The sequence below is a fragment of the Hordeum vulgare genome, chromosome 2H (genome assembly GCF_904849725.1).
Source record: "Hordeum vulgare subsp. vulgare chromosome 2H, MorexV3_pseudomolecules_assembly, whole genome shotgun sequence".
Classification (NCBI taxonomy): Eukaryota; Viridiplantae; Streptophyta; class Magnoliopsida; order Poales; family Poaceae; genus Hordeum; species Hordeum vulgare.
Genome location: NC_058519.1, coordinates 359471114 through 359543202, shown reverse-complemented (window position 1 = coordinate 359543202; position 72089 = coordinate 359471114). Strand labels below are relative to the sequence as shown.

Genomic DNA, 72089 nt, shown 5'->3' with positions numbered 1-72089 from the left:
TGATACTGCTTTGCCTGATGATGCTAGAGATGCTATTTTGCCTGATGATGCTATGCTTGATACTGCTAGAGATACTACTTTGCCTGATATGCCACTAGGGGTATTCCTTGATGCTCATATTGCTAGCGTTACTGTCAATGCTCGTGATGCTTCTAAAACTATCGATACTATTGAAATAGAACCTGCTTTTGCTCCTGCTAGATCTAGCTCTCCTAGATATGAATTGCCTGATATACCTGAGGGTTATGTTATGGAGGGAGAGATAGCTGAGGATTTTCTTGCGTGTAAGGATGCCTATGACGCTGAGAAATTACTTCTCAAGTGGATGGAAAAATCTCTGAAAGCTAGGATGAACTACGACCCGAAGTTTCCACTTCACCTATCTTTATCACCGATAAGGATTATGAATTTTCTGTCGACCCTGAGATAATCTCTCTAGTCGAATCTGATCCTTTCCACGGTTATGAGTCTGAGACGGTCGTAGCCCATCTTACCAAACTACACGTTATAGCCACCCTTTTCACTAGTGAGGAGAAGATCCGCTACTACTATATCCTTAAGCTGTTTCCTTTCTCTCTAAAGGATGACGCTAAAGCCTGGTTCACTTCTCTTGCTCCTGGATGTGTGAGTAGTCCCCAGGATATGGTCTATTACTTCTGTGAGAAATATTTCCCTGCCCATAAGAAGCAAGCTGCCTTGCAGGAAATATACAACTTTGCTCAACTCAAAGAAGAGAGTCTCCCACAAGCTTGGGGGAGGCTCATCCAGCTACAGAATGCTTTGCCTGATCACCCTCTTAAGAAGAACGAGATACTTGATATCTTCTATAACGGACTTACCTATGCTTCCAGAGACCACCTAGATAGTTGTGTCGGTTGTGTTTTTAGGGAACGAAGTGTAGAACAAGCTGAGATCCTACTGAATAACATCTTGATCAACGATAATGCTTGGACTATTCCCGAACCACCTCCTAAGCCAAATCCTAAGAAAAGAGGTATTCTATTCCTCAGTCCCGAAGATATGCAAGAAGCCATGAAATCTATGCAAGAGAAAGGCATTAGATCTGAAGATGTCAAAAATCTACCACATATCAAAGAGATCCATGGTCTCGATAACCGGACACAAGTAGTAGAAGTAAATTCTCTGCATAGATTCGATGAGAGTGATATTCCTTTTGATAAACCTGCTAGCCTATGCTTTGAGGAATTTGACAACTTTGTTGCCAAACAACAAAGTTTCAATGATTATGTTAGCAGACATTTGGAACAAAGTACTCGTATGCTTAGTCATTTAAGTGCTTGTGTAGACAGAAATGCCAATGATCTGAAGCTGCTCAGTAAACATGCCTCTATGATTACTACTCAGGCAGAACAAGTACTTAAAGCTCAGAATAACTTGCTCAATGAATTAAATGACAATTCTGTCAGAGTCATTACTAGAGGAGGCAAAATGACTCAGGAACCTTTGTATCCTGAAGACCATCCTAAGAGAATTGATTAGGATTCTCAAGGAATTAATGCTGATACACCCAGTCATCCTACGGAGAAGAAGAAGGATGTTAGAAACCTACTTGTCAGTTCACCAAATACTGTCACACCTGAAGAACCAAATGATATTTCTGCGTTTGATGCAGAAACACAATCTGGTGATGAACATGAAACTGGTGACAATATGGACAGCGATGTTCATAATGATGCTCAACCTAGCAATGATAAGGATGTGGAGATTGAACCAACGGTTAATCCTGATAACCCACAACCTAAGAGATACGATAAGAATGATTTCACTGCTAGGAAGCATGGCAAAGAAAGGGAGCCATGGGTTCAGAGACCTATGCCCTTTCCTCCTAAGCCATCCAAGAAAAAGGATGATGAGGATTTTGAGCGCTTTATTGAAATGATAAGACCCGTCTTTCTACAGATGCGGTTAATTGATATGCTCAAAATGTCTCCATATGCCAAGTACATGAAAGATATCGTGACTAATAAACGGAAGATACCAGATCTTGAGATCTCCACCATGCTTGCCAATTACACTTTCAAAGGTGGAACTCCTAAGAAACTTGGTGATCCCGGAGTGCCCACTATACCTTGCTCCATTAAAGGAAACTACGTAAGAACTGCCTTATGTGACCTTGGAGCCGGTGTTAGTGTTATGCCGCTCTCTCTTTATCGTAGACTTGAACTGGATAAGTTGACACCCACTAAAATCTCTCTGCAAATGGCTGACAAATCAATTGCTTTCCTTGTCGGCATTTGCGAGGATGTTCCTGTTGTGGTTGCTAACACCACTATCTTAGCAGACTTTGTTATCTTAGATATTCCCGAGGACGATGCCATGGCTGTCATCCTCGGAGGACCCTTTTTAAACAATGCAGGGGCAGTTATAGATTGCAACAAAGGCAATGTCACTTTCCATGTCAACGGTAATGAGCATACAGTGCACTTTCCGAAGAAACGGTATCAAGTACATTGCATCAATGCTATCGAAAAAACTTCATCGATTCTTATTGGGAGCTTTGAATGCCCTATTCCTCGTGTCAAGATGAAGTATGATTTGCTTGTTGGGGAGATACATATCCCCATTGAGGTGACTTAGTGGCTATTCGGAAATTCTCTGTTCTCTTTTGCGATTCGAGAAAGTTTTGTCATGAGGATTTGATCAACCCCATTGACGAATTTCTTTCGATGACCATGAAATGGATGAATCAAAGAGTCACATACCTCTGTTTTAAGCTTTCACTTTCTGTTGCTTGGAAGAAAAATGATAGATTTAGTTTAGTTTTCCCTGTTTTCTGTTTTAGCGTCCGGTCGAAAAATACCCCGAAAATAAAAATTCTCCGATGGTCGTGAAAATCTAGTATGATTTTTTCTGAAATATTTGGAAAATACTAGGACTGAGAGCTGGCCTGGGGGCCACACCAGTGGGCCACAAGCCCTGTCACCGCGGCCTACCCCCCTGGCCGCGGCAAGCAAGGTTTTGGGGCCCACAGGGACCCCCTCCACTCATTCCAGCCCCCATTCTCTTCTTCTTCCTCCAAAAAAAATCGTTTCGCAGCTCAAACCCGGGTTCTTGCTCATTTGGCTGTGATTTTCGATCTCCTTGCTCAAAGCACCATTCTCCAAACCGTTTTGGGGAAATTACTCCTTGGTAAGTGACTCCTCCATTAGTCCATTTAGTTTTTGCTCTAGTGCTTTATCCTTCGTGTATTCTTGCTACCTTGGTGACCCTGATCTTGAGCTTGAAACGTTGATTTTAGCTGGTCCCAAGTAGTTTTAGTGCGTGATACGGTCTCTAGGCACTACTAGGAGTAGTTGCTACAAGGTATGGTTGGTCTTTATTCACTTTTCTCTTGAACTTCAAAAATTTCAGCAAAAAGAAATTATATTCAGGAGGAAGTTTCATGGTGGTTCCTCAAGTAAGAAGGGTCCCCCTCTTTCTATTCGGGAGCCCGATCCTTATCAACTAAGGGACGCACCGGTGCAACCATGTGAATGGCCTTCCGATGAGTTTATGATCGAAGAAGGCTTCAAGGATGAGTTTGATACACTTGTCCGCAATGCCAGGTTAGAAGAATTCCTCTTAGATAAATGTGAACAGTATGCTTTGCTCACTGCCTCGTTCGTACGTAGATTTAAATTTCAGTTGGCCGTGACTCATCCATACTGTTTGATCTGTATGATAAATCCTACACCATGGATTTGGAGGATTTCAATAGGATTTGCAAAATACCCGATGGCGGTAATCTTAAAGATCCTGCTAAATCTTCGGTTAGAGATTTTTTTCTCTAGTATAACTGTTGGAGAAACTAGAGACATCACGCAAGCTGCCATAGAAGCATTCATTTCCCTGCCTTGCACTACTTTGCCCTCTTCATAGGTAGATGCATTAACGGCAAGGTTGAACATTGTCACCTATGCGCATCCGACCTGAGTATCCTTAAGAGCGCAGTGACGGGTGACAAAATCTTCAACATGGGAGCTATTATAGCAAGGAGGTTGAATAAGAATGCTATTGATGGGGATTTCTTTGGCGGCATCTATGCCACTCGCATAGAAAATTTTCTTGGAGTACCCATCCGAGCAGGAGATCCCCCGCTCCATACAGCTTTCCTTGACCGCGTCGCTATGACATGCTACCAGTTCCTTGAGAGGGATGATGAATCCCTCCTATACCGATTGATATTTAACCGGCAGCGTGTTTTCCATATTACCCTTCCTGCTCCTACTTTCTTTGACTTTCAGGTAAAATGGAGATACTACATAACCATTGGAGAGGTAGCGGAGTATGAGAGGGAGGCGACGGCTGCTCGTCTTCGTGAGGCAGTTATTCAGGCAGTGGCTGCAGTGCTCCCGTATAACCCCGATTATGATTTTGGGTTTCGCCAGGACCATCCTTGGGAGTAGACCAAGCTAGGCCAAAAGCCTAAGCTTGGGGGAGTACATGTTCTCACCGACTTTACATTCATGCTTATGCTTTCACTTTGTTAGCCGGTGTTTACACTTTGCCACTGTATTATCCATGCTAGTTTATTTCCGTTTTCTTGTTTTCTTGTTTTGTGTCCTTTTGAGAAAACCCAAAAAGATTTTCCTTTCTTCTTTTGCTTGTTGGGAGCTTTCCCGTGTAAATAGTTTTCTTTTTCTTTGGGTCAAGGTAGAAGATATAGGTTACAATGTTTAGTGGCTCTTGCATGCATACTTGTTTAGCTTTCAAAGAGCCATATTACTTTGTCTTCTCCTTTGTGTTTGCCTGCAGATTCAGCTTAGTCCAATACACGAGCACTCTTATTATTGTTCACATCATTCGATCGTGCAAGTGAAAGGCAATAATGATGATATATGATGAAGTGACTGAGACTGAAAAGCTGGTATGAACTCTATCTATTTTGTTTTTGTGAACATGACTAGCTTGTCATTCCAGATTCAACTTTGTTGAGAGAGAACCATGTTTGCAATGACAACTTAGAGATCATAGTTTCTGATGCCATGCTTAATTAGCTAGGAGCTTATAATGGTTTGTCTTGAATGCCAACATAGATTTTGAGATGACTATGATGTAGTATGATAGGATGCTATTCTCCTTTGAATGATTCAAGTGGCTTGACTTGGCGCATGTTCATGCATGTAGTTGAAATAACATCAACATAGCCTCTATGATGTTCGTATTCATGGTGATTTATATCATGTTCATGCTTGCACTCCATGTTAGTAGAACTCATTGCATCTTGATGATTTTTGTTGCTCTCTAGTTGGTCGCTTCCCAGTCTTTTGCTAGCCTCCACTTGTACTAAGCGGAATATTGCTTGTGCATCCACTTCCATAAACCCAAAAGTTTTTCCATGAGAGTCCACCATACCTACCTATTTGCGGTATCTACCTGTCGTTCCAAGTAAATTTGCATGTGCCATTCTCTAAACCTTCAACAAGTAATCTGTTTTGCATGCCTGAACCGCTCATGTGGTGACAGGGGGCTATTGGTATCTTCCATGTTAGGCGTGTTATCCTCGACATGTCTTTATTCACTGTCATTCACGAGAAAGGGGCCGGTAATTGGAATGCCTAGTTCCACACTGAAATCGAAAACATAACTATAAAACAAGACTCCCCCTGGATTGATGTTAGTATGGACAGTACCCGAGGATTCGGCTAGCCGTGGAGATTGATTGGTGGTGGGGGAGTTAAAACTTTACTTTTCTGTTTGGGAACAGCCTATAGCATGAGTAGCATGGAAGATATTGAGAACTCTTGGTCATTGTGTTGACAATGAAAGCATGCCACCCAAAATTATTTTCTCTGTTTTCAAAGCTTGAGCTCTGGCACCTCTGCAAATCAATGCTTCCCTCTGCGTAGGGCTTGTCTATTTATTTTCCTATTGAGTCATCCTCTTCTTATATAAGCACCAATTAGAGAGCACCTCTGTCATTTTTATGCTTTGCTTTTGCTTGACATTGAGTATGACTATGACTGGATCTTCATTGCTATGAATTACAATGTTTAGTGTGCCCTTGATCTTTGAAAGTGCTCTGCATTTATGTTTTGCGGTCTCAGAGAGAGCTAGCGAGATACCACCTATTCATATTGCTTCATGCTTGTTTTGATTGAATTGTTGGTATCTGAAACTCATTATTATTTGCTCGCTAGGTGATTATGCCATTGATATTAGTTTACCGTGAGACCTATGTGTCCCTTGCTTATGTGGTTAACTTGTGAGCTTGCTGAAATTCAGGTTATGAGGTAGACATAGTTGCAACAACGACATCAAACAGAGTTTGTCAAAGTTTTTCTTTCTCTTTCAGTTTGTCAACTGAGTGGCTTGAGGACAAGCAAGGTTTTGAGCTTGGGGGAGTTGATACGTCTCCATCGTATCTACTTTTCCAAACTCTTTTGCCCTTGTTTTGGACTCTAATTTGCATGATTTGAATCAAACTAACCCGGACTAACGCTGTTTTCAGCAGAATTGCCATGGTGCTGTTTTTGTGCAGAAATGAAAGTTCTGGAACGTCCTGAAAATTTACGAAGAATATTTTTGAAAAATATGAAAAATACCTGTGCAAAGATCCACCGGAGGGGATGGGCTAGTGGGCCACAAGCCCTGTTGCCGCGGCAACCCCCCTGGCTGCGGCAACCAAGCTTGTGGGGCCCACGTGGCTCTGCCGCCCCCAAACTCAGCTCTATAAATTCCCTTTCGTCCCAAAAAAAATCAGAAGAGAAGATTTCATCGCGTTTGCGATACGGAGGCGCCGCCACATCCTGTTCTTCATCTCGAGGACAGATCTGGAGTCCGTTTTGGGCTCCAGAGAGGGGAAATCATCGCCATCGTCATCATCAACCTTCTTCCCTCTCCAATTCCATGAAGCTCTTCATCGTTCGTGAGTAATCTATTCATAGGCTCGCTGGGCGGTGATGAGTAGGATGAGATCTATCATGTAATCCAGTTACTATTGACGGGGATTCAGCCCTAGTATTCACTATGTTTTGAGATTGATGTTGCTACTACTTTGCCATGCTTAATGGTTGTCACTAGGGCCCGAGTGCCATGATTTCAGATCTGAAATTATTATGTGGTCACCAATATATGTGTGTTTTAGATCCGATCTTGCAAGTTGTAGTTACCTACTATGTGTTATGACCCGGCAACCCCGGACTGACAATACCCGGAACCACTCCCGGTGATGGCCATAGTTTGAGGAGTTCATGTGTTCACCAAGTGCTAATGCGTTGGTCCAGTTCTTTATTAAAAGGAGAACCTTAATATCCCGTAGTATCCTTTTGGACCCTGCTGCCACGGGAAGGATGGACAATAGATGTCATGCAAGTTCTTTTCCCTAAGCACGTATGACGACACACGGAATGCATGCCTACATCACATTGATGAATGGGAGCTAGCCACATATCTCTTTGTGTTATAACTGTTGCATGATGAATATCATTCGACAAATCACCGACCCATTTCCTACGAGTTTGTCCCACTGCTGTTTTTACTTGTTTTGCTCTCCTGCTGTTACTTGCTTTGCTCTGCTGCTGTTACTACTGTTGCTGCTACTGTTACTTGCTACTGTTGTTACTTGCTACTGCTGCTACTTGCTACTGCTGTCACTACTGCTGTTCCTTGCCACTGTTGTTACTCGTTACACTGCTGCTACCCGCTACAATACTTTTTCTAGAGCCGTTGACGGGAAAGAATATTTCCCGTCCACGGGCAACTTACTGGCGCCATTGATACAACAGTTAGGAATAGTCTGCCGTCAACAGATCGTTTCTGGCACCGTTGCTATCATACTACTTTGCTTGCAGATACTAATCTTTCAGGTGTGGTTGAATTTGACGCATTCAGCTGCTAATACTTGAGAATATTCTTTCACTTCCCGTCGTGCGAACCAACAAATTTGAGTTGAATACTCTACCCTCGAAAACTGTTGCGATCCCACGCACTGGTGGGCGATTGCAAGACAATTTAATTGTTGAGCAATTCGGACGAGCTCTTTTCTAGCTCTGTTGCCGTGGAGGTATCAAGTCAGGAATAGTTGCACGTCAGCAGTCCGCTATTACTTGTTGCAAGACTTTGTTGAAGTCGTAGCCGAGGAAGTATTATTCTCAAGAATAATCCCCCGTCAACGTGCTGGCGCCATTGATACAACAGTTAGGAATAGTCTGCCGTGTCAACAGATTGTTTCTGGCACCGTTGCTATCATACTACCTTGCTACTGATACTTTGCTTGCAGACACTAATCTTTCACGTGTGGTTGAATCTGACACATTCAGCTGCTAATACTTGAGAATATTCTTTCGCCTCCCGTCTTGGCGAATCAATAAATTTGGGTTGAATACTCTACCCTCAAAAACTGTTGCGATCCCATACGCTTGTGGGACATAAAGACTTTTTCTGGCGCCGTTGCCGGGGAGGCACAGCTATATTCTCTGAGTCACTTGGGATTGACATCTGCTGATGACTATGAGGAATCCGAAAGATCCAAGAACTAAAATCCTACCTTCCACTATGAGGAGAGGTAAGGAACTGCCATCAAGCTCTCACTTGATTCCCCTTCAGTTCTGAGTAAGTTTGCGACTTCGCCTCCTGCTAGAAATCTTGATATGTCGCATGTGCTTGATGATGCTACTTCTGCTGCCCATGATGCTTATGATGCTATGCTTGATACTATGCCTGATGATGCTATGCTTAATACTATGCCTGATGATGCTATGCTTGATACTATGCCTGATGATGCTATGATTGATACTATGCCTGCTATGCTTGATACTGCTTTGCCAGTTGGTGCATTCCTTGATGCACATATTGCTAGACTTGCTGCTAGATGTGATGATGCTTCTGAAACTGCTGATACTATTGAAGTAGAACCTCCTACTATGCCTGAATTGCCTGTTATGCCTGATACGCGCTATGTTATGGAGGTAGAGATAGCTGAGGACTTTCTTGCATGTAAGGATAGCTATGCAGTTGAGAAACTTCAACGCAAGTGGAAAGAAACATCTCTTAACGCTAGGATGAAATATGACCCGAAGTTTGCAACTTCGCCTATCTTCGTGACCGTTAAGGATTATGAATTCTCTATCGACCCTGAGTTAATCACTCTGGTCGAATATGATCCTTTTCATCGTTATGACTCTGAAACGGTTGTAGCCCATCTTACCAAACTACACGATATAGCTACCCTATTCACTAGTGAGGAAGAGATCCGCCACTACTATATGCTCAAGTTGTTTCCTTTCTCGCTAAAGGATGATGCTAAGACCTGGTTCACTTCTCTTGCTCCTGGATGTGTGCGTAGCCCCCGAGATATGGTCTACTACTTCTCTGAAAAATATTTCCCTGCCCATAAGAAGCAAGCTGCCTTGCAGGAAATATACAACTTTGCTCAAGATGAAGAAGAGAGTCTCCCACAAGCTTGGGGGAGGCTTATCCGGCTAGTGAATGCTTTGCCTGATCACCCTCTTGAGAAGAATGAGATACTTGATATCTTCTATAATGGACTTACCGATGCTTCCAAAGACCATCTAGATAGTTGTGTCGGTAGTGTTTTTAGGGAACGAACCGTAGAACAAGCTAATATTCTACTGAATAACATCTTGTGCAATGAGAATGCTTGGACTATTCCTGAACCACCTCCTAAGCTAACTCCGAACAAAAGAGGTATTCTATTCCTCAGTCCTGAAGATATGCAAGAAGCCAAGAAATCTATGCGAGAGAAAGGCATTATATCTGAAGATGTCAAAAATCTACCACCTATCGAAGAGATCCATCGTCTCGATAACCTGATACCGGTAGTAGAAGTAAATTCTCTTCGTTGGTTTGATGAGAGTGATGTTCCTTTTGATAAACCTGCTAGCTTATGCATGGATGAATTTGATAACTTCGTTGCCAAACAACAGAGTTTCAATGATTATGTTAGCAGACAATTGGAAAAGAATGCTCGTATGCTTAGTCATTTAAGTGCTTGTGTGGACAGAAATGTCAATGATCTTAAGCTTCTGAGTAAACATGCCTCTATGGTTACTACTCAGGTAGAACAAGTACTTAAAGCTCAAAATGACTTGCTCAACGAGTTGAATGACAATTCTATCAGAGTCGTCACTAGAGGCGGTAGAATGACCCAGGAACCTCTATATCCTGAGGGTCATCCGAAGAGAGTTGAACAAGATTCTCAAGGAGTTAGCACTGATGCACCTAGTCATCCTAGAAAGAAGAAGAAATATGATAGGAACCTGCACGCTAGCAACCCTGTTGCTGCTACCCCTGAGAGGCCAAACGATGCCTCTGTCTCTGATGCTGAAACACAATCTGGTGATGAACATGAGCCTAATAATAATATCAACACTGATGTTCATGAAGATGCTCAGCCTAGCAATGAAAAGGATGTGGAGATTGAACCTAGTGTTGATCTTGATAACCCACAGCCTAAGAATAAGAGATACGATAAGAATGACTTCGCTGCTAGGAAGCATGGTAAATAAAGGGAGCCATGGGTTCAGAAACCTATGCTTTTTCCTCCCAAACCATCCAAGGAAAAGGATGATGAGGATTTTGAGCGCTTCGTTGAGATGATCAAACCTATCTTTCTGCAAATGCGTTTGACGGATATGCTCAAGATGTCTCCGTATTCTAAGTACATGAAAGATATTGTGACTAATAAGAGGAGGATACCTGATCTTGAGATCTCCGCCATGCTTGCCAATTACACTTTCAAGGGTGGAACTCCTAAGAAACTAGGTGATCCCGGTGTGCCCACTATACCTTGCTCCATTAAAGGCAACTACGTTAGAACTGAGTTGTGCGACCTTGGAGCCGGTGTTAGTGTTATGCATCTCTCTCTTTATCGTAGACTTGAACTGGATAAGTTGACACCCACTGAAATCTCTCTGCAAATGGCCGACAAATCAACTGCTTTCCCTATCGGCATTTCCGAGGATGTGCCTATTATGGTTGCTAATACCACTATCTTAACAGACTTTGTTATCTTGGATATTCCCGAGGATGATGCCATGGCGCTCATCCTCGGAAGACCCTTTTTAAACACTATAGGAGCTATTATAGATTGCAACAAAGGCAATGTCACTTTCCATGTCAACGGTAATGAGCATACGGTGCACTTTCCGAAGAAACAATATCGAGTACATTGCATCAATGCTATCGAAAAAACTTCATCGATTCTTATTGGGAGCTTTGAATGCCCTATTCCTCGTGTCAAGATGAAGTATGATTTGCTTGTTGGGGAAATACATATCCCCATTGAGGTAACCTAGTGACTATTCGGAAATTCTCCGTTCTCTTTTGCGATTCGAAAAGGTTCGTCGAGGAGACTTGATCTACCACACTGACAAATTTCTTTCGATGACCATGAGATGGATGAATCGAGGAGTCACAAACCTCTGTTCCAAGCTTTCACTTTAGGTTGCTTAGAAGAAAAATGATAGATTTAGTTTAGTTTTTCCTGTTTTCTGTTTTAGCGTCCGGTAGAAAAGTACCCCGAAAATAAAAGTTCTCCGAACGCCGTGAAAATCTAGTATGCTTTTTTTTGAAATATTTGAGAAATACTAGGACAAAGAGTCTGTCTGGGGGCCACACCAGTGGGCCACAAGCCCTAGGGGCGCGGGCACCCCCCTGGCCGCGCCACCCAGGCTTGTGGGGCCCACAGGCACCCCCTCCACTCATTCTTGATCTCATCCGCTTCTCCTACCTCCAGAAAAAATCGTTTCGTAGCTCAAACCCGTGTTCTTGCTCCTCTTGCTGGGATATTCGATCTCTTTGCTCAAATCACCGTTCTCCGAACTGTTTTGGGGAAATTACTCCTTGGTAAGTGACTCCTCCATTGGTCCAACTAGTTTTTGCTCTAGTGCCTTATACTCCACGTATTTTTGCTGCCTTGGTGACCATGTTCTTGAGCTTTGCATGCTGATTCTAGCTGGTCCCAAGTAGTTTTGGTGTGTAATATGGTCTCTAGGCACTTGTGGGAGTAGTTGCTACGAGATTCGTTGAGCCTTATTCACTTTTCCTTAGAATCACTAAAAATTTCAGAAATTTTGAGAGATAAGAAAGGGAAAAGATGAGGAGGTTCTTAAGAGCCTCGTCAAGCCGTGACCCGAAGGATGATGGAAGTGAGAAGAAGCCCAAGTATCCGGTCCCTCGAGTCGCAGAAGTTCGAGCGTGCGAGTGGCCAACCGACGTGTTCTTACGCGCCGCTGGAATTTATGAGGACTTTTATCACTTGGTGGAGAACGTAGGCCTTACCGCCTTCGTTGAAGATAAGTGTTCGCAATACCTCCTCCTCACTAATATCTTCGTACAAAACTTTAACGTCTATCCGAGGAAGAATCCTCCTATGGATGAGTTTAACTTTATGATGTCCCCCAGCGCATGTCACTCCAGGATTTTTGCAATGTTTGCAAATTACCTTATGTTGGGGATATTCATGAACCTCGTCCACGGGACTTGGAAGCTTTTATCGGTACAATTGTTGTAGGAGAGGAGAGAGTAGTGTCTTGCGCTAGAGCAGCTAGCATTCATTTTCCCGTGCTTCGGTACTTCTCACTATTTGTGGGAAAATGTTTGATTGGTCGTGGGAAAGCTGGGTCACTTAGTTCCCCAGATCTTTCCGTATTGCGCGAAGCCCTTTATAACGATAAAACTTATAGCCTGGGCACTATAGTAGCTCAACGGTTAAACCTTAATCGTTCTAAAGGTGTTGTCTATGGAGGTATCTATGCTACCCGTCTTGCCAGACACTTTGAGATACCCATTAGACTTGAGGAAGAAGAAGAGATTCTTCTTCCCGAGAGATATCTAGATTATGATAGCATGGTTCGACATGACTTTCTTGATAGAGATATAGGTGGAAGGATGATTTATAACCTGATATTTAGTCAGGGTACTCGTGAGACTATTACTTTGCCTGCTCCTTCTTTGTTCAATCTTCATGCAGGCAGGTACACTATTATGCCCTCGGACATCTACACATATTGGGGCTTGGCACAACCACAGGTACCCGTGCCCGAGCCGCCAGTCGAGTACCAGACGCCAATTTATCAGTGGGAGCCGGAGGAGCTCACACAGCAGTGGCATCCTCAGTCCACTCAGGAGTACCTCGGAGCTGGTTATTTCCCTCCTTGGGAGTAGACCAAGTTAGGCCGAAAGCCTAAGCTTGGGGGAGTACGTGTTCTCACCGACTTTACATTCTTGCTTATGCTTTCACTTTGTTCGTCGGTGTTCACACTTTGCCACTGTATCATCCATGTTGGTTTATTTTCTTTTTCTCGTTTTCTTTTCATGTGTCTGTCTAGTTTGAGAAAAAACAAAAAAAAATCTTTTTCTTCTTTTGCTTGTTGGGGGCTTTCCCGTGTAGATAGTTTTCCTTTTCTTTGGGTCAAGGTAGAAGACTATGGTTACAATGTTTAGTGGCTCTTGCATGCATACCTGTTTAGCTTTCAAAGTGCCATATTACTTTGTCTTCTCCTTTGTGTTTGCCTGCAGATTCCAGGTTTAGTCCAATGCACGAGCACTCTTATTATTGTTCACAACGTTCGGTCGTGCAAGTGAAAGGCAATAATGATGATATATGATGAAGTGACTGAGCCTGGAAAAGCTGGTATGAACTCGATCTATTTTGTTTTTCTAAATATGACTAGCTCAGCATGCCTAATTCAGCTTTGTTGTGAGAGAAACATGTTTGCAATGACAACCTAGAGATCATAGTTGCTTATGCCATGTTTATTTAGCTAGGAGCTTATAATGGTTTGTCTTGGATGCCCACATGAATGTTGAGATGACTATGATGTAGTATGATAGGATGGTATCCTCCTTTGAATGTTTCAAGTGGCTTGACTTGGCGCATGTTCACGCATGTAGTTGAAACAAAATCAACATAGCCTCTATGATGTTCATGTTCACGGTGATTTATGAAATACTCATGCTTGCACTCAATGCTAGTTAATCTCAATGCATTTTGATGACTGTTGTCGCTCTCTAGTTGGTCGCTTCCTAGTCTTTTGCTAGCCTTCACTTGTACTAAGCGGGAATACTGCTTCTGCATCCACTTACATAAACCCAAAGTTTTTCCATATGAGTCCACCATACCTACCTATGTGCGGTATCTACCTGTCGCTCCAAGTAAATTTGCATGTGCCACTCTCTAAATCTTCAAGAAATAATCTGTTTTGCATGCCCGAACCGCTCATGTGGTGACAGGGGGCTATTGGTATCTTCCATCCTAGGCGTGTTATCCTCAATATGTGGTTATTCACTATCATTCACGAGAAAGGGGCCGGTAATTGGAATTCCGAGTTCCATGCTCAAATCGAAAAGATAATTGCAAACAAAACTCCCCCAGGATTGATGTTGGTTTTGACGGTACCCGAGGATTCGGCTAGCCATGGAGTGTGATTGATTGGTGGTGGGGGAGTCAAAACTTAACTTTTCTGTTTGGGAACCGCCTATAGCATGTGTAGCGTGGAAGATGTTGAGAACTCTTAGTCATTGCATTGACAATGAAAGCATGCCGCCCAAAATTATTATCTCTGTTTTCAAAGCTTGAGCTCTGGAACCTCTGCAAATCAATGCTTCCCTCTGCGAAGGGTCTGTCTATTTATGTTCCTGTTGAGTCATCCTCCTCTTACAAAAGCACCAATTGGAGAGCACCTCTGTCATTTTTATGCTTTGCTTTTAACTGTGTTGAGTATGACTATGACTGGATCTTCATTGCCTTGAATTACAAGTTTAGTCATCCCTTGGTCTTTTAAGGTGCTCTGCATTTATGTTTTGCGGTCACAGAAAGAGCTAGCGAGATACCATCTATTTGTACTGCTTCAAGTTGTTTTGATTGAAGTGTTGACACTTGAGGCTTATTATTATTTGCTCGCTAGTTGATTAGGACATTGATATGAGTTTACCGTGAGACCTAGATGTCATTTGCTTATGTGGTTTGATTGTGATCTTGCTGAAATTCCGGTTGTGAGTTAGACATAGTTGCAACAACAAGATCAAACAAAGTTCGTCAAAGTTTTTCTTTTGTCTCTCTCAGTTTGTCAACTGAGTTGCTTGAGGACAAGCAAGGCTTTAAGCTTGGGGGAGTTGATACGTCTCCGTCGTATCTAATTTTCCGAACTTTTTTGCCCTTGTTTTGGACTCTAATTTGCATGATTTGAATGGAACTAACCCGAACTGACGTTGTTTTCAGCAGAATTGCCATGGTGTTGTTTTTGCAGAAATAGAAGTTCTCGGAACGTCCTGAAAATTTACGGAGATTTTTTCTGGAATAAAAGAAAAATACACGCGCAAAGATCCACCGAAGGGGGCGTGCCGGCGGGCCACAAGCCCACTGGTCGCGGCCACCCCCTATGGCCGCGCCATGCAGGCTTGTGGGGCCCACGTGGCACCACCGCCCCCAATCTCAGCTCTATATCTTCCGTTTTGCCTGGAAAAAAATCAGAGAGAAGGTTTCATCGCGTTTTGCGATACGGAGGCGACGACACATCCTATTCTTGATCTGGAGGGCAGATCTGGAGTCCGTTTTCGGCTCCGGAGAGGGGAAATCGTCATCATCAACCTTCCTCCATCGACAATTCCATGATGCTCTTCATCGTTCATGAGTAATCTCATCGTAGGCTTGCTGAACGGTGATGAGTTGGATGAGATCTATCATGTAATCGAGTTAGTTCTTGACGGGGATTGATCCCTAGTATCCACTATGTTCTAGATCGATGTTGCTACTACTTGGCTATGCTTAATGCTTGTCACTAGGGCCCGAGTGCCATGATTTCAGATCTGAACCTATTATGTTGTCGCCAATATATGTGTGTTTTAGATCCTATCTTGCAAGTTGTAGTCACCTACTATGTGTTATGACCCGGCAACCCCGGAGTGACAATAGCCGGAACCACTCCTGGAGATGACCATAGTATGAGGATTTCATGTATTCACCGCGTGTTAATGCATTGGTCCGGTTCTTTATTAAAAGGAGAACCTTAATATCCTGTAGTTTCCATTAGGACCCCACTGCCACGGGAGGGATGGACAATAGATGTCATGCAAGTTCTTTTCCCTAAGCACGTATGACAACATACAGAATACATGCCTACATTAGATTGACGAACGGGAGCTAGTTACATATCTCTCCGTGTTATAGCTGTTACATGATGAATCACATCCATCATACTCATCCATCACCGATCCACTTCCTACGAGTCTTTTACTACTGGTTCTCGTTACGTTACTTTGCCTAGGCTAGTCCCTTGCTACAAAAGGGATTGGGTCACTTTGCTGCTGCTGTCACTACTGTTGTTACTTGTTACTTTGCTGCTCATGCTACTGCTGTTCCTTACTACTCCGCTGTTACTTGTTGCAATACTTTGTTGAAGCCGTAGCCGGGGAAGTATTCTTCTCAAGAATAATCCCCCGTCAACGTGCTGGCGCCATTGATACAACAGTTAGGAATAGTCTGCCGTGTCAACAGATTGTTTCTAGCACCATTGCTATCATACTACCTTGCTACTCATGCTTTGCTTGCAGACACTAATCTTGCAGGTGTGGTTGAATGTGACACATTCAGCTGCTAATACTTGAGAATATTCTTTCGCCTCCCGTCTTGGCGAATCAATAAATTTGGGATGAATACTCTACCCTCGAAAACTGATGCGATCCCATACGCTTGTGGGACATCACCCCACCATCATCTCCACCATGTTGTTGTGCTGCTTGACATCCCATCTACTTCTCCTTCCTCTCTTGCTCTATCAAGAAGGAGGAGACGTCATCGAGCCGTACATGTGCTCAACAGGGAGGTGTCGTCCGTTCGGCACTAGATCGGGACGGATTGCAATTGGATCATGAAGACGTACGACTACATCAATCACATTATATGTACGCTTCCGCTTAGCAATATACAAGGGTATATAGATGCACCCCCTCTCATAGATGTTAGGATCCATAGATTGATCTTGGTGAGCGTAGGAATGTTTTTGTTTCCCATGTGACGTTCCCCAACACAAGTGGGAGGCAATCGTGCCCCATTGCGGGTGGGTGGCCACCCAGATCACCCACAACCAGGAGGCGGAGCATGAATGCCTCGAGGCCATGGAGAGGCGCATCCTTGCCGGCGAGGTCGCCCTCGTGGCGGCGCGCGATGAGGCCTTGGCCGGTGCAAACGCGAGGGTGGCTCACGAGTGAGAGATAGCCCCGAAGGAGTACCACGGCAAGCTTTCCAAGCGGGAGGCCTTCCTCGAGCTTAAGTACGATGCGCTCCAAGAGGAAGAAAACGCACTCAGGCCCACCCGCAAGGTGCCCAAGCTCCTCTGGATGCCGCCTCCATAAGAGAGGGAGAGGCCAAGGAGGAGGTGAAGTTGCTCCTGGCCCAGGTCGATGAAGTCGCTCACGATGCTGACGCCGCCATGGACAACGCGGTGCACGTTCGGTGCACGGCGGCGCATGCGTGCCACATGGAGGAGTGGCGCGCCTAACGGTCACGGGAGTTGGCCCTGCGTGCAGGCGCCACACTTCACCGCTTCATCAGGGACGTCCCCATGCTGCCGCAAGCCTATGGCGATGGGGGCCACCCTGACTTTCTCCTCGTGGTGGTGGAGGCGCTGGAGTCGGGTGCTTCCAAGGTCGAGGAGGACGCTGAGCCCAGCGCGCGCGACCTTCTGGGCAATGCGCTGACGTGCGTTTCCTCCAACCTGCGCCGCCACAATCCCATGTTTGACCTCTCCCATGCGAGGGACCAGTTCCTGCGGAGCTCTGATGCCCCCTCGGGGACGAGCTACGCACACACATTGAGCCCTTGGTCGGGTCGTTTACCGAGGCGGTGCCTCTTGAGGGGGGCGGCGACGTCAGTACCGCAGCCATCGAGGACCATGACAAGGACGGTGCCTCCTCCGCCTGAGCTTCCTCAGCCTTTATGTGCCGCACCAAAGAACCCTTGGCCCCATGAGGGCGTTAGACATTTTGTAATTTACCTTTGTCCCAAGTAATGGTTGTGTGCTGAGCTTCGTGCATATTTGTTGCTTCTTCAATGTTCTTCCCCCTTTTTCCGCGCGTAGTCTGTGCCTCGACCAGCGAGAGCCCATCGCACACATCTCCTAAGGACTCACCCCGCCGCGCTCTTGGGACGCGGACCGACAGCCCCTGGGCGTTGTCCAACTTCGTGTTCCCTCGGCTGCGATTGCTCAAGCGAGTCTCATAAGGTTGGTACCCTCGAGATGGCCCTGCCTGGGCTGCCGGGTGATGGTGCTTCAGGAAACCGATTCCCCTTCCTTTGCGTCGTCTCCTCTGGCGGCCGCTTTGATGCGTTGTGGCCCCAGGGCCCAGCCCACGACTCTCTGGTGCTCGCACCTACGGGGGCAGCTCATCACCCTCCTCGTGAGGCCCCTCACGAGAAGTCTTGCGGAGAGAGAAAAACACCGAGCCTTGATGGCGCAGACCCGCCCGCTTGCATTATGGCGTATCCGCTTGCACATGGGCATGATAAGAGAAAAAAACCAAGGGAGCTCCATAAAAACTAGAAAAACCAAGACCTTCCCTAGAAAATCCAAAGCTAACTTGTTTGCGAGCCTAAAAAGGAGATGTGTGGTTGCCGCATCAACACGGATCAGCCTGGCAAGCTCGCTCGCAGGACGAAAAGAAAGGTGAATGAAAATAGCTGCCGGATTCAGTACGGGTCAACCTTAGAAAGAAAGAGGTTGTCGTATTCAGTATGGGTAAACTTAAAAAGAAACAGGGACCCCGGGGTGTTTGCTTCGTCTTCTTCCCTAGTGCGCAGTATGCGGACTTCCACTAAGAGGTGGGAGGGACCCCCTACCACTGCCATGACGCGGCTCATAGTGGGGTTACGCACGAGAGATCCTTTGGCGTTTACAGCCCCTCATTATTATGTGAGAGCGTCATGGGCTTCTTCCCTAGCGCGGAGCGTGAGGACTTGCAGTAAGATGTGGGAGGGGGGACCTACCGCCGCCACGACGCGAATCGTTGTGGTGTTACGCACGAGAGTCCCCCCGGGTGTTTACAGCCCCCTGTTATTACGTGAGAGGGTCACGGGTTGGCCTCCACGTGCCTGGCTTCAAGCTCCCTCCTCGTGTCCCCTGGCATGTGGCGCAGGGCCTGAGGACTTGCATTGTCTTTTGGGGGCCCCACCCTCACTCCTCAGGCACGTGGCATCTAGACTGGGGCTATGTGCGAGTCTGATGGGACCGCCAACCTCCGTATCCAGGTGCGCGGCGTACAGCCTAGAGACATGGGAGCCCCTGGGGGGTCCTTGCCTACGAGATTCTTCTCCAACGCTTCCTATCGCTCGACGAGGAAGCGCGTACACCGGCTTATCGCTCCCTTGACCCTCGCGCGAGGACAGCCGCGCTCCACATGTCGTGTGGAGTCCGTCCGCGAGACAGCAGCTCGGCACTAAAGCTTAGCACTTAAAGCAAACAACACCATTCCAAGTGAAAATCAATCAGGTTCGTCACATATTTAGGAAACACTTATTCGGAGAAGTACAAAATTCAAGGGACCATTTTAACCTGGTTGATCCAAAAATACACTCGACGGCTCGATCGTTATGGGCGCGTCCATCCGCCTGAAGTCATGTGCCACCGGGAACTACCCCGCCGGAGGGCGACGGCAGGATCCTGAGGCTGCTAGTCACGAAAGCTTCTCGAGCCCAAGGAATCATGGCACCTCGTGAGGCACACGCGCCTCGCTTCCCTTGCAGCCTGCTGGGCTCTTGAACGGCGAACTCACATGACTCCGACGCTTGTCGCCTCTCTCCTTGCCCGTGGGGGCGCGCATCAAGGTGCATCCTCGTGGGCCTCTAGGCGCCTTCCGATCGCCCTGGCCGTGCCTGGCGGCCCTAGGCAGGAGCCCCCAAGCCCGATTTGACGGTGACGCCCGACATACCCCTCACACCGGGGGAAAGAGGGTGACGTCTTGCGGCACGTAGGCCTTGACACCAGCGCTTAGTCTGACACCCCACTCGCCCACGGGTCATTGGCACGATGGCACGGCGGCACCGTCCGGGTGGCGGCTGTCGCGGGGGGATCCATGCCGTGCAGCCTCTCAGGGATGGCTGCTTCCCCCATCGCCACGGGGTCGACGGGCGTGGGCACCGACGTCTCCTCTACGGTCGGTGGATACGACACGGTCTCGATGCCGAGCAGCGTGCTTGCGGTTGAGGATCTTGACCGCCTCACAATCCTCTGTGTTGTGGGTGTGCGTGTTGTGGAGGGCGCAGAACTTGTCGTCGGCCTTACGATGTGCATGGCCGTTGGGGGCTGGCTGAGGCCCGAGGACAGTCATTGGGACCCTAAGGAGAAGGAACACGACATGAGGCAGGGCCTGCTCGGGCCCCTGAGACTGCTGGTCGAGCCCCCTGCCTTCGACGGTGGGGGTCAAAGTGGAGCATAGGACGCGAAGGCCCTCCTAGCGATGGCGACGAGTTAAGCGACATGGTCCGTCCATGTGCCGTATCCTCCGTCCGTCGGGTAGTGGCGGAGCAGCTCGCTCTTCGTGAGCAGTGCGTTTTGCGCGTTCAGGTCCCCTAATGAATGCATGCCGAAGCAGAGTCCACGGGGGCGTAGCAGGGCGGCATCCTTGATGCGCCGGTGCCCACTCGAAGCCCTGCTGCCCATGAGCTGCAGGGGCGAAGACGATGGTGGCCGCAAAGCTAGAGGGCCAGTAACTGCCGTCTGGTGCAGAGCTCCCGGGGCGCATGCAGCGGGCATCAGTCGTGGGGTCGGTGAAGCTGGAGCAAAACCGGAGTGGAAGAGCGGCTGCGCACCCCCTACCTGGCATGCCAAATGTCAGAATCGGGGCTCCACAGACCCAATGAAAAGTTCGAACACTGGGGTGCGCTCGCTTTCCAAGCATGTTCAACCTCTTAGCTTCACGACGGTCCTACGGTAGCGCGATCTAGAAAGATAAACTCGAACACACGGTAGTTTTCCCAGGTTTGGGCCACCTTCTGGTGTAAAACCCTAGTCCTGCTTGTGGTGGGATTGCTTGAGGTGGACAGGCACAAAGGAAGGTTCTTGCCATAGCTTGGGGGTGAGGTTGGATCCCCTTCTACGGTGGTCGGGCCTCTCCTATATACGGGCCTTGGTCCTCTTCCCCCCGAAAATATTGGCGGGGAGGGTTGCTAAAATGGCCTTTTTTGAAAGAGGACATGACTACAGTCCGCCCTGACAAAGGTGGTCTTCGCGTGCAAAAGCTTCTCTTCATGACGCGCTAGCAGGACCGGGGATGACATCCGTCCCGCGAATCCTAGGGCTTTAGTCTCTTTGCACCAAACCGGAACCTTTGGGAGTCACTTATGGGGCACACCAGCTGTCCCGGCTTACTTAGAATGGCAGGGGAAACCCCGTGTACACAATCGTTGGCACTACTCCTACGCTGCCTGCGCGGTGTGCCTTATCCACGTAAAGGAGCTAGGTCGTGGGACCTGACTAATTCGCCCTCGGCGGGCTTGCTCCGCGGGGTCCTGAGGGGACAACCTCGCCACAGACACCTTCTCGAGGCCATGGGCGACGATCTTCAAGCCCTCGCCTCGCGAGGCACACACCCTCGCAAGGGTTCTACTTGTCGGGATCGCCGATGGGATGACCCAGGCTTATCCCGCCGCGTCGCACCCGGGGCCGCAGGCTGACGGGCCTGGGTACCCCTGGTCTGAGGGGCCCGACTCGCTTGGCGGCTCATGGGTCACCTCGCTTACCGGGTCGGCCTGTATAACAAGGACTAAGGCCCAGTGTGCAACCCCGCAGAAGGCTAACTCGTGAAGAGCCCTAGAGGGCCGACTCACAAAGAAGGTCTAAGAAGAGGAAAGGTTCCCTCACAAGGGAAACAGGGCCGAGACTAGGATTCAACTTGTAATACAAAAGAGACTATTTGTAGTCCTACTAGAATTCTGCATGTAAGCTAGCCCTTCAACTTATATAAGGAGGGGCTAGGCACCTGAAGGGAAAAAGGTTAAGTCGGGATAGACAGACAAGTCTTAGACGAGATCATACTAGAACATCTCGAGACTAGAGGTAGCAAAATAGTACCCTTGTAATCAAGATCATCAACATCATAAATATCAATCAAGCAGGATGTAGGCTTTTACCTCCACCGTGAGGGGCCGAACCTCGATAAAAGTCGCGTCTATCAATTCCGACGAGCCCCGTTCAAGCTACCACCTAGTTGTGATTGCCTCACACCAAAAGTTGTCTCACAAGGATATCTGCCGTGACAAAACCACGACAGTAATGATAGTCCTAAAGCAACATTGAGACTATGACGTTAGAAGAACAGCCATATTAAATCGACCCAAAAATTTGTTTGTTATACTTTGAGATAATATCATGTAAAACCAATTGTTATAACATAGAGTGTTACACATGTGTTTTATATTTCATTGACCATGAGAGTACCGTAGTCACTTCTGACAATACGATGAGCTTTGTGGTCGTTCAAACGTCATTTGTAGCTAGCTGATTATAATGACAACTTACAGGTTCCTCGAAAAGTTTGACAAGGGACTAGATAGCTCGAGGGGAGGATTTTCTCCTTAGATGATGGAGGTATATTCCTAGGGCCCTCTCGGTATGAGAACATCCATCATCGTCTGTCCAGACACACGTGACTATTTCACGGGGATGTCAAAACATGAAAACTAGAAAGAAGAACAAACCTGGTAAAGATGATAACGGTATAGAGAGCATCAGATGACTGAGGAGGACACCGATGCATCCCGGGTTTAGTACAATATTGCTAAGCAAAGGGAATGTCACATGATAACCAAAGGTTCACTCGAATACCATTTGTGTACTCATAGGGATCGATATTTACGTCCACAGTTCTGCTACCATTCATTGAACGAAGGAGTATCATTCATGTCTAGGAGTTACCGAAACTAAGAGATCAGAAGCCCAAGTTATCAAGATCTTTTGAGTGTTAATTATACGAGACTAATGACAACATATTTGTTAAAAAAATTATTAATATTTGAAATAGTTTCTAGAGGATCCAGAAGCATTTCAGGGTCATCAAAAGGGTTTCGCAATGTACCGGGTAATACCGGTTATTACGATAAATAATGCATAGGTGGAAAATGTTTCTGATGATACTAAATTATATATAAAAGGTTTTGAAAATATTTAGAAGGCTTTTATAAATAATTAAATATCAACGGCCCTTAAAAGGCCAAGAGATGGAAGGCAACTTGGGCCATAACTACCCAAGTAGAGTTGGCTCCCTTCCTTATGGGGGACTGAATTGGAATGGGGGAGGAATCCAACTCTTCCTCAGTTGGCCAGATTCAGGGGGAGCTCTGTCCCTCCTTGTGTGGCGCCCCTACTCTCCCCTCCAACCTATATATACTCGAGGATTCCTTTCCTATTTATACACAAGTTTTGGAGTCTCCTCTAGTTTTTCTAGTTCTAGTTGACTAAGTAGATCTAGGTCTAGTTTGTCTAATCCTTATAATTAGAATTCATGTGTTGTTCTAATCTCCTCCTTCTCATTCTATGACGACGATTAGCTCTGGACGGTGAAGCATTGTCGGATCATGAAGATCCTACGCTCGAAACCAAGTAGAGAGGTCGTGCTTTCGGTCTTCAGTTTGAGGGATCATTCATGGGTGGTTCGCACGATCGTTCATCTACGGCTCAAGGGACTCCAAGTATGATCTACATCATCATGTTCTTCTTTCGTTGCAACTCGGTGACGGTAGCGATCGTGATCCCACCCATTATTGTATCTTCATAGTATTCCTAGTTGATTGTAGGGTGATTTTTTTGTTTTTACTATGTTTCCTAACATTGTGCACGTGGTTAGGGCACTCCAAAGAAGGCTCTCAAAGGATTATTTTCCATAATAACAAGTGCAAAAAAATCACCATGTACGATAAAAACTTTCCTTATCGAATGTCACTTACCAAGAGCGCTACAGTCCTTGGCAACGGCTTGAGAGAAGAGTCTTGATCACCCACAAGTAGGAGTAGAATAAATTGATAGGCGGTTTTCAACAAGGTTTATTGTAAGTGTTGTCAAATAGTTTTCATAGATAATTTGATAATAAGATAATCTCTAACAAGGTGACAAGTAACAAAGATAGCAAGGTGCACCAAGTGGCCCCATCCTTAATTGTCCTAAGGACAGGTGGTTGGTATTTCGTATAGTGACTAAAACGCTCTTGGGGATACAAGCAAATATCCCCAAGTTACTTTCACCATGATTCATAGAATTACGTTCAATGCCTTGAGAAGTGTTATGTGGGTGGCCCTTCGCTAAGGTATTGTCCGAACTTGAAAAAATCAACAAATACTTATGATTATACTCTCCACGCAAGAATTCGTAACTATAAGCGAAGTAATTAAAATAAATCTAACCATAACACTAAACAATTGGATCCAAAACAACCCCTTATGGGATCATTCACAAACTAGGGTGTAGGTTTCTATCACTCCCGCAAGGTATCATCCACAAAATAATTCCACAATGCCCCCCTAGCTCCAAAGATAGTAAAGTGTCAAGTAGTTAACATTCACATAACACTAGTAGAGGAAGAACAACACACCATAATACAAAACGTAGAACGGGCATCAACTTCACATTATTAATAGTAACAAGAATTCTCCCACATCCTTAAGAACTAATGGAACCATATTGACCATGATTAGTGGGTATAAATATATGATTAATGATTTGAACATAACAAATTTCCACCAATTAAACCAAAAAACATCAAATAGAAGATGTACTCAACTCTATAAGAAACCCTAGGTACCAATGTGAGGTTTGATACAAATATTTAGCACAACAAATGAGCTATGGTTTACAGATGAGGTAGTGCTGATTAAGATGATGATCCCCACGATGAACGTAGTGTTTGTGATGATGAAGTCTTCGATTTTTCCCTCCTAGAGGAAAATTTCCCCGACAGAATCGCTCCGTCGGGGAGCATAACTGCTCCGGCCAAGTTTCGCCTCGCATACGGTGGTAGATAGTCCCGGGCATTTTCAGTGATGTTTTCAAGGTAAAAGAGAATTTATGACCGAAGGGCATCGGGAGGTGAGCTCCCATGGTATCACAGGGGCAGGTGGAGCGGCCAGCGCACCACCTGGTCATGTGGTTGTCTCGTGGGTTCCCATGGTGCTCCTGTGCTTCAATATTCTTTATATATTTTAAAATATTTATCCAAAAATCCACACTTAGTTTTGAGCTCTCGAAAAGTGTTTTCTCTTCTCTTGCTATTTTAGGTCCAGAATTCCACCTGCGAGTAATCCCCCTCTATTAGTTAAACTTGCGTTATGAGAGAGAAATTGTATTAGAATTACACCATAATGTGAAATATATCATGAAACCAAGATAAACTATAGTAAGGATCAATGATGCAAAGTGGACGTATCACACTCCGCCTCGCACACATTTGTTGTGAGGGCTGTCGCGGCCTCGCGCCTCCTCTGTCTCGTATGGCGGGCATGCAACACCATAGCATTAGTGGAAAGGCCATTTAAGACCTCCAAGTCGGCGTGCAAACCAAGGGCGTGCATGTACACCATGGTGTTTTGACGCGAGACGGACCACATCTCTTTCGACGAGGCAGCGGTACCGCGCCTCGCGCCGGATCTGAGCGCCATTTGGGCGGACGCTATGTGTCCTCGCCGATCGAGTTCGACCGCTGTCGAACGTTCTCCCCGTGGGCGCAGTGGAGCGCGGTCCGCAGTGCGGACGGTCATCTCCTCCTCGGACCTGACTAGGATGAGATCCTAGTCCCTAAATGAGATTACGAAGGAGTTTGGTTCGCTACCCGTCATATGTCGGATAGGGCCATAGATCGCCAGAAGGGAGCTTAGGGTGAAACGGAGCGGGGTGGAGTGGCAAGGTTTAGTGTGATGAACGGATGTATACAAATATATATGAGGTTTATGATGAACGTACAAATATATATGAGGTTACGATGAACGGATATGACGGACATATCATACCTTTTAATATCCATCTCAAATTTAGACTGAATATGAAGTATGTCAGACTGTCAGTCAACCCATAAGTTTAGTGCCGGTATAGAAAGTGTGTGGATCGCAATTTTTTTTGACTGGTCTCTACTCTCTAGTCTCTACACACCCCGGCGGATGACCCTCCATTGGCTACCCTGCGCGTCATCGTTGTTTTGCCGCGTCACCCTCCTCTTCAACCTTGTGCGCTACCTCTGTACTTCACGAAATCGACTTGTGTGATTTTACATTTCAGTCAATTGAGGATTAGCAAAACCACCCAACTTTGTATGGGTACTCGCTTTTGATAGGAGGGAGCAGACTGAGAAAACATTCTTCACAACACTAAACTGAAGCGCTGCCAACAAAGATAAGGAGATACAAAAATGAAACATTATTACTAAGATTTCTTAATCATTGTGCACACATGAATCCTTGAGGGAAATCGACCTCTTAGTTCATCCATCCTCATGTACAAATCAAAGAAACACACATGCATGCCCTGGATCGGTCTCTACACGGTGCTTCCCTGAGGAGATTCCATTAAATTCGCCGATCGGTCATGTATATTTATGCGACACTGAAGGATCCTGCGGCGTTCTCGACGAACTTCTTGGCGCCCTTGAACCACCTCTTGTCTCCGGCTTGCGCCTTGCAGACGTAGAGCTTGCCGTCGGCGACGGTGGCGGTGATGAGCTGGTGCTTCCCTCCCTCGTCTCCGTCCGCGGTCCTGGTGAGCACCGTTATGCTGTAGTACTGCTTACCGTCCACCACCGGCGCCGAGCTCTCGAGCACGTTGGCCGTCGCCACAGCGTCTGACTCGAAGCCGCCCTGCATCCTCACATCGTCAGCACACTTAGGGAATGTATGGATTGGAGGTGCGACAAAGAAGAAGAAGAAGGAGGAGGAGGAAGGAGTTATTAGACCTCGGAGTCGGTCTTGCCGCCGTAGGACTGCTGGCCGAGGAGGAAGCCGACCTGGGAGAGGAACTCCTCAGGGGAACCGTAGTCGGTGATGGTTTTCTTGGTGGTGGGGTTGATTATAACGGAAAGGTTGCTGGTGGCGTCGAAGTTGTCCTCGTAACGGAGCACCTGCCCAGGGAACTCACGCTCCTTGCTGGGGTTCCACTTGGCCGGGATCATCAGTTTGAACCCCTCGCCGCTGTACGCCACGAAGTCCGTGTTCTTCTTCGCCTTGCCGAACACGTTCGCTGCAACATATTCATTCGCCATGTGACTCATCCGAAACCGAACCTTACTGTCGCTGTCGCTCACATACACGGCCACCAGCTCGTACCTGCTTCTCCGTAGGCGGCAGCGGCGGGAGAGACCTTGACGGCGACGGCGGCGGCACCGGCGAGGAGGGACAGCGCGGCGCGCCGGCTGGTGACGACAGCAGCGTCAGATGCAGCCTCGTCATTCTTGTGCGCCTTGCAGACGAACAGCTGGGTGCGCCCGACGGCGGGAGCAGGGCGCGCCGAGGCAGCCAGGCGCGCGGTGGACTGGTGGAGGAAGCAGGAGGTGGACGCCATTGCTCGCTGCTGTTTAGCTTAGCTTAGCTAGGACTGTGCGTGCGTGCGCGTGGGTATGGTGTGTGTCGCGTTAACTAAGGAGATCGGTGGGGTCCGGAGCCGCGAGACTACTCGTGGTGTGTGTGTGGATGGTGTTGGGATGAGGCGCGATACCATCGGATAAGGCCCCGCGCCGCGCCATTGGGCCACGTCGGATCGCGATGCACCCGGTCACTCGTCCCCTCGCGGCTTCTCGCGACCGCGACCGCGACAGTAACTTCCCGATCCGCATCGAATGGTCCGTGCCTGTCACACACTGGCATCCGGCCCAGTGGTTGTACAAAGATGTCACTGCCTTCTTGAGTTCTTGTGCCGTGTGTAGAGTATAGCACAAAAGATTTGGGACATCATCCCACCGGATCAAATCGAAGATTAGCATTTTGGATTTAAGTAAAATGCATCGGTGGTTTGAACTTGCGACCAAAACTCATTTTGATAAATGTACTCAAGAATATGATCAATACACGATTACAAAATATAACAAGATATGATTATACAGTCGCTAAGCAGCATATAACAATCGTACTGGACACTGTTTACCGGTCCAAGAGCTCCACGGTCGGTGTTAAATGAAACGTTCACTTTGTATTGGGATCTTTTCTGCAAAATAACTCACTTACTTCTCTTCTAAAATTCCCCTCCCTCTAATCAAAAACTTCATGCTAGGGCCATGGTTGGCGTTAAGTATATCGGGAATATGTATGATGATCATCACTGAGCCATCTCCATATGCTAGGTGGGCTCGGACTGTTAAGTCCTACATCCAAGTTGGAGGATGTTTTTTCGTCGCTGCCCTAATCCCTCAGCTACTGATGTGGTTTTTATCGACGAGAACGGAGCTACGTGAGATGTGTTTTGCATTTTATCCATAGCATATTCACGACTATAGGTGTGTTTTAGTCTGCTCGCAATGTGGACGCTTTATAATAGCCAAAACACCGGTAGTTATGGTCTTTTCATTCTTTCCTTTTCCGCTTTTAGAACTATGCCGAATAACTTTCCTGTTTTTGTCGGACTTCTAGTGCAAATGGAGCTGGGGAGCTCCTCGCTGTTGATCCAAAAAAATCAAAAAATTCTCCCTCACACCCTCAAATACCTAACTCTTCGTCCACAATGTGAGACATCCCGTCTGTCGTTGGCCTACTCTTCATTGCCCACGTCGTATTCCTGCTCGCTCGGCGGCTATCATGTTCGTCGCCACAGTGTTGACTAGCTTGGCTCGCTCAGTTCTTGACGGACGAGCTGTGGTGGTGTCGCTCATCAGATGCCGTGATCGCTAGACTTCAGTGATGTTCTACATCTCGAGCACCGAGAAACACGACATATGGGTCTTCTACATGTGTGTGAATCACGATGCAAGCCCGCGATGACGTGCATTGTTAATTTTGATGGAATTTAGCCCATGCTCCAGGGAAATTTGATACTTTTTTGATCTATTTGGCTTATATTATACATGTAATTTATGGCATCCAGAGTTGGCTTAGAGGAGTTTCTTGTTGATCATCGGATCCGTGTTGGTATGAACCACTAGATGCAATTGGTGCATTAGATAACATGAGGGAAGAGCTTATTTCAGCTGGGATGAAGGGGCTACGATTGCAGGAAATAGTATTGGCATTGAAGTTGCAAGGGGTATTTGGGGGAAAACCTACAAGTACAATACACAAGCAGGAAATAGATGCAATATTAGGTTTTGGTAGACAAAATGATGGTGATGCCGAAGGCAATGTTGGCAAGTGCCATTTTGCTTTGTGTGATGTGTACTATTTCACTTCTAAAGAATGATGGCAAGTGATGGTTAGTTTGTTTAGGTGAACAATTGGTGTTTAATTATCTTTTGATTACTTGTAAGGCTTGTATGACCTCATGTAAGAGATGTTGATGCTGGTGCTTGATGTTTAACTTGTTGTTATGAACAAGTGAGGCTTTGCTACTATGACTGATGTTGTGATTGTACAACTTGTCGATGTGATGACTTTGTGCAAGATGACCATGATCAGGTCATGTTGAGAGATATATGCAACAATTGGCATGTTGGGAATACATGTAAGATATTCATACACCGTGATTTGCAACTGAAACTAGGTTGATGTTTTGTGAGAAACAAGATGATGATGTGGATGTTGATGCTGGTACTTGATGTTTAACTTGTTGTTATGAACAAGTGAGGCTTTGCTATTATGATTGATGTTGTTATTGTTAGCCTTATCGATCTGATAACTTGGTGCAAGATGACTATGGTCATGTCATGTTGAGTGATATATGCAACATTTTGGCATGTTGGGAATACATGTAAGATTTTCGTACATCATGCTTTGCAACTGAACCTAGGTTGATGCTCTCTAAGAAACATGATGATGATGTGATAAAACATACTTAACCATGCTAAAACAAAGACATGCTCTCTCAAAGAGAATCTATAATATTCACATACTTCGCGGAGCATAATTTATTCACATGCTTCGCATGTCATAAATGATTCACATGAGAATTAACATACTCAACCATGTTGCATGAACAAGCATCCAGTCATGCTGACATGTGCATAGTATACTTCGCACGTACATGATCAATAATTGATCCATACTCATATCCCAACATCATTATGAATCAATTAGAACAATTCCCATCTCTATCCGTTACTCCTCCTTATCTCATTCGTATAGTTCTAAAGCAACATGCATCGTCCTTCTTCATCACCATGAATGATCTTCATGGCCTACCCCCTATGTAACAGCCCGAGACCAACGCTCCAGAAGATTCCCCTTTTATCTCGTTGCCGCCGTGCAATTAGATTATCTATCGCATTCATCATCGCATCATGCTCATCATCTGCATTGCATCAGCACTCTGTTGCCGCCAGTTTTCAAAACTTGCATCCGATATTAGTTGTCGGTTCTCTCCGGTTTATCGTTGACCATTTTGAGACCATCCACACACGCACGCGCCCGCGACATCGACAAAATATTTGTTTTAAGGTGAAATATTCTCGAATTGGGTTGAAACTTGGCGTGCGGTCTTGTGTTAATGTAGGTAGGCTGCCTGCCAATTTTCGTCGTAATCGGAGTCTGTTTGATACCCGAACGGTCGACCGTAGCGCTACCGTCGTCGGTTTATCGTCGGATGCTTTTGGTGTTTAAAACTGTGTGTCGAGTCGCAAACTTCCCTCTCTTCTCGCAGCCCGGACACTCTACACAACCCAACACCATCCACCTAACCCTAACCCCCTTGATTTCGAACCGTTTGATCGAAATCCGACGATCCGAAACGGGTGGGACTAGCTAACCCTAGGCCTACCTGCTATAAATAGCAGCCTATTTTGGCCTCACCTCTCCTCCACCTCGAAACCAGTGCCCTAACCACCACTTGGTCGCCTCTCTCTCCCTCCCAGCACCGCAGCCCGCCAAGCCCAACCTGAGCCCACCCCGGGCCTGATCGTGCTCGCGGCTCCCAGCACCCAGCCTCGCCTCCCGTAGCGCTTGATCCAGATGGGATCGAGGCAACTACCTCCTGCGATCGAGCAGGTCGCGCTGTGCCCCTGACTCCTCCCTGGAGCGAGCTCGCTGGAGCCCCGCCGGTCCGCCGTCGTCGCCCCGTGCAGGGCCTCTTCCGCCCCGGTAGCCTGCCCCAAAGCTGCTCTCCGCAAGTCGTCCGACCTCATGGTGTTGCTGCTCGTGCCCCGCCGCCTCCTGCAAACCGCGCCTCGTCGCGGGAGCTTGTCGGGAACCGGCTGGATCCGGTCGCCCCGGCCTTGCCCTGCCGGATCTGCCTCCCCGGCCGGTGCCTCGCCCCTGCCTCACCTGCTGCTCGCCAGAGCCGCCGCCATGGCATCATGCTCCTAGAGGAGCACGGGAGGAACGAAGCCCTACCCGACCTGGTGTTTACCACGCCTCCCATGGGCCAGGCCCAGCGACCATTGGCCCAGAGGCTTTGTCAGCCCAGTTGGGCCAGATCCACCAAGCCGGCCCAGCGTTCCAACCAACCACCTCACCCACCACCGAGTTGGGCCGCAGCCCGTGAGGTGAGCCGACCACGCTGCCCTATCCAGCGCCCGTGGCGTCATTTAGTATCTTGCGCCATACACCTATTTTGGCTCTTTTAGTATCTTTTTAGGTCCTACGAATTTATTAATTTCAGAAAAATGCATTATTTTCAAACACGCGTAGCTTTTAATCCGTGCGACGGATCGGTACAAGTCGTATATGTAAAACATGTAGAATTTCGCGTAGATTAATATTTTCCAACTCTGATGCACATTTAAAGCTGTTAGTTTTGATGTTTGCATTGGGTTGCATGACAACATGTTAAAGATGGTTTAATTCATAGCTAGTGATCCGTAGCTTCGTTGGAGATGAGCCATAAATGTAAATGGACTAGAACGACGAGTAGAATCACGTGAACCACTTTGTTTTGTCGTCTAACAAACAAACAAGGTAGTTTAATTATGCTTCACCCCTTGCCATGTTTATAATTATTTAATATTGCCATGTAAATAAATTGGAGTGAACTAAATAATTAAATGTGGAGTTCCGTCAATATGCAACTCGTTGCATATTGAGCTTCACTTAATGTGTAGCGTTTGAGTGTTGTGAATTGCCATGCCCTGCCTTGTATATTTGAAACTGATCATGCATATATGTGAATTGCATCATGTCCTGCATGTGTTGTGGTCAATATCGCGTGTTGATTCTTGTTTCCGGTTTGCTTCGTCTCGATAGAGTTCCGCAAGCGTGTCAGAATGTGAGGATCCGTTCAACTGCGTCGGTTCGTCTGCTTCACGGAGTAGTTTCTCTTCCAAGTGGGATATCAGGCAAGATGATCATTTCCTTGGATACCATTACTATCATTGCCATGCTAGTTGTTTCGTTTCTATCGCTATGTCTCGATGCCTACCACCTGTTTAATAAGCCTCCCAACATTGCCATGAAAACCTTCAACCTTTCTACAACCTAGCAAACCACTGATTGGCTATGTTACCGCTTGCTTAACCATTGGATAGCGTTGCTAGTTGCAAGTGCAGTTGCTTCCATGTGATAACATGGGTTCCTTGTTATATCACCATATTAATGCTACTTAAATTAATGGACCTATATACTTGGTAAAAGGTGGAAGGATCGGCTTTCTAGCCTGGTGTTTTGTTTCACCTTTACCGTCTTAGTTTTAGCTACCGGTGTTATATTCCATAATTGAGCACTCCTAACACGATCGGGGTTGTTATGGGGACCCCTTGATAATTCGTCTTAGTTAAAACCTTTCTGGCAAGGCCCAACTTTCGTACTACATTTGCCTAATAACCTAATAAAATTGCATAGGGACTTTTTGGACCCCGTGGATTATTAATCAACCCCCAGGCCAATGCTTCTCATGAGTGTTGGTCCAAAATAGAGCACTGTGCAGTGCCAACCCAGGGCAACTTTGGTGATTTCTATTAGGCCACCGTACACGCCGCTTATCCGTCGTGTCCTGAGAACGAGATACGCAACTCCTATCGGGTTCGTCGACACGTCGGGTGGCCTTGCTGGATTAGTTTTTCCTTTTACAAAATATCTTGTGCATCGGGATTCTGATGATGCTTTGGACTATCTCAGAGTTGAGGTTTTCCACTAAGGAATCCGAGGAGATCATTAGTTTCGTGATCGAGGCTTTCTATGCGGCTTGTGGTAATTTGTGATGGACTAGTTGGAGCACCCCTACAGGGTTTAATCTTTCGGAAAGTCGTGCATGCGGTTATGTGGCAACGTGGAAACTTTGTTTAACATCCGGTTCTAGATAACTTGAAGCAAGCTTAATTAAAATATGCCAACTATGTGCGTAACCGTGACTGTCTCTTTCGTGAGCTCCTTCTCCGATCGAGGACACCGTGGGGTTATGACTGACGTAAGTAGGTGTTCGGGATCATTCATTTTATCACCAGTAGTTCATGTCCGCTATGCGTAGATCACCCCCCTCTTTTATTCTTGTACTCATAAGTTAGCCACCTCAAATAAATGCTTAGTCGCTTGCTGCAGCCTCACCACTTAACCATACCTCACCCATTAAGCTTTGGAAATGAGATTGCTGACTCCCTGTGGCTCACAGGTTACTACAACACCACTTGCAGGTACATGTAAAGGGTTACTTGACGCGAGCGCGTTGATTGTTCATTTGGAGTTTCTTCTTCTTCATCATCGATCTAGGATGGGTTCCAGGACGGCAACCTGGTATAGCAAGGATGGACGTCATTCTTTTATCGTTTGTTTTCGTGTGCAGTCGGACTGCTCTTCTTCATGATGACTGGATGTTGCCGTATTGATCTGATATTGATGTAGCTTCTGGTGAGTGTAAGCCAACTCATTATACTCATCTTTTTAGTACATATACTTGTAACTATCCATTCTTGCGAAACAACGAGATGCGCTTCTATCCCTGTCGACGCCCTCGCGCCAAAATAAGGATAGGGTCGCATCTTGGGCGTTACATGTTGGTATCAGAGCAGTACCGACCTAGGAGTCCCCTTGATTGACCGAACTTTGTCAAGTTGAGTCTATAGAAAAACTACTTTGAGTCTAGTTATATATCAGAGAGTAGGTTTCTTTTTCTCCTCGTCTATGCTCTGGTGAGGTTCACGACTTAGCAAAATTTAATTCTACTCGTCTTCTCACTCAAAAAAAATTTAGGATCACGTGGATATTTTTGGAATTTATATGATGTCAACGTGACAGAGTTCTGTCTTGGTGCCTCCCGCCTGACTTGATTTCTTCCGGGGAGTTGAGCTCCAAGGATTCTTGAGCACATCATTATCATTCAGATTTCTTAGTATCTCAGGACGGAGGATGTTCGGAATTGCTTGAATACTAGTAGTGGCGAGAGGAGTCTGGATTCTCCAATACAGTTGCAGATAGGTCCGGATGTATCGACATACTTAGTATCATTGTGATTACGAGGGTCCGAGATAGATGAGGTTCCGAGATTCTGGTTATGTGTTGACGGATTTGATACACTGGACGGGTTAGATGCTAGGAGTTGAGTGATGAATTTCTCCTTGTATCCGTGGACCCAATTGCATGACCAGAAAATTCCGGGAGTCCTTAGGCGGGAATTCAAGTAGTTACTTATAGGAAAATCTTCCAACATATACATGATGTGAGGTTGGGGTTCGACATCTAGTGGATTCGTTTGTTCACGGTCGTCTTACATCGGTTCTTGTTGTGTCTTACAGAGTCCTTGTAGCTTGCTACGACTCAGGGATGCTTCGTATGTCGTGTGCACTGCCTTGTACATGATGGCTACTATAGGATAGAGCCTGTGCGATCCTATCCACGAAAATATCGGACGAAATCTGTGTCATGAATTTGTTTTGTCTTATGTTGTAAGTCTCATCCTTTGTTTTGTTGGAGTATGGTAATTCGAGTTGCTTCGATGTCAAATGGTGATTTCATATCTTTTCCAAGAGGTGTTCTCATATTTTTATGGGAATGCTGATTCTTTTTCTCAATCAAGTTGTCTTTTCAATTCTTCTCAACTGTAGTTGTCATGTCAATTCTTTTCATCCGATGTGCTTCTCTTCAAGTCAATTCCATCCTTTTCAAGATTTGCAAGATCAATGTCTGATTTGTTTTCGGAGTTCATCTCATCTGTTCCAAGTTGTATTTGCTTTTCCCCGCCCTCCCACCCTTTCTCTTCAATGTTTCAATTATCATCCTAGTGCATTTCATTTCATTGTTGCTTCCGCTATGTTCTCTTCCGTGTTGTATCCAGTGATTCATTGTGAAGATTCTCACGAGTTCTGAGTTCATCATTTTTTATTCTTGTTCTCTTTTCCGGTGAATTCAATTCAAGCTCTCGGTGTTCATCATATCCTTTTCTTCCTCTAAGGATTTTGTATTGGGAATTCTTATCAAACCTCTCTTGTTATTCATCCATCTCTGTTCTATCCAGTGGGTTGAAGAGTCTCAAAAGTTTCTTGTTTTCAATCGTTTCGATTATTTCGAAGTTCCCACCTCATCTAGTTTTCATTTGTACCGGTGCAGTATCTCTCTTTCTGAGCAATCTTTTCAACGGTGTTTCTTTTGAGTGGGCCCATAACCCGTGGGTCTTCCTAGGATCATACCTTACTCTTCTAATCTTTTCCCAGAGATCTCTAATTATTTTCAATCATGACATAAGTAAGAATTCCATCTATCATGTTCATTCTGCAAGATCTATTCGAATTTATTTCTCATCATTGGCTCAACTTTTCCTTGTTCTTATTCTGGAATGTCTTAGTTATTCTGGTGGTGTCCCTTCTCATCATTCTCACGTTGGAAGACGAAGGAGAGTTCTCTTGAATCTTGGTCCATTCTGTTGAAGATCCATCATTTCAGCTTTGTGTTATCATCTTGAATTGTTCTCGATCATGAGAGATTCCTTCCATATCTATCCGATGCATTTAAGATTTGTTTTCATTCTCGATCATCCAAAGGCTATCATTTTAAAAGATTGCCTCGTTCTCAGCTTTCATCTTTCGTTCTAAAATTCTTCTCAATTGTTGTCTCTTCGTTCGTCTCTCAATTATTCGGTGCCTTCTTCAAGTTTTTCTCTCAGATGGATCATGGTCTCTTCATTCTCATGTATATTCATTCATTCATGGTCGTCTCATTCGTTTCAATTCTTACCGGTGCTTCGTTGAAGACTTTTTCAAGTTTGTGGTCATATCTCTCTCTATCCCCAATCTTGTTAAGAAGAATAAGTGTTATGTTAAATATGTTGATTGTCATCAATTTAACTTGATGAAGGATAAGCATAAAATAATTCTTATTCTTGTTTCATCAAATGATTTCGATTCTTCTTTCGGAGTGGCTCATGATATCAATTTTTTCTCAAGAGCTCATCTTTTCTTTTCCGGAGTTCCAACTTTTCTGAAGTATCTCTTCGTGAAGCTTCATCTAAGTCATGGAGGTCCTGAATCTTATTCTTTTCATCCTTCATATCTTTGCATCATTCTTTTGCAGACGGAGGTTTGTCATGCTCGTTCTTCAAGATTTCCTTCATTCTCAATGTGTTCTTCAAGATTCTTGTGGTAGTACCTCAAGTATTCTATCTCTTGCATTTCAAAGTGCAATTCTTCCCCCTTTATCCTTTGAGGTGGTGTTATAGCGTTCTTGTTAGTGGAGGAGTCTCGAAGAGAAGTTGTTTCAAGAATGAGATATTTAAACCAACCAATTCTTTGATCACGAGATATTTTTTTAACCCATGGTTCTTTATTGAGTTATCTTGGATTAGATTTCCCCTAAAGCTTTTCCTAAGGATTTTTGCTATTATGGTGATTACCGTTGACCCAAGTTCTCAATATATGCACTTGGTGTAAGAAGTTTTGCCTTTCTTGTTGCATCCAATCAATCCTTGATTCTGTTAGTGGCTGGTTGTCACCTAATTATTTGAGATGTTTTCCGTAAGCCCACTACAAGCTTGTTCTTTTCGTTGTTGATTTTCCAACAACTCCATGAAATCCTCCTTTGTAGGATTCTCTTCAAGTTCAAATGTGGTGGAAGTTGTCATTTTCTTATCCGTTCTTTTCTTTCCAAGGATCTAGTTTCCATTCTCTTGTTTCAGAGTCGTTGTGGTGTTACTGTCTTTTAATCTATCGTCTTGTCGCATCAAGATCGTGTTCTTTCCTTTCTTATTCATTTAATCCGAGTATTGTGTTTTCCTTCATGCTCTTTCCTTTCTTATGAATTTAGTTGGTTTGTTGTGAATCTTGTCAAAATCTATCAATCTTATCGAATTTTGTCCTCAATTTCCTATCGAAGTGCTGCCGAAATTTTGTTTGAATTCTTGCTTGTTCTTCATGTCACTCTTCATCTCCTTGGAACCTTCAAGGATCGTTGGTTTCACTCGTTTGTCCAGAAACAACTAAGTTTTACATCTTGCACTTTCTCTTCCCCTTCCCCTTTCACTCTTAGATCTCGGGGCGAGATCTCTTGTTAGTGTAAGAGAGTTGTAACAGCCCGAGACCGATCCTCTAGAAGATTCCCCTTTTAGTCCGCTGCTACCGTGCGATTAGATTGTCTGTCGCATTCATCATCGCATCATGCTCATCATCTGCATTGCATCGGCACTCCGTTGCCGCCAGTTTTCAAAACTTGCATCCGTTATTAGTTGTCGCTTCACTCCATTTTTGTCGTTGACCGTTTTGAGACCATCCACACACGCACGCGCCCGCGGCATCGGCAAAATATTTGTTTTTAAGGTGTGTATAAAATATTGTCGGATTGGGTGAAAACTTGTCGTGCGGTCTTGTTTTAATGTAGGTAGGCCTCCTGCGAATTTTCTTGCAATCGGAGTCCGTTTGATACCCGAACGGTCGACCGTAGCGGTACCGTTGTCGGTTTGTCGTCGGATGTTTTTGGTGTTTAAAACTCTATGTTGGGTCGCAAACATCCCTCTCTTCTCGCAACCCGAACACTCTACAACCCAACACAACCCATCTAACCTAACCACCTCGGCTTTCGAACCGTCTGATTGAAATCCGACGATCCGAAACGGGTGGGACTAGCTAACCCTAGGCCTACCTGCTATAATTAGCTGCCTACACCCTATCTATTTTGGCCTCAGCTCTCCTCCACCTCGAAACCAGCGCCATAACCACCACGTGGTCGCCTCTCTCTCCCTCCCAGCGCTGAAGCCCCACAAGCCCAACCTGAGCCCACCCGGGCCCGACCGCACCCGTAGCTCCCAGCGCCCAGCGCCGCCTCCTGCAGCGCTCGATACACATGGGATCGAGGAAAGTGCCTCCCGCGCCCGAGAAGCTCGTGCTTCTCCCGTGCCTCCTCGTCGGAGTCCCGTTGGTCCGCCGTGTCGCCCCGTGCAGGGCCTCCTCCGCCGTCGGTAGCTCTGCCCCGGAGCTGCTCTGCCGCCAGCCGCCCGATCCCATGGTGTTGCTACCCGTGCTCCGCCACCTCCTGCAAACCGCGCCTCATCGTGGGAGCTCGCTGGGACCCGGCCAGATCCGGTCGCCCCGGCCTTGCCACCGCTGGATCTGCCTCCCCGGCCGGTGCCTCGCCCATGCCTCACGTGTTGCTCGTCGGAGCCGCTGCCATGGCCTTGTGCTCTTGGCTCCTGGAGGAGCACAGGAGGAACGATGCCGTGCCAGACCTGGCATTGACCGTGCCTCCCATGGGACGGGCCCAGCGACGAGCGGCCGAGAACTTTGCCAATCCAGCTCGGCCAGATCCACCGAGCTGGCCCATCGGTCCAACCGACCACCTCAGCCACCGCCGAGTTGGGCCGCAGCCCGCGAGGTGAGCCGACCCAGCTGCCCTATCCAGCGCCCGTGGCGCCATTTAATATCTTGCGCCATACCCCTATTTTTACCCGTATGCATTTCTGCTTGTTTAGTGTTTTTTAGGTCCTGCAAATTTATTAATTTCAGAAAAATGCATTATTTTCAAATGCGCGTAGCTTTTAATCCGTGTGACGGATCGGAAGAAGTCATATATGTAAAACGTGTAGAATTTTGCATAGATTTATATTTTCCAGCTCTCATGCACATTTTAAAATTGTTAGCTGTGTTGTTTGCATTGGTTTGCGTGAAAATGTGTTAAGGACGGTTTAATTCGAAGCTAGTGATCCGTAGCTCCGTTAGAGATGAGCCATATATGTAAATGGACTAGAACGATGACTAGAATCACGTGAACCACTTTGTTTTACCGTCTGACAAACATAAAATGTGGTTAGGACAGATCTGAACAGATTACAAAGTTAACGAGTGGGGTCGTTTCGGAGATGCTACATGTCGTTGCCGGCCTCAATTAAAATGCCTAGATAGGTTGTTCAATAACTCTTCACCCCTTGCCATATTGAACAACATTTAATATTGCCATGTAAATAAATGGGAGTGGACTAAATAATTAAATGTGGAGTTTCGTCAATATGCAACGACTTGCATATTGAGCTTCACTTAATGCATAGCGTATGGGTGTTGTGAATTTCCATGCCCTGCCTTGCATATTTGAAACTGATCATGCATCATATGTGAATTGCATCATGTCGTGCATGTGCTTTGGTGATTATCGTGTGTTGATTCTTGTTTCCGGTTTGCTTCATCTCGATAGAGTTCCGCAAGCGTGTCGGAATCTAAGGATTCGTTCGACTATGTCGGTTCGTCTGCTTCACGGAGAAGTTCTTCTTCCAAGCGGGATCTCATGCAAGATGATTATTTCCTTGGATACCATTACTATCACTGCCATGCTAGTTGTTTCATTTCTATCGCTATGTCTTGATGGCTACCACGTGTTTAATAAGCCTCCTAACATTGCCATGAAAACCTTCGACCTTTCTACAACCTAGCAAACCACTGATTGGCTATGTTACCGCTTGCCTAATCATTGGATAGCGTTGCTAGTTGCAGGTGCAATTGCTTCCATGTGATAACATGGGTTCCTTGTTATATCACCACATTAATGCTACTTAAATTAATGGACCTATACACTTGGTAAAAGGTGGACGGCTCGGCTTTATTGCCTGGTGTTTTGTTCCACCTTTGCCGCATTAGTTTTGGCTACTGGTGTTTTATTCCATAATTGAGCGCTCCTAACACGATTGGGGTTGTTATGGGGACCCCCTTGATAATTCTTCTTAGTTAAAGCTTGTCTCGCAAGGCCTAACTTTGGTACTACATTTGCCTAATAACCTAATAAAATTGCATAGGGACTTTCCGGACCCCGTGGATAGTTAATCAACCCCCGGGCCAGTGCTCCTCATGAGTGTTGGTCAAAAATAGAGCACTGTGCGTGGCCAACCCAGGGCAACTTGAGTGATTTCTATCAGACCACCGTACGCGTCGCTTATCCGTCATGTGCTGAGAATAAGATACGCGGCTCCTATCTGGTTCGTTGACACGTCGAGTGGACTTGCTGGATTAGTTTTACCTTTTACGAAATATATTTTGCATCGTGATTCCGGTGATGCTTTGGGCTTTCTCAGAGTTGAGGTTTTCCACTATGGAATCGAAGGAGATGACGAGTTTCGTGATCGAGGCTTTCTATGCGGCTTGTGGTAATTTGTGATGGACTAGTTGGAGCACCCCTGCAGGGTTTGATCTGTCGGAAAGCCATGCCCGCGGTTTTGTGGCAACATGGAAACTTTGTTTAACATCCGGTTCTAGGTAACTTGAAGTAAACTTAATTAAAATATGCCAACTGAGTGCGTAACCGTGACTGTCTCTTTCGTGACCTCCTTCTTTGATCGAGGACATGGTGGGGTTATGACTAACGTAAGTAGGTGTTCAGGATCATTCATTTGATCATCAATAGTTCACGTTCGCTATGCGTAGATCATCCCCCTCTTTTATACTTGTACTCGTAAGTTAGCCACCTTAAACAAATGCTTAGTCGCTTGCTGCAGCCTCACCACTTAACCATACCTCACCCATTAAGCTTTGCTAGTCTTGATACCTTTGGAAATGAGATTGCTGAGTCCCTGTGGCTCAGATATTACTACAACACCAGTTGCAGGTACAGGTAAAGGGTTACTTGATGCATCCACGTTGATTGTTCATTTGGAGTTTCTTATTTTTCTTCGTCGATCTAGGATGGGTTCCAGGCCGGCAGCCTGGGATAGCAAGGATGGACGTTGTTCTTTTATCGTTTGTTTTTGTCTGTAGTCGGACCCTGCTCTTCTTCATGATGAATGGATGTTGCCGTATTGATGTGATATTGATGTAACTTGTGGCGAGTGTAAGCCAACTCCTTATACTCATCTTTTTAGTACATGTACTTGTAACACTATCCATTCTTGCGAAACGACGAGATGCACTTCTATCCTATCGAGGCCCTCGCGCCAAAATAAGGATAGGGCCGCATCTTGGGCGTTACACCCTAGCCCTCTCAACTTGGTCATACTTGGTGGCATATGCCATTACTTTTGAAAAACCCTTTAGAAGTTTCTCATGTTCTCGTCTTGGTTGGCCCTAAAGCTATTTGGGTACTTTTGTCTAAGGAAATGAGAACTGAAACCTTCATCTTCCACTTGGTGCATGTGTGTTGAAGAACATACTTCGCCATGAAGCATTCGGTCTTGTTGTCATAAGAAACCACAAATACCAGAGACAATAATCGTCATTACAGGTGGTCGGTAGTATTTTATACCATTGATTAGCAACTTGACATCAAGTATATTCTTGGAGCAATACTCCTTAATTGCTTTCCTCGAGAATTCAAGAGTTTCAAAGACTTGTTCCAAATGGAATTTTTGTCAATGTCGGTCCTCTTCTCTGAAAGCTTTGAACTTCATGTCATTTGCTCCTCTTAATCTAGTTCCCATAAATCTTCACCTTCAGATTGATATTCATCAAAATTATACTCATCTTTTCTTTTATATACGACTTTCTCATTACCTTTAGGTGCCACTTTTTCTTTTGCATTAACTTCACCTTTGTCCTTCTGTATGTCTTTTGTCTCTCCAGGTTTATCCTCATCCACATTGTCATCATATAGATCATCATCACCGTCATTTATGTCAAAGTCACTGTCCACTATGGCACAAAGACCAAAGCATGAACCTCCATAATCACTGTCAGCTACTCAATATTGTACTCCCATCATAGGAACACTTGCTTTGTGTGGTATTCCATTTGCACACTCCTGTTCAACCAATAATATTATCCTCCTATTGACTGCACTCTATTGAATTGGATGTTGATGCTGACAAGCCTGGAGTGGACGAAATAGATGCCCATGTCCCTGATATTCCAGATGATAATATTCGAGCTTATGCTCATCCTCCAGAAGGCGCCACTATGGACAATATCCCTGATGCCCAAGTCACTCCGCCAAGAACTGATGATGTGGTCGTGGAGCCGAGTCATAAAGAGAAACTCAACCCGCCAAGTCCCGTGATGTCATCCAAAGACGCCACACCCGAAGACGATGTTGTCATTATAATTGGGACAGGTCATACACCCCTCTCCGCAATGTGTTGGCAAAGCATACTGTTGGGGACGTCTCTGCCAGGATGGCGAAAGAAAAATCTGTACTTGATCTCCCCAATATCGAGAAGTTAAACTTTGAGGAACTTCATGCAGGATATTTGAACCGCCTTGCTGCGAGCCGGGACTTTGAAGCTAGCTTAGTGAACATGATAAAGAATAGATACAAGGTATTTATGGAATAAACTGCCTTATATATTCTCCTGTAGCCCCCAAGGGTTGGGTCATCTTCTTGAAGATGAGCCGGATCTTGTGTAATAATCTTTGAAAAGTTTCAACCTGTAGCCCCCAAGGGCCGAGTCATCTTCTTGAAGATGAGTCGGTCTTGTGTAATAATCTTTGAAAATCTTCAACCCGTAGCCCCAAAGGGTCGGGTCATCTTCTTGAAGATGAATTGAGTCTTGTGTAATAATCTTTGAAAAAATTCAACCTGTAGCCCCAAGGGCCGGGTCATTTTCTTGAAGATGAACCAGGTCTTGCTTAATAATGTGAAAAGCTTCAACTTGTAGCCCCCAAGGGTCGGGTCATCTTCTTGAAGATGAGCCGGGTCTTGCTTAATAATGTGAAAATCTTCAACCTATAGCCCCCAAGGGTTGGGTCATCTTCTTGAAGATGAGCCGGGTCTTGCTTTATAAACTGAAACTCCCCTTCCCATTAGAAAAGAAAATACATTAGCCCCCAATTGTCGAGTGTATTGCTTGCAATATGCTTGAGACTTGATTGTCCGCCTTTCAATGTGACCAAGTAGCGGTAAGGTTACTGATTCTTTCGGTTTGATTTTGTAGGAAATTATCAGTCAAAATGATGCATCCCTAAGCGGGATGAGAAAAAGTCTGGGTGTCAACAAGACGCCAGGGCCGCAACAGAGGAAAAACTTCGAGTTACATTGAGAGAACTTGAACAGGTCATGGCTGAGTATCTGATTTTTAAGGAGTTGACTGTAGCCAAAAAAGCCGCCCTTGTGAAACTAGATGAGAAGGACGAGGGCCGATTGAAACAAGCCACCTGGTCTGCTGATACGTCTCCATCGTATCTACTTTTCCAAACTCCTTTGCCCTTGTTTTGGACTCTAATTTGCATGATTTGAATGGAACTAACCAGGACTGACGTTGTTTTCAGTAGAATTGCCATGCTGTTGTTTTAGTGGAGAAATAAAAGTTCTCGGAATGACTTGGAAACTTACGAGGATTTTTTGTGGAATATATAAAAAATACTAGCGCAAGAATTACCCGAAGACACAGAGCCATGGGCCCATGAGCCGAGGAGGCGCCCCCTAGGGTGCGCCTGGCAGGCTCGTGGGGCCCACGTAGCTCCACAGCCTCCAACTCCAACTCTCGCCTAGGAAAAATTAAGAGAGAACAGTTCATTGCGTTTTACGATACGGAGCCGCCGCCACCTCATGTTCTTCCTCGGGAGGGCAGATCTGGAGTCCGTTCTGGGCTCCGGAGAGGGGAAATCGACGTCGTCGTCATCATCAACCATCCTTCATCGCCAATTCCATGATGCTCTCCATCGTTCGTGAGTAATCTCATCGTAGGCTTGCTAGACGGTGATGGGTTGGATGAGATCTATCATGTAATCGAGTTAGTTTTGATGGGGTTTGGTCCCTAGTATCCACTATGTTCTAAGATTGATGTTGCTACTACTTTGCTATGCTTAATGCGTGTCACTAGGGCCCGAGTGCCATGATTTGAGATGTGAACCTATTTTGTTTTCATCAATATATGTGTGTTCTTGACCCTATCTTGCAAGTTTTAGTCACCTACTATGTGTTATGACCCGGCAACCCCGGAGTGACAATAGCTGGAACCACTCCAGGAGATGACCATAGTATGAGGAGTTCATGTATTCACTATGTGCTAATGCTTTGTTCCGGTTCTCTATTAAAAGGAGACCATAATATCCCTTAGTTTCCATTAGAACCCCGCTGCCACGGCACGGATGGACAAAAGATGTCATGCAAGTTCTTTTCCATAAGCACGTATGACTAAATACAAAATACATGCCTACATTACATTGACGAACTCGAGCTAGTTACATATCACCCTATGTTATAACTGTTACATGATGAATGTCATCCGACATAATTATCCATCACCGATCCAATGCCTATGAGCTTTTCCTGTACTCGGCCTTGCTAAGTTACTTTACCGCTACTGCTGTCACACTTGCTATACGAATAACTACTTCTACTGTTACCGCCGCTACCGTTACTACTACCATTTTGCTACTAAAACTCTGCTGCTAATACTATGTCTTTTAGGTGTGGTTGAATTGACAACTCAACTGCTAATACTCGAGAATATTCTTTGGCTCCCCTTGTGTCGAATCAATAAATTTGGGTTGAATACTCTACCCTCGAAAACTGTTGAGATCCCCTATACTTGTGGGTTATCAAGACCTTTTTCTGGCGCCGTTGCCGGGGAGCATAGCTCTATTCTCTAAGTCACTTGGGATTTATATCTGTTGATCACAATGAGGAATCTAAGAGATCCAAAAACTAAAGTCTTGCCCTCAACTACGAGGACAGGTAAGGAACTGCCATCTAGCTCTGCACTTGATTCACCTTCAGTTATGAGTAAATTTGCGACACCACCACCTATTGGTAATTTTGATATGTCGCCTGTGCTTGATGATGCTACTTTTGCTATCCATGATGCTTATGATGATGCTTTCCTTGATAGTGATATGCCACTGGGTGAATTTCTCGATGCACCAATTGCTAGAGTCACTGCTGAATCTGATGATACTTCTGAAACTGATGAAATTATTGAAATGGAACCTGCTGTTTCACCTGTTAGACCTAGCTCTCCTAGATATGAATTGCCTAATATACCCGAGGGTTATGTTATGGAGGGAGAGGTAGCTGAAGAATTTCTTGCTTGTAAGGATAGCTATGATCTTGAGAATTTATTACGCAAGTGGAATGAAAAATCTCTGAATGCTAGAATGAAATATGATCCTAGGTTTGCTACTTCACCCATCTTTGTTACTGATAAGGATTATGAATTCTCTGTCGATCCTGAGTTAATCACTTTGGTTGAATCTGATCCTTTTCATGGTTATGAATCTAAAACTGTTGTAGCACATCTTACTAAACTGAATGATATAGCCATCCAATTCACTAATGAGGAACAAATTCGCCATTACTATATCCTTAAGTTGTTTCCTTTCTCACTAAAGGGTGATGCTAAAACTTGGTTTACTTCGCTTGTTCCTGGTTGTGTGCGTAGTCCCCATGATATGATTTACTACTTCTCTGAGAAATATTTTCCTGCCCATAAGAAACAAGCTGCCTTGCAGGATATATATATATAACTTTATGCAAGTTGAAGAAGAGAGTCTCCCACAAGAGTGGGGGGAGGCTTGTCCAGTTACTTAATGCTTTGCCTGATCACCCTCTTAAGAAAAATGAAATACTTGATATCTTTTATAATGGACTAACCGATGATTCTAGGGACCACCTAGATAGTTGTGCTGGTTGTGTTTTCAGGGAAAGAACTGTGGAACAAGCTGAAATTCTATTGACTAATATGTTGAGCAATGATAATGCTTGGACTATTCCCGAACCACCTCCGAAGTCAACTCCGAAGAAAAGAGGTATTCTATGGCTCAGTCGTGAAGATATGCAAGAAGCCAAGAAATGTATGCAAGAGAAAGGTATTAAATCTGAAGATGTTAAGAATCTACCACCTATTGAAGAAATACATGGTCTTGATAACCCGACAGAGGTAGTAGAGGTAAATTCTCTTCGTAGATTCAATGAGAGTGATATTCCTTATGATAAACCTGCTAGCTTATGCTTAGATGAATTTGATAACTTTGTTGCCAAACAATTTTTTTTAATGATTATGTTAGCAGACAACTAAAACAAAATGCTCGTATGATTAATCATATTAGTGCTTGTGTGGATAGAAATGTTAACGATCTTAAGCTTATTGGTAAACATGCTTCTATGGTCACTACTCAAGTAGAACAAGTACTTAAGGCTCAAAATGACTTGCTTAATGAGTTGAATGACAATTCTATTAGAGTTGTTAGTAGAGGTGGTAGAATGACTCACGAACCTTTGTATCCTGAGGGCCATCCTAAGAGAATTTAACAAGATTCTCAAGGAGTTAACACTAATGCACCTAGTCATCCTGGTAATAGGAAGAAAAAGAAAGATGATAGGAACTTGCATGCGAGCAAACCAGTTGCTGTTACACCCGAGAATCCGAATGATGTCTCTTTTTCTGATGCCGAAACACAATCTGGTGATGAACATGAGCGTAGTGATAATATTGATAATGGTGTTCATGTTGATTCTCAACCTAGTAATGATAATGATGTGGAGATTGAACCTGCTGTTGATCTTGATAACCCACAACCTAAGAATAGGAGATATGATAATAATGATTTTATTGCTATGAAGCATGGTAAAGAAAGAGAACCATGGGTTCAGAAACCCATGCCCTTTCCCCCCAAACCATCCAAGAAAAAGGATGATGAGGATTTTGAGAGCTTTGTTGAAATAATTAGACCCGTCTTTTTGCAAATGCGTTTGACTGATATGCTTAAAATGTCTCCTTATTCTAAGTACATGAAAGATATTGTGACTAATAAAAGAAAGATACCTGATGTTGAGATTTCCATCATGCTTGCTAATTACACTTTCAAGGGTGGGACTCCTAAGAAACTACGTGATCCCGGAGTGCCCACTATACCTTGCTCCATTAAACGAAATTATGTTAGAACGGCTTTATGTGATCTTGGAGCCGGTGTTAGTGTTATGCCTCTCTCTTTATATCGTAGACTTGAATTGGATAAGTTGACACCTACGTAAATTTCTTTGCAAATGGCCGACAAATCAACTGCTTTTCCTATCGGCATTTGCGAGGATGTGCGTGTTGTGGTTGTGAACGTTACTATGTTAACGGACTTTGTTATTCTTGATATTCCCGAGGATGATGCCATGGCGGTCATCCTTGGAAGACCCTTTTTAAACACTGCAGGGGCTGTTATTGATTGCAACAAAGGCAATGTCACTTTCCATGTTAATGGTAATGAGCACACGGTGCACTTTCCGGAGAAACAATATCGAGTTCATTGCATTAATGCTATTGAACAATATTCATCAATTATTATTGGAAGCGTTGAATGCCCTATACCTACTGTTAAGATGAAATATGATATACTTGTTGGGGATATGCACATTCCCGTTGAGGTAACCTAGTGATTATTCAAAAATTCTCTGGTTTTATGTGATTCAAAAAAAGTTTGTCAAGGAAACTTGATCAACCTCATTGACGGATTCCTTTTGATGACCATGAAATGGATGAATCTAGAAGTCACAACCTTCTGTTCCCAACTTTTACTTTCTGTTGTTTAGAAGAAAAATAATAAATTTAGCTTTATTTTCCTGTTTTTGCGTTATCCGTTCAATAAAAAAGTGACCTGAAAATAAAAGTTCTCCAAATGTTGTGAAACTAAAGTATGATTTTTTCTAGAATATTGAAAAATTTCTAAGATAGATAACCAGTCACGGGGATGCACCAGTGGGCCATGAGCCCAGGAGGCGCGCCCACCCCCCTAGACGTGCCTGGCAGGCTCATGGGTCCCACGTGGCCCCCTCCACTTATTCCAGTACCCATCTCCTTCGTCTACCTCCAGAAAAAATCATTCCACAGCTTAAACCCGTGTTCTTGCTTATTTTGCTTCATTTTTCGATCTCCTTGCGCAAAGCCCCATTCACCAAACTATTTTGGAGAATTGTTCCTTGGTATGTGACTCCATTGATCCAATTAGTTTTTGTTCTAGTGCTTTATTCGTTGCATATTATTGCTGCCTTGCTGAACCTGTTCTTGAGCTTTGCATGTTAATTTTAGTTGGTCCCAAGTAGTTTTGATGCATGATATGGCCTCTAGGCACTTGTAGGAGTAGTTGCTATGAGTTTTGTTAAGCTTTGTTCACTTTTATTTTGAGTCACTAAAAATTTCAGAATTATTTCAGAAAAAGGAGGATGTCCATAAAAACTATCATGGTGGTTCCTCAAGCAAAAGGGGTCCCCGTCTCGCGATTCAGGAGCCCGATCCTTATCAGCCGAGGAACGCACCGGTGCAACCATGTGAATGGCCTTCCGATGAATTCATGATTGATGCAGGTTTCAAGGACGAGTTTGATACATTTGTTCGCAACGCCGGGCTCGAAGAATTCATCTCCAATAAATGTGAACCATATACTACACTCACTGCCTCTTTTGTTCGTAGATTCAAATTTTCAGCTGGCCGTGACACATCCATACTGTTTGATCTTTATGACAAATCGTATATTATGGATTTAGAGGATTTTAATAGAATATGCAAGATACCTGATTGGGGTATACCAATGACCCTCCTAAGTCTTCGGTTAGAGATTTCATTTCTAGTATAACTTTTGGAGAAACTAGAGATATTACGGAGGCTACCATGGCGAGCATTCATTTTCCCGCCTTACGTTATTTTGCCCTCTTAATAGGTAGATGCATTAACGGTAACCATGAGCATAGTCACCTCTGCGCACCTGACCTTAGTATTCTTAAGAGCGCAGTAACGAGTGATAGAAGTTTCAACATGGGAGCTATACTTGCGAGGAGGCTAAATAATAATGCTAATGAAGGGGATTTCTTTGGTGGGATCTATGCCACTCGCATAGCAAATTTTCTTGGAATACCCATCCGCACACGAGATCCCCCGCTCCATACAGCTTTCCTTGATCGCGCCGCTATGATACGTTATCAGTTCCTTGAGAGGGATAATGAATCCCTTCTATACCGGTTAATATTTAACCGACAACGTGTTTTCCATATTACCCTTCCTGCTCCTGCCTTCTTTGACTTTCAGGAAAAACAGAGATATTACATAACCATGCGAGAGGCAGAGGAGAATGAGAGGGAGGTGAAGGCTGCTCGCCTCCGTGAGGCAGCTATTCAGGCGGTAGGTGCCGCGTTCCAGTACAACCCCCATTATGATTTTGGATATCGCCTGGACCAGCCTTGGGAATAGACCAACTTAGGCCAAAAACCTAAGCTTGGGGGAGTGCGTGTTTCTCACCAACTTTATATTCAAGCTCACACATTCACTTTGATAGTCGGTGTTCACACTTTTCCATTGTATCATCCATGCTAGTTTATTTGTTTTTCTCGCTTTCTTCTTGTGTGTTTGTTTTGAAATTAGAAAAATAAACAAAAAATAGTTTTAAGTTTACTTTCCAACATGCTTAGTGGTAATTAAAAAGAAAACCCAAAAAGATTTCCTGTTCTTATTTTGCTTGTTGGGAGCTTTCCCGTGTAAATAGTTTTATTTTTCTTTGGGTCGAGGTAGAAGACCATGATTAAAATGATTAGTGGCTGTCATAAGAATTATTGTTTATCCGTCAAAGAGACATATTACTTTGTCTTCTCCTCTGAGTTTGCTTGCAGATTCCAGCATAGTCCAATGCACAGACACTCCTATTATTATTCACATCATTCGGTCGTGCAAGTGAAAGGAAATAATGACGATATATGATGAAGTGACTGAGCCTGAAAAAGCTGGTATGAACTCGAATTATTTTGTTTTTGTAAATATGACTAGCTCATCATTCCTAATTCAGCATTGTTATGAGAGGAACATGTTTGCAATGACAACTTAGAGATCATAGTTTCTGATACCATGCTTAATTAGCTAGGAGCTTATAATGGTTTGTCTTGGATACCAACATGAATTTCAAAATGGTTATGATGTAGTATGATAGGATGGTACCCTCCTTTGAATGATTCAAGTGGATTGACTTGGCACATGTTGACGCATGTAGTTGAAACAAAATAAACATAGCCTCTACGATATTCATATTTATGGTGATTTATATCCTACTCATGCTTGCTCTCAACACTCGTTAATTTCAATGCATATTGATGACTGTTGTCGCTCTCTAGTTGGTCACCTCCCAGTCTTTTGCAAGCCTTCACTTGTACTAAGCGGGAATACTGCTTGTGCATCCACTTCCATAAACACAAAGTTGTTCCATATGAGTCCACCATACCTACCTATATGCGGTATCTACTTGCCGTTCCAAGTAAATTTGCATGTGCCACTCTCTAAATCTTCAGATAATAATCTGTTTTGTATGCCCGAACCGCTCATGTGGTGACAAGGGGCGGTCAGTATCTTCCATGCTAGGCATGTTATCCTCGATACGTGTCTATTCACTATCACTCACGAGAAAGGGGCCGGTATTCGGAATGCCCAGTTCCATGCTCAATCAAATCGAAAATATAATTGCAAACAAAACTCCCCCTGGATTGTTGTTGGTATGGACAGCACCCGAGGATTCGGCTAGTCATGGAGTGTGATTGATTGGTGGTGGGGGAGTCAAAACTTTATTGTTCTGTTTGGGAACCGCCTATAATATGTGTAGCATAGAAGATGATGAAAGCTCTTGGTCATCGCGTTGACAATGAAAGCATGCCACCCAAAATTATTTATATCTGTTTTAAAAAGGTTGAGCTCTGGCACCTCTGCAAATCAATGCTTCCCTCTGCGAAAGGCCTATCTAATTACGTTTCTATTGAGTCATCTTCTTCTTATTAAAAAGCACCAGTTGGAGAGCACCTCCGTCATTTTTATGCTTTGCTATTAATTGATATTGAGTATGACTGTGACTGGATCTTCTTTGCCATAAATTACAATGTTCAGTCAGCCCTTGGTCTGTGAAGGTGCTCTGCATTTATGTTTTGCGGTCTCAGAAAGGGCTAGCGAGATACCATTTGTTCATATTGTATCATGATTGTTTTGATTGAAGTGTTGACGTTTGAAACTTATTATTATTGCTCGCTAGTTGATTATGCCATTGATATGTGTACACCATGAGACCTAAATGTTATTGCTTATGTGGTTAGCTTATGATCTTGCTGAAAATCCAAATATGAGTTAGACATGATTACACCAACAAGATCAAACAGAGTTCATAAAAGTTTTTCTTTTGTCTCTTTCAGTTTGTCAACTGAATTGCTTGAGGACAAGCAAAGCTTTAAGCTTGGGGGAGTTTATACGTCTCCATCGTATCTACTTTTCCAAACTCTTTTGCCCTTGTTTTGGACTCTAATTTGCATGATTTGAATGGAACTAACCCGGACTGACGTTGTTTTCAGCAGAATTACCATGGTGTTGTTTTTATGCAGAAATAAAAGTTCTCGGGATGACCTGGAAACTTACGAGAATTTTTTGTGGAATATATAAAGAATACTGGCGCAAGAAGTACCCAAAGACACGGAGCCAGGGGCCCACGAGCCTAGGATGCGCGCCCCCCTAGGGCGCGCTCACTACTGGAAAAACCTAATTTGCCGACAGCTTTTGGCTTTGCCGTCAGCATTTTCACGGGGCTGACGGCAAACAGGCTTTACCCTCAGCCGAAAATAATGCTGACGGCATAGGCGCGGCTGACGGCATAGAAACTCTATGCCGTCCGCTCTATCTAAGCCGTCAGCCAGCTGATGGAAAAGGAGCAAAAGACTAACGGCAAAGGGCGGCTAACGACATAGGGAGGTTCTCGGTCCCACGTTCGACCACGGCTTAACGGGAGCCGTGTATGCCGACAGCCAGCTGACGGCAAAGCCTAACGGCTGTCTTTGCCGACAGCCACCTGACGGCATAGTCGGGTGGTTATCCCCCCGTGCAGGCCACGACCTAACCCCTCTTCTCTCTCACCTCTCCCACCCTGGTCTCCCAACCCGCCGTCGTCGTCGACCCATGCCTGAGGCATCGGCCCCCGTGCCAGCCCCGCCCTGGGCCGCCCCGCGCCGCCCCGCGCGAGCCCTGCCATCGCCCCGCCCTAAGGCATCGGCCCCCGCGCCGCCCCGCGCCCGCACGTACTCGCCAGCGCCGCCCCGCGCCGCCCCTACTCTCCTCTGCCCCGCGCCCGCCCCTACCCACCTCTGCCCCGCGCCGCCCCTACTCGCCTCTGCCCCGCGCCAGCCCCGCCCCGCCGCCGCCCCGCCCCGACTCGCCGGTGAGCTCATCCTCCCCCTTTTTTTTCTTTTTTCTTTTTTTAGTTTATTTTTTCTATGTGAGGGCCTCTTAGATTTACAGGATCGCAAAAACATAGGAATAGGAAAAATGTAGGAAAACTATCGGAATGCATGTGTAAAACTGAGGATTGAAAAAAACAGAGGAAAAGTACAGGAAAAGTACAGAGGAAAATTTAGTTAGCAATTACTTAGTGGTAGATTTTTAGTTAGATTTAGTTAGCAATAGATTTTAGTACATGTAAGTATTAGTTAGCTAGCTGTTAGTATTAGTCAACTAGCTGTTAGTATTAGTTAGCTAGCTGTTAGCAATAGAAAGAAAATAATAAGAAGAAAAGAAATAGAAGAAGAGAAGAGTAACAAAACTTGAATAATAAATTATTAATAATAGATGTTAGTATTAGTTAGCTTAATTACCGTGAGTGCGTATTTGTGTTGATTGAGTGCATTTAAATATGCAGTAGCTTCTCCGCGAGGGTTTGGCTTCCGACGACCTCCCCTGCATTCGAAAGTGAGCACATTTGTTAACTCCTCCTCCACCCCCTTTATTTTGCTCTGTTCCGGCCTTTGTGCTGATGACACTATCTAGCTAGGTATTTTTAGTATTAAAATGCAAAGTTGTTGCGTAACTAATATGCGTCTCCCGTTCGAAAGGGTTCCTGTCATAAATATGCATGCATTTGCATATTTATAACGATGATTCTTTCGAATTGTCCAACGTTATCCATGGACAGCCCGGGTATGTGTAGATTAGGTCGTTTCCCACGCTTTGCTTCGGATTCCATGCAGAGTTTCGACAGCTCCTCCTTGTTGTTCTCCGGGTACACATCCTCTCGGTTAGTTGTCTAGACGTGTATCAGGAGAACATCGGGGAGGTGCTGCCGAAATTTTGCGTTGGGTCGGGAGCAGAGCATGGGGAAATGACCCAATCTACACATACTCGGGTGGGATTAGGACCCATCTTTACCTAGTAGCTGGTAGGTGTGCATGTCGTGCATCCCAATGTATTAACCATGATTAAAAAATGGCCATAATTAATTTAACATACTTGATGAACTGATAATTTATATTGTTTTATATGTGGATACAATGTAGCTAGCTTGCGAGAATGACTAATCGTGAATGGATGTACACCGGTCACCATAGTCAGAGAGATATGACCGATGAATGGTTGAGCAAAACCTATGAATTCGTGGAAATGACATTTTCTAAAGGCCAGTCAAAAACATGGTGCCCCTGCACTAAGTGCAAGAATGCGTGGTTTTACTCCCGGCTATACCTTGTGGACATTTCATGGTGAGTCGGCCCAACGTAACAGAGACGAGGTGTTGCGTCGGCGCACCGATGATTATGGTACAGGGATTGAAGACATGGTGAATGACTTTGATGATGCTCGGAACAAGGATGAAGAGATGGAGGAATCCGCGAAGCCTTCTATGCCATGTTGGAGTCTTCAAAACTTCCTCTTCACGAGCACACTAAGATTTCTCAGCTAGATGCCATCGCACAAGTAATGGCTCTGAAAGCCCAATTCAACATTGGAAGAGACCTGTTTGACTTAGTGATGACCCTATTTGGGCGCTTTCTACCAGAAGGTCGTATTATGCCTTCAAACCTATATGAGTCAGACAAAACCCTTAGTGCACTCAAGATGCCGTATGAGCAGATACATGCTTGTGAGAAGGGATGTGCCTTATTTAGGAAAGAGTATGCGGACAAAACATATTGTCCATTTTGCAAGTCCTCCAGATATGTTGAGGTAGAAAACGGTGAAGGTGAGAAGAAACATAGCAAAATCCCCGTGAGTGTCCTACGGTATCTCCCGATCCTACCAAGACTTCAACGACTTTACATGCTCGAAGAAATAGCAAAACAGATGTCATGGCACAAACATGGAATTAGGAAAGAATTAGATGAACACGGAGTTCCGATGTTGGTACACCCTTCAGATGGTGACGCATGGAAGGCATTCGATAGTATGCATAAGGAAAAAGCTAAAGAACTAAGGAATTGTCGAATCGCCATAAGCCTCGATGGGTTCAATCCTTTTGGTATGACGGCTACCGAATATAGTTGCTCGCCTGTATTTGTCATTCCCCTCAATCTTCCACCATCATCCATTATGCAAAGAAAGCACATATTTCTGACATTGATAGTTCCAGGTCCAAACTATCCGGGGAAGAATATGAGTGTGTACATGCAACCGCTGATGGATGACTTGAAAGAAGCTTGGGTGAATGGGGTCAACACATCCGACGCAGCTAAGAAAGAGAACTTTGAAATGTATGTTTGGTACCAATACTCATTGCATGATATGCCGGCATTTGTGCTTTTTGTTGCGTGGTGTGTGCATGGAAGGTTCCCATGCCCACAATGCAAGGCAACTCTTAAGTTTCATTGGTTGCCGGCAGGTGGGAAGTATTCCTGCTTTGACTTGCATAGACAGTTCTTGCCTATGGACCATCCATTCAGAAAAGACAAGAAGAATTTCATGAAAGGTAAAGTTGTCAAACACTCAGCACCACCTGCGTTGACGGGGGCACAAATTAATGAACAGTTAACTTCTAGGCTAATTCATATGAGCAAGTCGACGATGAATTGAGACAAATAGCTAATGGTTTTGACTTTAAGGTCCGTACATTTCAGAAGTACGACATCAACGGGTATCGCTTTCGTACTGCTAGCAAAGGGCTTTCAATGCCTGGTCGAAAAACAAACAATTCCGGTGTCTGTGCTATAGGCGAGGGAGGTGTCGAGTATTATGGAATACTTGAAGAAGTCTACGAACTTCATTATTATGGTGAAAATCCTCCGAACGTTGTTGTGTTCAAATGTCATTGGTTCGATCCTACTAAGACAAGACAGACTCATGAACATCTTGGGATTGTCGAAATTCGACAAGACAGGCAGTTAAGCGGTGCCGATGTCTATATTGTGGCTCAACAGGCCACCCAAGTTTTCTATCTGCCATACTGTCGTCAAAGTGTTACGAACCTGGAAGGTTGGTATGTCGTGTTCGATGTGCCGCCACATCTTATACCACCTCCCCCAAATGAAGACGATTATGAACCTCAAATTGACCCAATAACATATGATGGAGAATTCTTCCAAGAATCACGTGGCGTCAGACGTCTTACCCGAAACTGCTCTACGTCCACCGTGAACATGGAGGAACAAGACTCACGTCATGATGAGGAAGAAGTGTAAGTAGAAGAAGTTACCAATGCCGATGAGCTAACAATGCTTGATCGGTTACAAAAAGGCCTTCCACATGATGTCCCTAAACCCGATGACGATATTAGTCATGACGACACGTGTGATACTGATGATCATTTTGCTTCAATTGACCATGGAGAAGAGACATATGATCCAGACTATTAGTACTTTGTATGCATCCAAACATTGTTGTTTACTTATTCAATTATTATTTGAATTATTAATGTATTTATTATTGTTCATTTAATTATTGTCCTTGAATTTGTACTAATTATTTAATTATTTATTGTTACACGCGGTGAGACATGGCAGGCAGGGATAAGTTGAGGATAGCACCTGGGCAGCTACGGAAAACTTTGTTGTAGAGCTTTGCCGAGGAGCCCCGTGGGAGAGGCGTAGGAAAGAAGAGAGGCAGAGGACGTGGTCGTGGGAGAGGAAGGCTGCATGATAGGAGCCAGTCGCCACCACCCTCGGCTACTTCTGTCTCAGCCACTTCACCCTTGCAGACGAGGGTGTCACCGGTGCGGGATCCTCCCGTCCAGGAGCAGACACCGATGCAGGGGGCTGAGGCGGAGGCTGAGGCGGAGGGTGCTGAGGCGGAGGCTGAGGCGGAGGGGGCTGAGGCGGAGGGTGCTGAGGCGGAGGCTGAGGCGGAGGATGCTGAGGCGGAGGGGGCTGAGGCGGAGGCTGAGGGGGCAGCCAGCAAGTCAGTCTACCAACGTGGTATGACACGAGTTCCAGACCGATTGGAGTTGCAACACAGGGCGTTCATTAAGCTAGATGGCGGGAACTAAGTTGAGATATATTGTGTACCTTATATCATTATATTTCACCAAGTAGCTAATGTCTTTTCCTTATCATTATGTAGGGGGTGGGATTACCCGGAATCCAAACTGCCTCCTTGGTGCTTTACTTAGGGAGCACTTCCCCGGGATAGTGCAGTTGCCCGGTGAGGGTATGGTTCCCGAGCAAGGACTCAAGTGGGAGCACTACCAAGCCGCTCTGTTCCCGGAAAACACACATGTCAATGGTGTTGTTTGCGTGAGCGTGGCCGACAAGGTGTTGGCTGATTTTTGGGTAACTATTATTTTACCCAATAAAAAGTATACAATGTTATATATTGTTATTTCCTTCCAAATCATTTCACTATTCATCTGTGCATCTATTTGGCATAATTGCAGAGTTACTTTAGAGTCGAGGAGGGGACAGAGGAGGCAGCCAAGAAGAACCTCATGAAAGAGTGCAAGAGTTTATTGAATAACACGAGGCACGAGTTGCGTGTTCAGGCTGTTCGAGATTGGTACGCCAAGCAAGGGGAGCCAAAGACAAAGACTGAATGTCGAAAGATTTACCTTGATAAGACCGAGTACATGGAGGTATGTACATTCCAAAGATAAATTCTTAGGTCTAGTTAGGTCTATTTAGTTATACTACTTAGTTTCATTCTTCATTAACTTACATTCATAGGTGCCACCGAGATGGTTGGCCAATAAGATGGATTGTTGGGAGATGATAGTGGACAGGTGGCGCACAGAGGCTTGGTTGAGCACCCACACTATAGCCAAGGACCGTCGTGCCCAATTGGTTGGTGTGCCACACCACCAAGGCAATGCCAACATCAAGCAATACGCCAAAAAATGGGTATGTGTGCCTTGTTTTGTTTCATCAATAATTCATTCGTTCATGATTTTTGTTGTACTAATTCTTTGTCTTTTCGTGTAGGCCAAACACAATAACCAGCCCGAGCCTCAGGGATATGCCGCGTTTAGCATGGCCCATAAGGGCTCGTACAAGACAGCTAAGGCATATTCTGAGGGGGACGGGCCGTCGGCGTACAAAAGCCTGTCCGCCTACAACAAGATGACCTCTTATTCTGAGGTGGTCAAACAGTTGCGCGGGCCTGACTTTGACCCGAGCCAGAATCCTATCAATCTAGAGGCATTGATGATCTCTGGTGGCGGTAAGAGTCATGGCACGTTGGCCATGTGTGATGGCTTCGTCCCTATCACTGAGACTCTATCTCAGATCAAGGCGAGGCAAACGAGCTCCGCTCCTGTAATACGGCAACGCGCGAGGCCAGTTGATCTTGCCATCGAGGTTAGTTTTCTTCATTATTTCTTTCGTTCTTTTGTCCCTGGATGGATGATGAAAATTCCTTTTGAGGAGTGGTTGCAGGCCGTACTTATGAAGGAGAGGGAGGCCACCAGGCTCTTGTTGGAAGAGAGGGACCGGAATACACAGAGGTTGCTTGAGGAGGAGTGGGCACGCAATAATGCCCATGCGAAGGCCATGCACGACTTCGTTGCGGTAAGTCAGTTGTGTGAGAAGCAAGGCTATGTGTGAGACGCAACAAGGCTATTTCTTTGACTCCTCGAAAACTAATTTGCAGGCTATGTGTGAGAAGCAAGGTTTGCCGCCCCCTCCGCCGATGCCTTCTCCGGTGGGAACGATGAGTTCCCTTTCAATGACCAACCTTGCACGGTCTTATACCATTGTCTGTCGCCGTGCTAACCACATATTTTAACTCTTGCCTTGTTGCAGCATCATTCCAGAGTTGAATCCAGCGATCCCTTTACTTCTCCTGGTGAGAGCCCTAGCAACCCAGCGACCAACGAGATGGAGCTTCTCCTCCGTTTCTTCGCATTCGGTAAGTTATTCCTCTCCTTATTCTTCTTATTGTTTAGATCAACTTAGATTATGCCATGCTTTAGTTAGCTTAGTAAATTCTTGTTGATATTAGCCATGCTTTAGTTAGCTTAGTAAATTCTAGTTGATATTAGAGGTCAAAAATGACATAATTAGTTTAGAAAGTTTTAAAAGAAACCAGAAGAGAAGAACAAACAAGAGATGAAGAAATAAGAGAAGAAGAAAGAGGAGAAAAAGGTAACTTCTCTTCTTTCTTTTTCTCCATCTTCTTCTTCTTCTTGTTGTTGTTGTTCTTCTTCTTCTTCTTCCACTTCGTCTTCTTGTTCTTCTTGTTCTTATTCTTCTTCTTCCACTTCTTCTTCTAATTGCTTAGCTTAATTTAGATAACTTCTTTCTTATTGTATTCTTATTCTAACTTCTTTCTCATTATGCAGATTTTGATAAAGCAGCATGGCATATGGATGGATGCTCGAGGGACTTTGTAATGCACTTGTGTAGTCTTAGATGAACTTTGTAATGCACTTGTATTTGCAGATGCACTTGTGATGCTTTGTAATACTTTGTGATCTTGTTTGCACTTCAATTACATATATTCGTGCTGTTTGCACTTTGTGATGCACTTGTGTTGTGTTGTTTGCACTTTGTGATGCACTTGTGGTGCTGTTTAGGGGCTGGGCAAATATATATATGTTGCTGTTTGTATCTATGTTTTGCAAATGCAGGGAATTAACAGAAAACAAATATGAAAAAAGCAGAGAGGGTCTTTGCCTACAGCTTACTGACGGCAACGGCTTTGCCGTCGGTGGACTGACGACAAAGAAGACACGTGGCAGCAGCGTGTGTATCCTGGCAACTCTGGGAATACCAAATTTTCCCAGATTTTCGGCTTTGCCGTCAGCTGTGCTCCAGCTGTCGGCAAAGAGGGGACCAAGGGGACCCAGGTTTTTGGTGTTGCCGTCAGCTTTGCTATGGATGTGGGCAAAGAGGGGACATAGGGGACCCAGGGTTTCGGCTTTGCCGTCAGCTTTGCTACGGCTGTGGGCAAAGCCTGCCGCTAACCTTCTAACGGGGCTCGGCCTGCGCCATTGCCGCCATTTCTCTTTTCCGTCAGCCCGTGCCACAAAGCTGATGGCAAAGTCTTTGCCGTCGGTCGACCTTCAGCTGACGGCAAAGAAGGTGATTGACGATAAAATCTTGCCCGGTTCCTTTGCCGACAGCACACTGACGGCAAAGCCTTTGCCGTCCGTTAAACTGTCCTTTGCCGTTAGCTCTGGCTGTCGGCAAACCAGCAGATTCCAGTAGTGGCTTGGCAGGCTCGTGGGGCCCACGTAGCTCCGCAGCCTCCAACTCCAACTCTATAAAGTCTCTCTCGCCCATGAAAAATTAAGAGAGAAGAGTTCATCGCGTTTCACGATACGGAGCCGCCGCCACCTCCTGTTCTTCCTCGGGAGGGCAGATCTGGAGTCCGTTCTGGGATCCGGAGAGGGGAAATCGACGCTGTGGTCATCATCAACCATCCTTCATCGCCAATTCCATGATGCTCTCCATCGTTCGTGAGTAATCTCATCGTAGGCTTGCTGGACGGTGATGGGTTGGATGAGATCTATCATGTAATAGAGTTAGTTTTGATGGGGTTTGATCCCTAGTATCCACTATGTTCTAAGATTGATGTTACTACTACTTTGCTATGCTTAATGCTTGTCACTAGGGTCCGAGTGCCATGATTTCAGATCTGAACCTATTATGTTTTCATCAATATATGTGTGTTCTTGATCCTATCTTGCAAGTTGTAGTCACCTACTATGTTTTATGACCCGGCAACCCCGGAGTGACAATAGTCGGAACCACTCCCGGAGATAACCATAGTATGAGGAGTTCATGTATTCACTATGTGCTAATGCTTTGTTCGAGTTCTCTATTAAAAGGAGACCTTAATATCCCTTAGTTTCCAATAGGACCCTGCTGGCACGGGACGGATGGACAAAAGATATCATGCAAGTTCTTTTCCATAAGCACGTATGACTAAATACGAAATACATGCCTACATTACATTGACGAACTCGAGCTAGTTACATATCACCCTATGTTATAACTGTTACATGATGAATGTCATTCGACATAATTATCCATCACCGATCCAATGCCTACGAGCTTTTCCTATACTGGTCCTTGCTAAGTTACTTTACCGCTACCGCTGTCACACTTGCTATACAAATCACTACTGCTACTGTTACCGCCACTATCTTTACCACTACCATTTTGCTACTAAAACACTGCTGCAGATACTAAGTCTTTCAGGTGTGGTTGAATTGAAAACTCAACTGCTAATACTCGAGAATATTCTTTTGCTCCCCTTGTGTCGAATCAATAAATTGGGTTTGAATACTCTACCCTCGAAATTTGTGTCAGTATGTTGGCGGCTTACTAACCGTCAAGGCTGTCTGGGGGACAAAGACCAATGAAGTATATCAAGGATATGCTGCAGCGGCTCTCCACCATTCCTCAGCACATAGCAGAATTAAGGAAATCATCCACACGAAAGAGCGTGATGGCAGCCATGAGCCGATCAATAGCCTATGCTATCGAACTAAAGCCGGATGAAATAGCTGGTAGATTCCCTGAATACAAGGATGGCGGCTCAGAATTCCCGCATGAAGACTACGCGCAATGCGTATAGGATGTTCGCCCTGCGGCAAGCCGCCTTGGTGAAAGCCTTGATCTGCTGAAATATTAGACGGCTTATGATGATGATGGGAAGCGTGTGGCGATTCCCAGTTTCGCGTCTTTGGACTTAACACCTCAGCGTCGTAAGCCTGTATTTGCCTCTGATGCTGACCCGTCAACCATCTTGATGGAAGTATCTAAATTTCACGCCTTAATCAATTGCACCTGGCATGTGGATAACTTCCAGATCCAAGACCCCGAAACCTCAGCACAAGGTGAGCCGGAGGCGACTTAGACGTGGCGGCCTTTTGAAGCTTCAGGCCGTAGAGGAGATTGAACCCAGAGAAATCTTGCCGTCGGGTTAACATAGAAATTTTCTGGCCTTGACGAGCCATGTAATCTTGCTTTGGAATATGCTTAAAACTGCTTATGTATTTGCACCTTAATGTCAATTTTTCCTCGCATTACCTTGCAATATAAGTCGCCTTGGTTTGGCTATTGGCGATTTGAAGAAGTATTGTGCTTCTTCCTTGATCATCACCCATCTTGAATGAATTGATCATTGTTGTTGACTCTGTGTTTGAAAGCATAATCACCATATAAGGTGGAACATAAGCCGGCTCTGTGAGTCACGACGGGTAGATGGGCTTGCAAGGCTCTAATCATACCCTAAGAGGTTTTTGCAAAAACCTTTATGTATTTAGACTGACTGATCACGCTCAAGTCAAGCTTTAGTGAAGCAGGTTCAGATCCCATGGTTTGTCTATTTTCCATATGCTGGTCTCGCAAGTACCTCAATATTGTAACCCTGGAAGTTCAGGGTCCAATATTGGATTGACTCGCCAAGAGAACACAGACCTAATGGGCGAGTCACAAAACACATAGTCCAGTATAACCATTTAGTAATGCGTTAATTTTTCGCAAGCCAAGAGGGTTGTAAGGTGGGACTCAATGAGTTAGAAGCCCCCAAATGACCTATGATCAAGGAAAAACGGGCATAGGATAGCAGAAGACAATGTTATTACTGCTAAATGACTTGGGAACTAGTATCCCCAAGTAAGTCGATTTTTATTGTTCATGATCATACATAGGCGCCTATGTCGGAACCGTGCATCACGACACTTGATACTCTTTGGCTTTTCTAGTACCCATGTTTGAGTGGTCACATCAAGGCGACTTACTCTCTTTGATACCAGTAGCGTCCATGTTTGAATGGCCTCCCCGATGCCGACTCATCCTCTTGGGCGGCTTATTTTAAACAATAAAGACACATGCTTAGATATGGGCTGAAAATTCAGAGACCCCGAATTTCATGGGCGCCGGCTTTATTGATGTAATGTAAAGAGTACACAATTATGTAAGTATGTACATAGATAAGGATCCCATGGCTCTAAGTATAATAGGGCCGTAGGTGAGCAATGTTCCAGGGGCGGGTCGCTTCTTCCTCCGTGGTTGGTTTGTCAGGGCGTAAATCAATCAGGTAATACGAGCCATTGCGGAGGTTCCTCCTGGCGACGAAAGGCCCTTCCCAAGGGGGTGAAAGCTTGTGCATACCCGTATGATCCTGAATCAATCGAAGCACGAAGTCGCCCTCCTGAAAGACCTGGCTTTTGACACGTCGACTATGGTGACATAATAGGTCTTGTTGGTAAATCACCGATCGTGCTGCAGCAAAATCATGCTCCTCCTCGAGAGCATCCAAAGAATTCTGACGTGCTTGCTCATTATCAGCTTCAACATATGCGACGACTCTGGGAGAATCGTGCTTCATATCGCCTGGGAGAACCGCTTCTGCCTCATAGACAAGGAACAAAGGAATGTAACCATTAGGCCTGTTAGGTGTTGTTCTGATACTCCAAAGTACACAGGGGAGTTCTTCAACCCAAAAACCCGGAGTGCGCTACAGAGGGACCATGATCCGGGGCTTGATCCCACGCAAGATCTCCTAGTTAGCCCGCTCAGGTTGACCATTAGATTGTGGATGAGCTACTTCAGATACGTCAAGCCGGATGTGCTCTCACTGACAAAAATCATTCATTGACCCCATAGACAAATTAGTACCGTTATCGGTGATGATGCTATGAGGGTAACCAAAGCGGAAAATTAGCTTCCTAAGGAACTTAACCGTTGTTTCTGCTTCGCAGTTGCTGATCGGCTCCGCCTCAACCCACTTGGTAAATTTATCAAGCGCTACCAGCAGATGTGTCTTTTTGCCAGAAGACTTTTTAAAGGGTCCAACCATGTCAAGCCCCCAAACTGCAAAAGGCCATGTAATGGGGATCATGCGCAATTTCTGAGCCGACACGTGCGCCCGACGTCCGAACTTCTGACATCCATCACGTCGGTGCACTATGTCTTCCGCATTGCCATGAACCATCATCCAGTAGAAACCATGACGAAAGGCTTTTGACACCAAAGATCGTGACCCGGTGTGATGTCCACAGTCGCCTGCATGTATCTCATTGAGAATATCTCGCCCCTCTTCTCGCGAAACACAACGCTGGAAAATCCCACAAGTGCTTTGTTTGTGCAACTCGCCCTTATGTATAACCATGGACTTGCATCGCCGTACGATCTACCTGGCGAAAACTTCATCAGATGGCAACTCGCCTCGAGCCACGTAAGCCATGTAGGGTATCGTCCAGTCAGGGACTGCTCTGATAGCGGCCACCAATTCTGACTCCGGGTCAGGAACCACTATGTCTTCTTCGGAGAGCAACTTCACAGAAGGATTATGTAAGACATCCAAGAATACATTAGGAGGGACAGGCTTACGCTGTGATCCGAGCCGGGAAAGAGCATCAACCGCCTCATTCTGTCCACGATCAATATGGTCAACCTGATAGCCATGGAAATAACTCGCTACCTTGGTTACTGCACGTCTGTAAGCCGCTATCAACGGATCCTTGGTGTCCCAAGTTCCTGACACTTGCTGGGACACTAAATATGAGTCGCCCAAGCACCTGACTCGACTGAGGTTCATCTCTTTAGCTATCCTGAGCCCATGGAGTAAAGCTTCATACTCAGCTGCATTGTTTGTGCAAGGAAACATGAGTCGTAGAACATAACAAAACTTGTCTCCTCTTGGGGACGACAACACCACCCCAGCTCCTGAACCTTACAATTTTCTAGAACCATCAAAATGAATCGTCCAATTGGTGTTATCAGGCCCGTCTTCTGGAATCTGCAACTCGGTCCAATCATTGATGAAATCTACCAGCATCTGAGACTTGATGGCAGTATGAGGCATATACTTCACATGATGAGGACCAAGCTCTATCGCCCACTTAGCTATCCGCCCGGTGGCCTCTCGGTTCTGTATAATATCCCCGATGAGCAGAACTGACCACAGTGATTGGGTGCTCCAAAAAGTAGTGCTTCAACTTCCGGCTTGCCATGAAGATCCCAAAGACCAACTTCTGCCAATGTGGATACCGTTGTTTGGACAGGGTTAATACCTCACTAATGAAATATACCGGCCGTTGGATAGGGTATTCATTGCCTTCTTCCTTGCGCTCAACAACCACCACCACACTCACCGCTTTAGAATTAGCGGCAATGTACAAGAGCATCGGCTCTTTGTCAGCCGGGGCTGCCAGCACGGGCGGCTCAGCAAGTTCTTTTTTCAGGGTGTCAAACGCCTCATTGGCTGCATTGGTCCAGACAAAGTGATCTGTCTTCTGGAGCAACTGATAGAGCGGGATAGCCTTCTCACCAAGGCAATTTATGAAACGGCTCAGTGCCGCGATGCGACCCGCCATACGCTGGACTTGATTAATGTTGGCCGGCTTCCCAAGCAAGGTAATCGCCTTGATCTTGTCCAGGTTAGCATCTATGCCACGTTCGGATACTAAAAACCCCACCCACTTTCCTGCAGGAACCCCAAACACGCACTTCGTTGGGTTACGCTTCATATTATTAACCCGGAGGTTGTCGAACGACTCCTTGAGATCACCTAGAAGCGTTTCCTTCTTCCGCGATTTTACCACGAAGTCATCAACATAAGCATGGACGTTGCGTCCGATCTGACTCGGCAAACAATTCTGGATACAACGCTGATAAGTCGCCCCGGGACTCTTGAGCCCAAAAGGCATTGAGACATAGCAAAAAGCACCAAAGGGGGTGATAAAGGCCATTTTCTCCTCATCCTCCCTGGCCATTTTGACTTGTTGGTACCCAGAGTACGCATCCAGAAGGCATAGCCGCTCACGACCCGCCGTAGAGTCAATGATTTGATTGATACAGGGTAGGGAAAAGGGATCCTTGGGATAAGCTTTGTTAAGGTCCGTGTAGTCAATGCACATGCAGAAAGTGTCGTTCGTCTTGAGAACCAAGACCGGGTTAGCCAACCATTCAGGATGAAAGACTTCGATGATGAAGTCGGTGGCTAAAAGCCGGGAGACTTCTTCTCCAATCGCCTGGGGCCTCTCCTCATTAAAATGACGAAGGTATTGACGGACCGGCTTCATCTTGGGATCTACATTAAGATGGTTCTCAGCAAATTCTCTCGGTACACCTAGCATGTCAGAAGCTTTCCATGCGAAGATGTCCCTTTTCTCATGGATGAATTCAATGAGCGCGCTTTCCTATTTGGGATCCAAGCCGGTCCCAATAGTGAACTACTTTGAAGAGTCGCGAGGGGCGAAATCCACCTGCTTGGTATCATCTACCGACTTGAACTTAAGGGGCGGTTCAGAATCAACCGTAGGTTTCTTCAATGGGCTCATGTCAGCTGGATCCACATTGGCCTTATGGAACTTTAGCTCTTCGGTAGCGCACGCCAACTCAGCATATGCAGCGTCTCCTTTTTGCACTCCTAGGCTATCTTTTGGTTTCCATCAACTGTAATGGTGCCCTTGAGACCCGACATTTTAAGCTTGAGGTACACATAGCAAGGCCGGGCTGTGAAACGGGCGTAAGCCGGCCACCCAAACAAAGCATGATAAGGGCTCTTGATCTTGAATACCTCAAACTTCAATGACTCGCTTTTGTAATTGGACTCATCACCGAAAGCCACATTCAACTTAATCCGCCCAACAGGGTAGGATCTATTTGCCCGGAACAATTCCGTGGAAGACCGTAGTTGAGGGCATTAAGTCCTTTTCATCGAAATTCATCCGCCGGAAGGCGTCATAGTATAAAATGTTGATACTGCTACCTCCGTCCATGAGGACCTTAGAAAGCGTGTATCCACCAACTTGAGGTGCCACCACTAACGCCAAGTCATCAGGGTTATCAATTTGGGGCGGGTGATCAGCCCTGCTCCACGTTACAGGCAGCTCTGACCAATTTAAGTATTTGGGAACCGCTGGCTCAGCCATACAGATAGTCCTCTGCCTTACCTTCTTGTCTCTCTTGCAAGTGCTCGTGGTGAAAAGATGGTATTGTCCACCATTCAACTACTTAGGGTTGCTCTGAAACCCGCCCTGGTTGTTCGGTTGCTGGAACTCGCCCCGGTCGTTATACAGTTGTGCACGTGGGCCTGATGACTGTCCACCATTACGATGCGAGTCGCCTCGCCCATGAGCCCCCGAGTTAGGAAAATAACCGAACGAAGAGCCACGTGACCCGCCCGAGCCAAACTAATCCTGTTGGGCGCCTTCACCGCCTCCTTGGTGACCCCGAGACGCGTGAAGGCGAAACTCCTACATCACAAAACAGTTTTCCCAAGAATGAGTAGATGGGGCACTTGGGGTACCATGGTTGGGGCAAGGTCCCTTGAGGAGCTCCTCATAATTGCGCGGCTTCCTCCCGGTAAAGCCTCGGTCTTGAAAACCGCCATAATTCATGTTCCGTGGTTGATTTCGTGGCCCGACATTGGTGTTAGCAACGAAGTCGGAGATGCCATCCTGCTGCCTCCTTTTTCATCGAACTCCTTGGTTATTATTGCACCCAAAATGCTGGAAGTGGCCCTTGCCTCTGTCTCCTCTTTTAGCTTGACTGACCTTCTCGTCATCAGAGCCGACATTCTTCGTTCCGTCTGACTCAGCATACCTGGTGAGGGTGTCCATCAACTCGCCCATATCCTGCACCTTTCGCTTGAGGCGGCCAACCTTCAACACCACGGGCTGGAAATGAAAATTCTTTTCCAAGATCAACATGGCCTGAGCTACCGTAATGTCATCTGAGGAATGAATGATTTGTATGAGCCGCCGGGTCCAATGGTGGGTGGATTCATCAGCCCGATGAACACAATGTTGAAGATCTACAATGGTCATCGGACTCTTGCAAGTTCCTCAAAAGTTCTTGACGAAACGCTCCTTGAGCTCCGCCCAAATGCTGATGGAGTTGGGTGGCAGGTTCTTCAACCACGTATGAGCCGGCCCTTCCAACATCATGGTGAAGTACTTGGCGCAGACCGCATCCCTCGCATCGAGCATGTCCATAGGCATCTCATAACTCTCAACCCACGCCCAGGTTCAAGATCAGGAGTATAGTTGGGCACCTTACAGGGACCTTTGAAGACTTTGGGCATGCTCTCATTGCGCAGAGCGAAAGATAGGCAAGGGAACCCAACATTCCTTCCTTTTCCACCATATCCCGGAGCTGGTTGAGCATAAGCTGGAATGCCTTGATCCACCAGGGCCGCCACTGCCTTCGCCTCGGCCTGCCGGGCGGCTCGGGCAGCATTGACAAGCGCCTAAGCATTAGATGCTGGTAGCTCTAGTAAATTGATGTGAGGTTGGCATGGACGAGCGTCACTAGAAACCGCCGGAGGGTCATCTGGGCGACTCTTCCTGTGGCTCGTGTGAGGCGTGGAGTGCAGATGATCACGACTATACAAGAACTGAGCCTGCTGGACCACCGCAGTTTTTAACATCTCTATGGCCTTTCGTGCCTCCACCTGTAGGGCGGTATTCCCACGAATGGCGAGAGACTCCAAGTGGTGGATTTCAGCCAATACGTTATCCACCAGATTGGAGAAGTTACCCTGAGGTGTTTGGAAGTGCTGAGCCGCCTGCGGGTTCAACGGGGGTTGCGTCGCCTGCTGGACGATCTCCTCATGTGGATCGCCTTGGCCTGACGGGTTACGATCCGCGTCGAGATTTTGCGGGCTGCTGAACAGGCGGGTTGGATTAAGGTTCGGTGGGATGCGACTCTGGCGCCTCCTCTCATAAACGGCTTCTGACGTGACTCGCCGATGCTCGAGTCGCCATGCCTCCAATTTTAGACGCTCCTCCTCTTCGTCGATCTGGGCTTGTCGATCCGTCATCTGGGTCTTCCCCGCATCGATATGGCACTGTATGTGGGCCATCTCTTCGTGAAGTTTAGCCAATTCGGCGTTAACCTCCGCCTGGTTGTCAGCCGTCATGACTACCGCCATGAGTTTTGACATCTCAGCCATCAGATCTGACATGGCCTAAGCTCGGGTCTTGCCTGACCCGCTGACCCCATTGGCGTTTACCACGTTTGGCTGGTCTTGAGCCGCCGTGGCTCCTGCCATATAGATAGGAACTTGGCGGGGGGGGGGGGGGGTCTTGTGGTCCTTCAGAGATCGCCGCCTCAGGAAAACCAGCTAGCCTTCCCTCATAGAGAGGGCAGATTGAATCGGTATCTCTAATCGACGACTCGCCATCAGAGTTGACAGGGGTGTCACCGCCAGCTTTCGGCTCCTCCAGGAGGGTGGCTCCTTGCGTGAAGCTCTCTGAACTGACGCATGGCGGGTTGGGAGAGCCGAGCCGGCTCGACGATGTCGGTGTAGATGTCCGGCTCGGGAACCGGTGTTTCGATCTTGCCGATGAAGACGTCAATCTTGCCAAAGGGGATCAGGTATCCGGATTCAATTGAACCGTCCTCGGGACCCGAGCTTGAATTGTTGATGTAGTATTTTCTGTGGCGAATCTTAGTTGTGAGGCCAACCCCATAGCTCCTGAAGCCTGGAAGGGCTCTCTTCGAGAACTCAACTCCACTGTGCGCAGGACCGACGGTGGGCGCCAACTGTCGTGGTTTTATCACGGCAGATGTCCTCGTGAAAGGACTTAGTGGTGAAGCCATCGCAACCATGTGGAGACTCAAAGGGGTTGATCGAGAAACGGGAGACGAGTGTTGTCGTATTTCAGGCTCTGCAGAACCCTAAGGATTCAAACTCAGGGGCGTGTATGAAGATCTCTCACATGCTCGTCTCAGCAAGCTCGCTACTCGATGAAAAAGGTAGAGAACTCACTCGATGGTGAGGGAAACACAGAACACAACAGTTTACCCAGGTTCGGGACGCTGCGAAGCGTAAAACCCTACTCCTGCTTTGGTGGATTGCCTCTCGTGGAGGTTGGTGGATGGACTAGTACAATGTTCTTCGGCCTCCTGAGGCTAGGTGGCCTTAGTGGTGTGAGAATGGGTGAATGAATGGTTCGGATCCTCCTCTACGAAACAACCTATCGTCTATTTATAGTGGCGGCCCCGGTCTTCTTCCCTTATCGTTTCAGCAGGAAGGGATCCCACAGCGGCCAATTTTAAAGGGGAACAAGGGAACATGCTCCCCTGCCCAAAGGTGGTCTTCTCCTACAAAGTGGTTGCCCGCGCTGCAGGGACGGGCCCGGGGATGACGTCTGTCCTGCTGGTAGGCGACGACTGCGTTGTTGCACTAGAAGGGAAACCTTTGGGAGAAGCCTTTGGAACCCTGGTACGTCCTTGCCCCCTTTGCACTAAAGGGTAAACTGCTCTGCCCTGCGGTCCGCTGCTCGCTTGTCCTTCCCTTGTGTGACCCTTGACTCCTGAGGCTGGGCCTCGCCTCAGAATATCCGCCGCTCCGGAGGGGTCCTGAGGAGGCCCCCTGCTGGTCTTGATGTCGTTCCTCCTCGTGAGGCTTGGCCCCTCACGAGGGCCTTGCCTCATGTGGTACCATGCCGGTTGGTTTGCTCGATGAAGTGGGTCACCCTTGGGCCACATGCAGGCAGGTCTGGGTACCCCCATTCCCAGAACACATATAGTATCCCCCAGGCCCACGACGCGCTCGGGTTGGCTTCTGGGCGAAGCCTCGGGGGGCGTCCTGAGGCGCCGCGGGCCCTAAATGCCTGTCGGCCAGGTCGGTGCGCGTCACGCAGCCGGTGTTGTGTCCTCCTTGTCTTATGTCTCTGCCTGAGTTGTTAGGAGCCTGGCTTGTTGCGTCGGTGCATTATTGCTTTCCTGCTCCCACACTCACTCTTCCTCCGTGGTCTTTGACTCCAACCGGCAGCCCACATATCCAGCGCCGCGGCGCTCCCTTGCCAGTCCAGCGATGGCGCCCGCCGGCAACTAGAAGCCAGAGGCGCAAGGTCCAGCCCCGACTCCTCCGCTCTTGGAGTGCGACCTTTCCAAGGACGTGGATCTCATTCCCGTGCTTCCATGGACTGCGGCCGAGTCCAACGAGCATGGGCGGACCCCGATCTAGCCTGGCACCATAGAGGAGCAGCCCATGTCAAAGGCTGTGTACCCCTTCTTCCTTCACAGCGTATACGCCGGGCTGGTGCCGCCTTTCTCCTCGTTCTTCACCGCCATCTTGAACCACTACGGGATCCAGGCCCTTCACCTCAAGCCCAACTCTGTCTTGCTCCTGTCCGTCTTTGCTTTCTACTGTGAGGATTTCATAGGTGTGTGGCCTTCAGTGGCCCTCTTCTGCCATTTCTTCAACCCGCGCCTGCATGACAGTGCCCATTTGTCGGCATGTGTCTACTTTGTGGCGGCCCAGAGCGGCAATCTGCTCCTGAAGGCTGGCAAGAAGGTGGAGAACTTCTGGAAACCGTTGGGTTTTCATGAGCCTCAAGGACGCCAACCCCTGAGCTGGAGGAGCCGAAGGGGTTGCTGGCGAAGACTTTCGCGTGGAGCTGAGCGAAGCTCTCCGACCCTCAGGCTGCGCCCGACCTAGAGGACTTTTCCCGCGACATCAGCGTCAACAGGCTAACCGGTGGGATGATAGTAAAGGAATTCTCGGTGCAGTGCTTGGCGCCCCTTCAGGCCCGCTTGAGGCCCCTATGGGACTACCGTGCCGGTGACGACGAGCTCAGGCTCTGGTCTCAGGACCTCCCTACTGAGGAGCTGAGCATGGTCGTGGCAATTTCGCTGGGCGGTGACCCTGGTGACCTGCGTGAGGCTCTGGGTCTGTTGTACCGTCTTGACAACCGGGCCGATGTGATAACCGGGCTGCCTGTCTTTGATGAGTGGGAGCTCCTCCCAGCCGAGGGCTCCGGTCCAGTAAAGGTGTCATCTGGCGACACCTCTCGTGAGGGGGATTCAGAGAAGACCGTCGACGACTGCCCGGCGAGCGCGCCCCTTTTGTCGTAGGTCGTCCTTATGCACGAGCTTGAAGATGATGATGCCGCCGGTGAGGTCTCCGCGGGGGCTCCACGCGCCCAACCAGGACCTCCAGGGGACCCGTGTTGACCCCGCGCGCTACTCGGTTCGCATGCGTGCCCGCCCCCAAGAAGTGCGAGGCTGGGTTGTCACACTCTGTTTTTCACCTCCCTTTCACTATAGTTCAAAAATCTGAGTTTATTAAAACTTTTCAAAAACCAATGCTGTGAGTGCCATGGTTGTCATTGTATGCTTGTATGCTTGATTGAGTGGTATCGAAAACCATATTTTCATAACATAATTATTTCCAAAATTCTTTCTCTTACCTTGACTATTTCAAACCCTGCTTTGGGTTGCACTACAAGTCCTTAATAGCAAGGGAGTGCTCTTACCCAAAGTTGGTGATCTGTTTTAAAACTATTTTAACTCTCCAAAACCATAAAATAATTATTTTATAAATTATTTTCCTATTTTATTTGCATGTCCATTTCTGAGGCCAGAAATGATATTCCTATATGGAAAATTACTTTTCTTCCTTATACAAATCTAAGAAAAATTGGAGATACTCACAGGACATATATTTTCCATACATAATATGTTCAACCCCTATTTATATTCAAAATATTAGAGAAAATCCTTGAAAACCTATTCTGTCTGTTTTGATCTTTTGGAATATTTCCAACGGAAGTATTTCCAATAAAATCCTATAAAATTCCATCAACATTCCCAAGCTATATTTAGTGGCCACATCAAGTTTCACCTCATTCCAAGGTGATTTGGTTCAATAAATAATCCAAAACCC

General features: G+C 46.0%; 2 protein-coding genes across 2 annotated transcripts; one reads left to right on the top strand and one right to left on the bottom strand.

Annotated features, from left to right (window-relative positions):
• Positions 1 to 26339: 26339 nt before the first annotated feature.
• Positions 26340 to 27562, bottom strand: LOC123426291 (oxygen-evolving enhancer protein 2, chloroplastic). The gene is made up of 3 exons (XM_045110097.1): positions 27257 to 27562; positions 26887 to 27170; positions 26340 to 26791 (listed from the first exon to the last, which is right to left on the bottom strand). Exons 1-3 carry the CDS (start codon positions 27489 to 27491, stop codon positions 26531 to 26533), a joined length of 780 nt encoding a protein of 259 aa, XP_044966032.1. The 5' UTR covers positions 27492 to 27562; the 3' UTR covers positions 26340 to 26530.
• Positions 27563 to 37760: 10198 nt separating this feature from the next.
• On the top strand, positions 37761 to 43562 carry LOC123430077. Its single transcript, XM_045113990.1, has 2 exons — positions 37761 to 38788; positions 43260 to 43562. Exons 1-2 carry the CDS (start codon positions 38261 to 38263, stop codon positions 43362 to 43364), a joined length of 633 nt encoding a protein of 210 aa, XP_044969925.1. The 5' UTR covers positions 37761 to 38260; the 3' UTR covers positions 43365 to 43562.
• Positions 43563 to 72089: the final 28527 nt, after the last annotated feature.

Excerpts from the sequence above, each read along its gene's own strand:
- LOC123426291 (XM_045110097.1), bottom strand. The coding sequence starts at position 27,491 with ATGGCGTCCACCTCCTGCTTCCTCCACCAGTCCACCGCGCGCCTGGCT. Across the intron at positions 27,171-27,256 it reads TGCCGCCTACGGAGAAGCAG|CGAACGTGTTCGGCAAGGCG; the intron begins GTACGAGCTGGT and ends AATATGTTGCAG. Across the intron at positions 26,792-26,886 it reads GCGGCAAGACCGACTCCGAG|GGCGGCTTCGAGTCAGACGC; the intron begins GTCTAATAACTC and ends GTGAGGATGCAG.
- LOC123430077 (XM_045113990.1), top strand. The coding sequence starts at position 38,261 with ATGGGATCGAGGAAAGTGCCTCCCGCGCCCGAGAAGCTCGTGCTTCTC. Across the intron at positions 38,789-43,259 it reads GTTGGGCCGCAGCCCGCGAG|GAAATTATCAGTCAAAATGA; the intron begins GTGAGCCGACCC and ends TTGATTTTGTAG.